Source organism: Mytilus trossulus, chromosome 5 (assembly GCF_036588685.1).
Source record: "Mytilus trossulus isolate FHL-02 chromosome 5, PNRI_Mtr1.1.1.hap1, whole genome shotgun sequence".
In the NCBI taxonomy this organism is placed as follows: Eukaryota; Metazoa; Mollusca; class Bivalvia; order Mytilida; family Mytilidae; genus Mytilus; species Mytilus trossulus.
Genome location: NC_086377.1, coordinates 79,832,351 through 79,889,308, shown reverse-complemented (window position 1 = coordinate 79,889,308; position 56,958 = coordinate 79,832,351). Strand labels below are relative to the sequence as shown.

Sequence of the window (56,958 nt, the reverse complement as noted above, 5' to 3'; positions counted from 1 at the left end):
AAAATCAATTATTTTCAGTATCACAACTCCGTGTTAGTATATTTAAGTCTTTACAATAATATGGCGTAATTCTAAGACCACTTCATAACGCCTTAAGCAAGATACAAATTGACGTAAAAATAAACTAAAAAAAAAGATAATGTATGTTACACACGTTCTTCACCAAACGTTTTAAAGATGAATAGATGTATGGTCATGCTAGATCAATCATTCGTTATCAATTATCATTGAATATACATAATATTAATTCCGGAGATAAAACACTTGCATAACGGTAACTCTTTTGCTTCACAGTTGCCTTTACAAGGGTAGCGATTGGTAAATTTTTCCTTTTGTCTGATCGTTCTTTTCTCATATACGTCATAAATCTGATGATCGAAACTGTAAATAATGTTATTCTTATTATGCTTATAAAGGGATTTGGAATCAAATCTCTTAGTTTTTATCGGTGGTTTGGTAAAACAAATAAGCAAGAGGCTTTTTTTTTTTATTTCTAAGTGTTAAGTAACAACGTGTACCTTAGAGTCATAGAACGGTTACTCTAAATAACTAAGATCAAATCAAAGATTATATATTATAACAAAAAGTACGCAGATGAAGCAAAATGTTTTCAAAATATCACGCAATTTACATGGAATAACCATTTCACAAATGATATCGGATATGTTCCTTACGTCGTAACTACAATCACCTTCCCTTTCATGAATTTGACCTACCGAATTAGACTATTTACCGGATTTGCAATCACGACGGGTGCCGCATGTGGAGCAGGATCTGCTTACCCTTCCGGAGCACCTGAGATCACCCCTAGTTTTTGGTGGGGTTCGTGTTGTTTATTCTTTAGTTTTCTATGTTGTGTCATGTGTACTATTGTTTTTCTGTTTGTCTTTTTCATTTTTAGCCGTGGCGTTGTCAGTTTGTTTTGGATTTATGAGTTTGACTGTCCCTTTGGTATCTTTCGTCCCTCTTTTACAAATTATAAAAATATTTCGAGTTTCATGGGACACAAATGTTTTCGAAGCGAAAAATTAATAAAGAAACAAAATGTGACGCTGATTTTTCCAACTGTAGAAACAATCTATTGTAATGCTTCTTTACAGGAATCAATACAATTGTACATACAATTGAACAGCACTTCTAAGATATATACGTAAACTTCTCCAACTCCAAACAAGGTCTACAAATTAAAAACTTAATTAAATGATGTTTTTAATGACACCATTTAAAATGGAAAGGAATAATTCAATATGGACTTTTATCAAACCAACCTGTCTAATGATATCAAAATATATAACTTAGGACTGTGGTAAACATGTGGTGAAGGTGAGTTTACACACAATAGCCTGTAATTCAGTGGTTGTCGTTTGTTTATGTGTTATATTTGTTTTCGTTAATTTTGATTACTTAAATAAGGCCGTTAGTTTTCTTGTTTGAATTGTTTTACATGGTCTTATCGGGGCTTTTTATAGCTGACTACGCGGTATGGACTTTACTCATTGTTAGAGGCCGTACAGTGACCTATAGTTGTTAATGTTTGTGTCATTTTGGTCTTTTGTGGATAGTTGTCTCATTGGCAATCATACCACATCTTCTTTTTTTTATATATACACATAAAAACATAGAATAGTTATATAATGCTCATATCTGTCTACTTTTTGATCGTGACAATGAAGTTATGAAATTGAATTGAAAAAAACTACACATTTATTCTACATTCACCATGTTCACAGAATTACAAAGCAACAAATATAAAATCATTATTGGTGGAATCTATGTATATATGTCGGAACGTTGAGAATCAAGACACGTCTTTAACATCAGGATATACATGTTCGTGTATGCTATGAACCAATAGACACATTAATCATGTGACTATACACAATATATCTTCTACGCCTTCTTTTTTTTTTCATTGAAAGCATAAACGAGTACCATTGGCAGCAATATAAAAGTTTCTACTAATTTACCTCATAAGATCAGTTTCATTTCATTGCAAGATATATGCTGCCATTTCTGGTCTGGGCTTTTTCCATTTTGATGTTTTCCATTTTTTTCTGATCAAAGTAGATTCGCTCTTTTTAACTAAATTAAATAGGTTGTTCTTATGTTGTTCTGTTTTACCACTGTCTAAAGATACAGGAGGGTATTGAGTCAGTAAACTCGCCTTGTTTTATGTCATGATTTTTATAGCCAACTAAATTGCTTGTTTTTTTCTCATTATCAAATGACGTTTGGTTGCCTATAATTGGTGGATAGTTATCCTATTGTCAATCAAACCTTAATTTTAAATTTGTGTTTGGTTGTCTTTCATTATTTACCTTTATATTTAGTTTTGTTCCAAGGGTATAAACTACATATTTTGTATTGTATCAAGGGTATAAGCTACATATTTTGGTTGACCGTTATGGTTTAACCGTTTCACAGGTGATATCGGATATGTTCCTTGCGTCGTGACTACAGTCCCCTTCCCTTTCATGAATTTGACCTACCGAATTGGACTATTTACCGGATTTGCAATCACATAAGCAACACGACGGGTGTCGCATGTGGAGCAGGATCTGCTTACCCTTCCGGAGCACCTGAGATCACCCCTAGTTTTTGGAGGGGTTCGTGTTGTTTATTCTTTAGTTTTCTATGTTTTGTCATGTGTACTATTGTTTTTCTGTTTGTCTTTTTCATTTTTAGCCATGGCGTTGTCAGTTTGTTTTAGATTTATGAGTTTGACTGTCCCTTTGGTATCTTTTGTCCCTCTTGTATTGTTCCAAGGGTATAAGCTACATATTTTGTTTTGTTCCAGGGTATTAAATCCATATTTTGTTTTGTTCTAGGGTATTAAATCCATATTTTGTATTGTTCCAGGGGTATAACTACATATTTTGTATTGTTTCAAGGGTATAAACTCCATATTTTGTATTGTTCCAAGGGTATAAACTACATATTTTGTATTTTTCCAAGGGTATAAACTACATATTTTGTATTTTTCCAAGGGTATAAACTACATATTTTGTATTGTTCCAAGGGTATAAACTACATATTTTGTATTTTTCCAAGGGTATAAACTACATATTTTGTATTGTTCCAAGGATATAAACTACATATTTTGTGAATGTGGTTAGTTTAGCTCGATATTTGTTTCATTGTTTTTACTTGTTTGAAATTATGACATCATTGTAACAAAAAACTAAAACGTCAAATACACCGTATAATGATTCCATTTCCCTCAGGTAAATTGACTTAATACGGGTTTCTATTAATAGTTGAAAGACTCTTCGCGTGTATTATTAGTTATATAGTGTGTTAGTGACCTAATATGATATATACAGGGTCAGTAAATTCCGTTTTGGGTGAGGTCACTAGCACACTATGTAACGAATTTATCTTACCGATTATTTTTATTTGTTGAATTTAGACTAAGTTGTCTTATTTACTATCATAACACAAAACTCCTTATTTCTGTATTAAAGTCTTCAGGTGTTCAATTTTAAGAACCTTCTTCAATTGATATGCACTAAAACAAATAATGTAAACGATAAATATCTATAATGAACAACCTTGATATAACAATATTAAACAGAACTTTCAATATGTTAAATAATCAAACAGTGCCTAAGTCGAAAATTCGGTACTAACCGTGTATTGAAAAAAGCCCCGCCTCCCTACTAACCTAATATTGAATATACTCAGTCTTCACGAGGTCGCTTTTAATCAATCATATTCCTAGAAATGTATAAGAGGTAAGATAATGGTTCTTATAAATTTTTGGCTTCAACATGTTTGCCTTAAATTGTTTTTTATGAATTTTTATCAAGAAAAACGTTGTCGACGTTTAAAAATAAATGTGCTATTTCCATATAGTTTCTAGCAATTGGACCAGGTACACAGTTATTTCGCAGTGACATCGACCAAGTGGTTGTAAATAAACTTATCATAGATACCAATAGATATAGGAAGATGTGGTGTGAGTGCCAATGAGACAACTCTCCACCCAAATAACAATTTAAAAAGTAAACCATTATAGGTTAAAGTACGGCCTTCAACACGGAGCCTTGGCTCACACCGAACAACAAGCTATAAAGGGCCCCAAAATTACTAGTGTACAACCATTCAAACGGGAAAACCAACGGTCTAATCTATATAAACAAAACGAGAAACGAGACTGTTTTAAGTATACGTCAGACGCGCTTTTCGTCTACAAAAGACTCATCAGTGACGCTCGAATCCAAAAGAGTGAAAAAGGCCAAATGAAGTACGAAGCTGAAGAGCATTGATGACCAAAATTCCTAAAAGTTTTGCCAAATACAGCTAAGGTAATATATGCCTGATGTAGGAAAGCCTTAGTATTTCAAAAAATTAAAAAAATTGTAAAAAACAGTAAATTTATGAATGTAACAATATCATGAATATCAATGACAATTCATGTCAGCACAAAAAGTGCTGACTAATGCATTTTTGCAGAATTTCTATCACATAAAAGTTTAAATCCTTAAGTTTTATGTTATTTAACATATTGAAACCATTTAATCATTCAGGGAAGTTGCCAAAGTACCGATTCTATTTTTCATGATTTCACCTCTAAGGTCAACGTACACAGTTATTTCGTAGTGCATTTCTTTAAGACAATCAATGGAAATAAAACTATCCCACCTCCGCTTTCTCAATAATATTTTTACAGTGTTATGTACTACTTTTGGGACAAATTATATCAAAATTATAGAAAACTTCATCAACTCTTACTCAAACTATGGACACTTTTATGTTAAGAGGGTCTTGAAATCTTTTGACAGCTTCCTAATTGTAATTTTTAACCTTTTTCAACTGGACCAAATCACTTCTCTACTCTTAAATGTATAACACATTTTTTTAACAGTGTCATTTCATCCCTTGACTTACTATATGAGGCATAAAACACATTTGGAAGGTGTATAAACAAAATTGGCATGTACCACACTGTCCACACTAGGAACTACATTCGTGGACAACGAAAATGAAATGACGGTAACTGTGTACTCGGACCAATTGATTGTTATCGCTGCTGATTTATTATTACATGTATTACGTGCTCTCATTGTTGTAGGTCGTACGATTGCCTATAATTGCTTATACTAACTTCATTTCAACTTTGGTGGATCTATGTCTCATTGGCAAGCATACCACATATTCTTTTTGTATATAGTTCTTGTAAGGAGATATGATTAATCTAACAGTAACTATCAATCATAAAACATAGTACAACATTTTCGTAGAGCATTTGAAAAGAAGGCATCGAAGGTTAAATTTATTTGGTGTAATTAGCAGAACAAAATCCAATACACACACAGTGTACCATGTAGCTAGTTATATAAATGTTGTGTACAAGTTATCATTTGTACAAAAAAATATTCAAATGTTGATTTGTATTTTGCATTTGTACAAATTGTAATTTATCATTTGTTCACTTTTAATCAATAACTAAGGATCTATAGAAAATTTGAAAAACTCCAACATTGGAAACGTTCGTGTTGTTTGATCCTTAGTTTTCTATGTTGTGTCGTGTGTACTATTGTTTTTCTGTTTGACTTCTTTTTTAGTCTTGGCGTTGTCAGTTCGTTTTAGATTTATGAGTTTGACTGTCCCTTTGTTATCTTTCGTCCCTCTTTAAACATAGCATTTAGTACGAAAACGAACCATATATGGCTAGTTGTGCCCACATCAAACATAGTTGAATTTTATACTTCTTCATAGTATTCAATACAAATGTACATACAATCGAAAAGAAATACAAAAAATATGCGTAAACTTCTCAAACTCCAAAAATAGGTCTCCAAATTAAGAGTAATCTTAACTGATGTTTTAATTGCACCATTTAAAATTGAAAGTAATAATTCTACATAACCTTTTATAAAGCAAACCTGTCTAATAATAGAAAAGATATATAGCGGAAAACTACAATCATATTTGTGGTAAACATGTGGTGAAGGCGTGCTTACACACAACAACATATACACAGACAAAAGATAGAATACTTATATAATACTCATATTTGATTTTTTTTATCGTGACATGGAAGTAACGAAATTGTATTAACAAAACACTACACATATATTTTACATTTACAGAATTTCAAGCAAAACTTGTAAAACCATTTTTGTGAAATGTTTGCCTCAACGTTGATGATCAAGACGCAAATTAAACAGCATCATATCTTGTGACTATGTTTTCTTAACAATATCTATAAACTGCAAGTTTTTGAAAATGTGGTTAGCTTATTAAAATATTTTTTGAATGTTTTGACTTGTTCTATATTATGGCATCATTGTAACAAAAACTAAAACGTCAAATACACCGCAATCATTGCATAATCAATCTCAAGTCTGTTGGTTAATAGAACTGATAGTGAACAATATCCACATGTACATAACGATTAACACCACTCGTCATTATCTAAAAATGGTGTTGGTGATTTAGCATATCAATTCTTATTAGACACGTAAAACATACAGTTTTGATTGATTTTGTCACATGCGTAAATTATAAAAATATTATATAGTTAAGACCAATAACACTATTGGAATGATGCATGTAGGGGTTTTGTCTACAAATGATAAAGACAGCATAAACAATAGCAGCAAATTCTACTAAGTGACCGTTGAAACTGATGATTATGCATGTACATATCTTTGAATAAAAATAAATATTCACACCCGGAGAAAACGGAGCACTGTTTCATCAAATCATTTGGAGTTATGCTAAACCATAAACTACAAATACACCGTAAACACGACACAATGTTATAGAACCTCATTTACAACGTTTTACAGTAACTGTAACAGTTCATTATTTACAGATATGAACACTAAAATACATATTCAAGGTGGTAAAAAATATAAAAGATTATTCTCAATTAGAACAAAATCAATCACATAACACTGTTATATTTTGTTACTCAAGACAACAATTTTTTTTTGGTAAACATATAATACTTGTGTGATTATTTACACAACATATTGTAAAAACAAATGAATCATATACTAGAAAGAATACACCGTTGTGAAGTTATCGGAATTACATGAACTATTTTACATTAATAGAGTGACTTGATATAAAATGTGAACGAATTAATTGTATTTTTCTAATAACTATTTAAAGCAACTAATTTCTGCTTGAGACGTACATACATGCTACATATCATTTTGTTTTGTGAACATAATGAATTGTCAGAATTAATCAAAAAGAAGCTTAAATAGACAACAATGTCATGGCAAACATTAAGACTAAAACAAAAAACAGAAAGCAGAAGACGCTATACTATTGAAACAAAAATACTAATTAGCACAAAATCTACTAAAAGCAAACGATGATCGCAAGTGCTACCGAAGGGGAAGCCATTTTTCAATTTTATTGCAATAGTCAAGTTGTTGTACAGAAGATAACTGATATGCAAGTGATCAGTCATTGTTTTTGGGAAAAACTAACCAAAGATAGCGGACCTTAAAACTGCCTATCCAAAAATGCACCTCAGATAATAATTCTTTGGGTTCACTCACTATACAAGTTAAACATAACGAATTTTTTCAAAATGAAAGAATAAATGAACACAATAAAGCAATAGTACTAAAGTTTAATTGTACAAACAAAACAATAGCATACAGAAAGTCGAACACCATTCGCGAGAGTATTAACAAATGTCAGGTTGAATCAATCGTACCTTAAATGTGTCATATGGTTATTGTCTTTGTTTCACAAAACATATTTTCAAAATTGCATTTAACAAATATTTTTTTCCATATCATCAGAAATGTGGATTAGGTGGGTCGGGTGGTGGTGGTGGCGGTGGTACAACTGCTGCATTTACAATTCTAACTAGTGGTTCAATTATCATATCAAAAATGCTACCTGGATCATCTGAAATTAGAAAAAGCATACAACTATCGAAAAGCCATCACAATGTAATATTAGAGAAAAAAGGAAAGAGAAAGGTTACCACAATTGATTTTTTAGAATTAAAATATTGGTTTTAAATAGCTCTGACTATTTTCATAGTTAATTTAATATCCGCGAAAATTTTATAAAAAGTTTAATAGTTATTTTGTCTGAAGTAAAAATTAATGTTATCTTACAAAATTCAAATCAAACAACAAAGCAGAATTCTGTAGAATGAAGTAAATATGATTGCTAAAAGGAACCTTTAAACATATCGAATTGACATATTAATATATTAAAAACTGGTTTAATGTTTAAAATGAAATCGTTTCCTAGTTAATTATTAAAACAGTATAAAAATATTACGTACAGCTGTGCCAGACATATCCTGCTTCTATTAAAAACAATGTGTAATAGATTATTAAAAATGAATGTATGGATAATCTTTAAGTTTGAAGTGAATTTAACTCGAGCCTGCGACTTTAGTCGCTGACAGCTCGACATATGGATAGTTTTTCGGCGGCAGAAGTGTCGTTAACTAACATCTGAAATGCTTTATATTTTAGGAGGTGTAAGACCTGTATTCTTTGTATAAATATCCCTTGTGGTTCGAAGTTTCTGTTTTTTATCTCATTTTTATGCTTCATTGACAGCTTTGTGAAACATAATTTTATGTTTATTTCTCTCTTTTTATGAGTAAAGGGATAGCTTTATTATTACAAAAGTTTTTATCTTTTGGTCTGTTTTTCTTATAATGTATATAAAAGGTCTAATTTATTTTGTGTATGGTATGATTGTAATGTGTTAGTTTCTAACAAGATTCTTTCATCTGACCTTGACCTCATTTTCATGGTTCAGTGGCAAAGTTAATTTCTTGAGTTTTGATCATTGTGTCTTAAACTTCATGCAATAAGTCAACTAAATTTAAAGAATGGAAATATTTTATGATGTGAATATCTGTCCTGAATGTTTTATTTGAACATGACCTCATATGTGTCATATATAAGGAAGGATCTGTTCATCCTTCCAGGTCATCTTAGATCACTCCTGGTTTTGTTTTATGGGATTCATGTAGTTTTAATTAATTTATCAATGAGTAAATACATATGATTTTTAATAACAGAGTTTCACGTTCTGTCAAATTTCAGGGATAGAAAAATTAACATGGCTAATGACTCTATTTGGTGTTGTCTTAGTGTAAGATAAAAGTCAATCACTAATGATCTAGAATTTGCGAAGTCTAATCAAATGAACCAACTTAACATCATATATTATAGGAGTAAATAGAACAGGATCTACTAACCATTTAGTGGCACTTGATATCATCTCCTGATTTTGATCAGATTCGTGTGGTTCAGACTTTATTATTTTATGTTATGTACGTGTACAGTTGTTGTCGTTTCTATTTGTCATGGCTTTGTCTTTTTATTTTCGACTCTGGTGAAAATTCAAAACGGAAATTCCCTCACTCAACTGTCCCATGTCAGATTTTTCCAGTTGCAGTCGATTGTTACTCTCTAACATATTTGTGTTCCCTTTTTTATTGTTTGAACTCTTTTCATTTGTCATTGACGGGGCCTTAACAGTACGGATTTTGCTAATTGGTGAAGACTCTATGATTGTTACATCCTGGTTCTTTGGTCCTTGGTGGCAATCATACCACACCTCTCTTGATCTACTTGATATTCTTATCAAAAAGTGCACAACTTATGGTTTATAATGATATCATTCAAAATAAAAATATGGACTTTGAATTACAGGTTGAAGCATTATAGGTATATCAACATCTTCGTTTTATGACAGATTGACCACAAATGCACATGTTTCACCCGATCTTTTAAATTTGTTGATTTAATTCTATCGATTAACAGTAAACATACCATTTGGTCTACTTCTTTCTGAAAACAAATAATAACCTTTATTTCATTTCGAGTATTAAGTATTAACATAATTGATTAAGTAACATGATTAAACTGATAACAGTAACCAGGCATTTTTAAGTAGCAACATTCCAGCAGCACCTGCATATGGGGTATATATCTCCCAATTGAAACGATATTCCCGTGCTTGCATTTCCAATCATGATTTTCTTGATAGAGGTTTGCTGCTTACAAGAAAGCTATTAAACCAAGAGCTCCAAATGGTGAAGTTGAAGTCATCCCTTCGTAAATTTTTCGGACGCCATCACGAGTTGGTTGAACGTTATGGAATAACCGTTTTACCAATGATAACGGATATGTTCCTTGCGTCGTAACTACAATCCCCTTCCCTTTCATGAATGTGACGTACCGAAATAGACTATTTACCGGATTTGTAATCACATAAGCAACACAACGGATACCACATGTGGAGCAGGATCTGCTTACCCTTCCGGAGCACCTGAGATCACCCCTAGTTTTTGTTTGGGTTCGTGTTGTTTATTCTTTAGTTTTCTATGTTGTGTCATGTGTACTATTGTTTTTTTGTTTGTCTTTTTCATTTTTAGCCATGGCTTTGTCAGTTTGTTTTAGATTTATGAGTTTTACTATCCCTTTGGTATCTTTCGTCCCTCTTTTTGTACACCAGGCGCTGATCTGTTAAATTGTTTTTGCAAAAGTAAATTGTAAGTTGGTTGACACACAAACTTGTAGGATAACTGCATTTATAAATTATTTATAACAAAAAATTACATACAAAGAGCACTTCACGTAAGTTCTTAACAGTTATCAAAGGTGTGGGTGGTACCCTCGGGGACGAAACGACCAAGTGGGGGAGATAGTTATCAAAGGTACCAGGATTATAATTTAGTACGTCAGACGTGCGTCTCGTTTAAATAAGACTCATATAAAAAAATGTATAAAGCCAAACAAGTACAATGTTGAAGAGCATTGAGGATCCAAAATTCCAAAAGGTTGTGTGAAATACGGCTAAGGTCATCTATGCCTGGGATGAGAAAATCCTTAGTTTTTTTTTAAACATTCAAGTTTTGTAAACAGGAAATATATAAAAGTGACCACATTATTGATATTCATGTCGACGCCCAAGTGTTGACTACTGGGCTGGTGATACTCTCGGGTATGTGCATTTCATTGTATCTTTTTTTTTAAATACGTGCTAATGTTTAACAGTTTTGTCTCACATCACGGTGCAGAGCAGTTAGTTTTAGTCGACATACAAGTCAACTTGATATAGTTATTATCACATACAAATTCTGATTGGTTGACCTATGATGCTGAAGAGATACAACAACATCTATTGGTTTAAATGAGAAATAATAATTAAAGACTTTTCTCGTCTCATGATATGACATCAAATGCCAGTAAAATACATATGTGTATTTCAGTTCCAATGAACTATCTATTTAGAAAGCTCAAACTGGCGATCTTTTATGTCTGCTTGATTTGCTCACATATCGTTGTCTGTGCTAATGTCGTACAAGTGAGATATTTGCTAGCTATAAAACCATATTTAATTAACAATTGCTTCATATTTTAAATTCGGAATATGACAGTTCTATTTTATTCATTAGATGTGTTTGGATTGTTGATTTTGACATTTTGAAAAACACGTATACATTCAGATTTGAATTTCCCTCAGAGTTCATTACTTCATGTACCTTTTAATTGCCAATTATCACGTCTTTCCTTTCCTTTTTGACAAAGCGTTTTGATTTTTATAGTGAATGTTTATCAACAACTATATCATTCATTTTCTAGATGTTCATACTTACTTAATTTTTCTCGTTGATATACAACCATGAAGCGATCTTTAAATGTAAGAATTGACCAAACTAAACAAAAACTGACTATCGCTGCTAAAACTTCTTCGATCATTGTCATTGTTCTTGTCCTTCTACAAAATAAATAATGAACACGATACAAGTACAGTACAATTTGTATAATACAACACAAATTTAAAATGACTTAGACGGCGTAAGAATTAATGCAAAGAGTGCATACATGAATGCATTGTTATGCTATGCAAAAAGTAAAATCACAAAAATACTGAACTCAGAGGAAAATCAATTTGGAAAGTCCATAATCACATGGCAAAATCAAAAAACAAAACGTGTCAAAAACGAATGGACAAGAACTGTCATATTCCTGACTTGGTACAGGCATTTTCAAATGTAGAAAATGGTGGATTAAACCTGGTTCTATAGCGCTAACCCTCTCACTTTAATAACAGTCTCATCAAATTCCGCTACATTTACATGATGCGTTAAATAAACAGTCGCAATTAATAAAATAGTCAAAATATGGGTACATCAGTCATCATCGCACTTAATGTCTACAAAATCAATTCATGATGGCTTATGTATCCTGTTTCCAATATTACATCTTACGTTAAATACTTTTTCTATGAATACTTAACTTCAATAATTCTGTATAAAGCACAAAATCAGTCCAGAAATTAAACACAGCAATAAACTAAACGGTACCAATTTTTCTTGCACCAGATGCGTATTTCGACAATACATGTCTCTTCAGTGATGCTCGTGGCCAAACATATTTGAAATCCAAAGCATATATAAAAGATGAGGAGCTATAATCCAAAAGGTCCAAAAAGTATAGCCAAATCCGTGAAAGGAATCAGAGCTTTGCATGAGGGAGATACATTTCTTAATTTATAATAATTTCTAATATTTTGTAACAGCAAATTTTAATAACACAAAAAAATCCGTATTTTCATGCCAGTTCTAATTTTTATCAATAATGTGCAGATGAGAGAACATTACAGACATTCTGTGAAATAATAACAGCTTGCACTTTTACCATGGTTGTGCTGGTATTTACAAATATATTAACCACAACAGTATTATACTCCTAAATATGCAATTGAGTAAAGAAAACCACAGTCACAAATTAAAGAATATTATAAGATTATAAATGAATATATTTAAATAGACTTATCAAGAAGGGATATAGTTTCGATACTGTTGTCAGGTCATTAAAGATTGCTCATTTTGGCGTTAATATTGATTCACTTATAGGGTCTTTGCATCGGAACTAAACACATTTATACAAAAACCAGTTGTTGGCATCACACGGGTTATGTTCCTCTCATATATGTTATGATGGTATGATACTAAACCCCTAACGGGAAGAATTGTGCCTGATATTCATATGATGAAATCATAATCTTTTAATCAGTTTTTCTGAAGTCTGGAGCTGACATGTCAGTTAACCGCTAGTAGTCTGTTGTTATTTATGTATTATTGTCATTTTGTTTATTTTCTTTGGTTACATCTTCTGACATCAGACTCGGACTTCTCTTGAATGGAATTTTAAATGTGCGTATTGTTATGCATTTACTTTTCTACATTGGCTAGAGGTATAGGGGGAGGGTTGAGATCTCATAAACATGCGCCTGTTCCAAGTCAGGAGCCTCTGGCCTTTGTTAGTCTTGTATATTTTTAATTTTAGTTTCTTGTGCACAATTTTTAGAAATTAGTATGGCGTTCATTATCACTGAACTAGTATATATTTGTTAAGGGGCCAGCTGAAGCACGCCTCCGGGTGCGGGAATTTCTCGCTACATTGAAGACCTGTTGGTGACCTTCTGTTGTTGTTTTTCTATGGTCGGGTTGTTGTCTCTTTGACACATTCCCCATTTCCATTCTCAATTTATATTAGTAACATACACCGCAATCAAAACTTAGGATGATATCAGGTGTTCCGGAAGGATAAGCAGATCCTGCTCTTTATATGACGAAAGCGTACGTCGTGTAATTAATTTACGTACTAAACCGATGTGTCTTAATTGTGAAAGATAGATAAATTCTTTATTCAAAAACCAAATAAAGAGAAACATACAATATAGATATAGGTACAATAGTTAAGGTAATATGCACACTTTAAAATTTGTATTCAATGACCACACAATAAACCTTATTTGAAAGCACTTTTTGTACAAATTACAAATTTCATTTTGTCTAATTGCTGTTCGGGTCTTACCAAGATTGCCTTATAACTTTTCCTCCACTCCAAAAATAAGAAAACATTGACGGGTCTGCAAACAGAAAGTGAATGAACAAAATCTAAAAGAAATCTATCTATAAACTTGTGTGTAATGTTATATGGTAGATATGAATATTTCTGTGTGGTGTGAATGTAAAACCACTACGCTAGTATATGTGTAAATTGAAATGATAGATTATATCTGCAGATGATTAAATACACTCATCTTAGGTATAATCTGTTATCTGTTATAAAATTATAAATATGATTTAAATGATAAACTACGTTTTAAACAGACTTTAACAGTTTGTTGATGTATTTATATTGCTTTGTACTGAAATCCCATGTGTGTTCCATAATTATTCAGAAACAAATTATTTGGTCCCTCTCTGTGTGTATGTTGATTGGAATTGAAGCATTTACTTTAGAGACATAATAGGCATTTGTTTTAAATATCATATTTCAAAATTATTGCAGAAATAGACAGAGATTGTATAGTAATACGAAAAATATTTGATAAATAAGAGCAACTACAAATAGTTGGTTCTCTAAATTTGAAAAAAAATATGTATAGAACATTCTAATTAAAGACAATACCGAAGAACGATTACGAGAAAGATAGGTCAGACATATACTTATTATGCATGTAGATACCAGGATTGAAATTAAGTATTTACGCCAGACGAGCGTTTCGTCTACAAAAAAATTTAGAAGGCCAAATAAAGTACGAGATGGAAAGCAAAAAAGACCATTCATAAATCGATAGAGAAAAAACAAATCCGGGTTACAAACTAAAACTGAGGGAAACGTATCTAATAGAAGATAACTACGACACAACAGAGACAAAACACCGAAGTGTAACACTCACAGAAACGACCTATAATGTTACAATGTCCATTTTTCTGACTTGATACAGGGCATTTTATCAAAAATGGTTGGTTGAACCTGGTTTTGTGGTATGCCAAACCTCCCGCTTTAATGGCAGTGTTAATTATATGATTAAAATGACAACATTACACGACAGGGTTACAATACATAAACAGATAAATGGGATATAGGACAGAGTAATAAACGAATAATAGCCATCATATGGTAACCGGTTAAAAAATATTTTTATACGCCAGATGCGCGCTACGTCCACAAAAAAAACTATGCTCAGTTGTTAGAAGTTAGAAAAGCCATAACAACTACAAAGCTGAAGATCGCCGAGGACCAAGAGTGCCCAAAAGATGTGAGGCCAGGGTTAACCGCCTGTGACAAAAACATCATTATCATTTTTATCAAGAACAGTACATAGTTTTACAAACTGTAAATCCTATAAAACAACTTTATAATAGATATACATGATTAAATTGAAGTGGTGACTAGCTATAGTATAAAAAAGAAAACATTACAAAATCAAAGCCCTGTTAGCCATAGCCAATGCAACGCCCAAAGTGACGTCACATTTCTAAAACGTGTTCCGAAAATTAAGAAAGAATTTGGATGAAATTCAAGATTAGATTTGTATGATTTATCTAACTTATATTAATAACATTGAAAATTTTAATACTAATTAATATTTTATTGTAGTAGTAATTAGATAATTGATGGTATTGTCTAGCTTTGTGAGTGTTTCTTCTGATCAAACTGCAAACCAAATGTATTGTAAATTTCGTTGATCCAATGATTAAACTGGATGAGTAGTTATCCCCAACACAATACTGAAAAACAACAGAAGAAAAATACGATTTACAACTACAAACGTTAAGACATTAGACGAAATCCGATGACAACAACAAACACAACATCAAAAACCCAACAAATTAATTTTGGATGGAAAAGTACCGTGCCACGTCTTAAAGCAATACAAATTGACACTCAGGAAAACAGTTACATTCGGGAATAAGTGACGTTCGGTAATAAAAAGATTAGACGACGTCATCACAAACCACAATCTAACACGTTGTAAAAATAACCATAGTTAGTTGGGACAAAGATACAACGTATGGATCAACCAACTCGTGATGGTGTCGTAAAGTTTACGAATTGTCATTTTTAATCTGTCCTCCTCGTAACTTTGTTGGAGCAGTTTCTGCGTTAGAAGCACACTCCTGTATATGAAGTCCGTATAGTGTGAACATGAACGAGAATAACGTATTAATTGAGATATGAAAAATACCATACGAAGGGATAGAGGGTATGTTACTTGTGATAAATCGGAAATTGGTAATTGGTAAGTTGAAATCGTCCCGTTTATCATAGATTTTCGTGTGAAGTCGTTCATCTGTGTCAATATTGAGGCAAAGATCAAGGTACGAAGCAATCCTTCTAGTATCAGTAGTTTCCTAAATTTCAAGTTCACTTGGACAACCGATATCTCTCAATCCCAAGACCAAACCATAATGCCCCAAGAAAGATAAAACTTGGCGTATAATTAGACTATAATAATTTGAAAATTATTTTTTTTACAACATAAATAACAAACGTTTTTCACTAAAATTTATCAAACACCGAAAATAATGAAGAAAAAAATAATATGTGTCTCTAGTTGTTCCCGCTGCAGAAACAGAAAAGAAATACTAAAATATATGCATAAACTTCTCCAACTCCAAATAAGGTCTACAAATTAAGAGTTAACTTAACTGTTTTTTAATGACACCATTTAAAATTGAAAGGAATAATTCGATATGAACTTTTCTCAATCTAACCTGTCTTATAATATGTTAATATATAACTTAAGACTACAAATAAATTTGTGGTAAACATGTGGTGACTGTGGGTTTACACACAACAACCTATCACTAGAAGCCCGATTTCAGTCTGAAACGGCCATTTTGGTCTGATCACATCTTGATTGACTGGATTTACCGCTAGAGAAATTCGTCCAGATATTTCAGATCGTTTATTCGCCGTTCAGATCGATAGCCTCATCAGGTAAATCAGTTCGTTAAGGCGTATCAAGACGGAAAAGACTGAATCGTCTAGCGGGTTGTTTAGACCCGTTAAGACCGTGTCAGACCAAAACAGACCATTGATACAAAATTACGTTCAACATGTTCAGACCCTGTTTAGATCCGTTTAGTATACCGGTTTGATAACACGAGTTGCGCCCCTTCTACTCGATAATGCATTTTAGATTAATTTGTATATATGGTTTTTTTTATATTAGGATTTGTTTGAAGTATTATTTTGATCAATTACAAAGAAAAATTAAATCTTCTGTTGATTCTTTATTTCTTTTCTTGTTTTGTCGAGGAACTAATAAATTATTCGTCTATATATGTTGTTTATTTTTTTAATAAATGTTAGTTTATATAAATGTATATTGGTAATTAAATGCAAGGACGTATGTTAATTGTATACACACCAGAATGTATGCCATAAACCTTAAAATGTTGTGAACACCGGTGAAAATGTTTTTCGTATTTGAAGATTAGTAACGGAAAATCCTAAACGTAACCTAAAAAAGTTAAGGATCCACAGAAATGCACCGGAGGCAAATTAACACATGCATATTTTGGTTTTATGTATGACATTTGCTTTAATTCGTTTTCTGTTGATATATGTCCTAGTTAACCGTTGAAGCTGTTGCTTTTTGTTTGCATGTGTATTAATTTAGTGAGATTTACTCTATTTAAGTTGGAAAAAAATATTCCCGACATCCGGAAATTCGAAAAAAGACTTCTCGGATCCCGAAACCTGATCATCATACTGCATTCATTCAGTCTCTGTCGGGACAGTGTTAAAGTATCACCGTATAATATGCATTTTCTAATCCATATGATAGGTATACTGTACTTAGTATACATATGGCGTTAACTTAAACAAAATCTATTTTAGTTAAAATGGTTGAGTTCGATGGCACGTGCTAGTAATCAACCGGGTCAACAGGTAACAAAATCAATGATCCGTAACGTAAGAAAGTACATGCCTATTATATATTACAATTACTCTCATCATCATTCTTAATAGAAAGGTGCCGTAGGGCTAAACGTTAAAAAAGAATTAATGAATTTGTGTATACACGTATTAGTGATGTCTGATCGTCAGCTTTTAATATACATGCTTATGTTTTCAAGATTTTAAATTGAGCAAAAAAACATGAACTGTTCGGAAGTTTGTTAAGTATTCAAAAGAAACTTTTCGCTTCTCTACTTATATAGTTTACAGAGTATTCCTTTAAATTATGTCAGTTAAATAAAGTAGTGTGTATTTGTATTCTATTTATTTTGCTAATTGTATCATTATAATATTCATTTTGTATTTCACTACTATATATACTTTAAGTTGTAGTGTGATTGATTGTTGGTTGTTAAAAGTCCAGTGGCAAATATTTCATGCATTTTCAGGACCAGCTGTAAGTTGAAGACATATATGGAACTCACCGGTGTAGTTTCCACGTGTTATAATAAATAGAAGAATAATTAATTTCTAAAATATCGAAACATAAAGGAGGCAAGGCGCATGGAATACCCGCACTTATCAGTTCTTTTCTCTGTTTTGTCTTAAAAAAATAATGTTATTTTTTTTTTATATGTTTATATAATTCACGATAACTGCGGTGTATACGTGCTGTCAGACGAAAGATAAATATGTGCCCTTTAAATGTCTTTTTTACCATGGATCGCTTGCTTTCGTCGTATTGAATGGAAGCTGCGCTCAAAGTACTAATTCTTTGGCGTATAACGACCAACCATGATGTGAACAATCTTTTAAAGATTAATTTTGAAATGTCTGACATTGTAAAGTTCGTCTACAGTAAAACTTGTAAAATGCATTTTTTTGTTCAAAACTGTATGTATCATTTGCGCCAATAAAATAATCATTTAATTGCGCCAATTTTTTTTCATTTATATAAAATAACTAAATGATTGACTTCCCTCCTTCTTTATCCGGGCTCGGGATCGGCAGTTTACCGACTGGCGGAGTTAAAGTCATTTTAATAACAAAAAGTATGCTGAATTAAAACGTTCACTTGTATAAATATACACAGTTACACCTTAAAATGTCTCTGTACATCATTGAACTAAAGGCTGGTATTTGTAGTTAAGAATAGACACATATATAATGTCCTATCTTGAAGCCATGCATGTATAGTATAAAGTTGTTTGAAATATTTTGGACAAATTTTATAGATACCAGCAAAAACTTCCTCTGAAATTGTACACAGAAATTTTAAATTTTAAATTAGCTTTGCATCCTAATAAAATGATCCCGCTTTCTGGATCGTTACACAATACAAAGTCATCATCTTTGTTTGTAACAACACCAATAGCATCCACTATTCAGTGAAATTCGGCTGGAATTTAAGTTGAGCCGGTGAAGTTTTCTTCTCTCTATATACATTTACTGACGCACATATTTTAAATCTTTCTTTTCTTAGTTTTCTTCTTCAATTTTGAAGAGCTCTGGATTTATTATTACCATTTGCTTTTCTTTTGCTATAGGTAAAAAAATATTTACAGGTAAATATGGCGCAATTTCATTTAATTAATTGGTAAAAAATAAAGGTTCCGTCGTCAGCATTCACGCCGACTAATTCAGCATTTAGGTTCAGTCTGTGGTTAAAGTTTTGTTTTACATCAAAATCGTTGTCAAACATAATGGAATTTCGGGAAATTGGGACATTGGCTTCTTTATGTCCAAAACACAGTATCCAGGGGAAAATTTTGCATATATTTATTTTCATTTTTCCGTATTTTACTACTAGATGGACTTCGTTTTTCATGTTTTGTCTGAGGTTAAAGATTTTTGTGCAGCCATCAATAACCGGTTTGTTTAACCGTACAGTTGCAAGTTAAATGCATATATCCATGCAGGTCAAGATCATGATAATGATAAATGAATGTTGAAACTATTTTGTTCTACATGGCGCTGGACTTTCACTCGTTTGTTCAAAATGCAACAGTCAGACTGAGAGCATGTATATATCTTATAAGTGAGTGTGGCTTTTTTCCACCTATTTTCAAACTTGAAAGGAGACCTCTTTCAGCGACACGAGTCTAGAACATGTACATGTGGCAGTTGCAAGTAATAGCTATATAAATATAAAAGAGAAGATGTGGTATGATTGCGAATGAGACAACTGTCCAAAAGAAACCAAAATTACACAGACATTAACAACTATATGTCACCGTACGGCCGTCAACAATGAGCAAAGCCCATACCGCATAGTCCGCTATAAAATGCATTTCAAAGATACTATAATTAGAATGAAAGGTTATAGAGTATATTAAACGTACTTACAAAATATGTCATCTTGTAGAATGTGATTTCACAAATATATTATTTTCAAATTCGCAGTCCAAGTCAACGTAAAATCAGTTACACACATTTTTCATGCTATAAATCCATTTCAACAATATCATTTCAAACACACACTAGCTTGCCTTTTCATTAATTTAAATAATACAAATTCAGCTAAATTTTGTTTATTCCCATCAACAGAGAAATCTCACACTTATCCTAGACGTTAATAATACTCATGCACTTCAATTTTATTAAACAATTTATTGATACGGATGACAACACTTTAAAAATACGGTTACATCAGGGTGTAAAAAAAGTGAATTTGTTTTAATTTGAATTCAAAGATAGATTAAACGGTAGCTTTAATAGTGAAATGTACTATTTTTTGAAGACTCGCCTAAATGTATGTTGCATAGATGTATTTGACCCCAACAATTTTATTAAGATCATGCTGTAAATTATATTTATAAAACCATTCATTTGTAAATACCGCATATATCTGCTCACTGTTTGAATATAGAAACTTGTCGATTTTATAATATTGAGACATATCCGAGATTTTGTATTATGTGTGATAAACAAGTAATTGAAGATGAATATCATTTTATTTTAGTATGTGAAAAGTAATGAACTTCGAAAGAAATTTATCAAACCATATTGTTGGAGGAAACCGTTGAGTCATAAACTTATAAGACGATCAATGCATTTGAACGGGGACATATAGTTGGAACTCGCCCCTTTTTTTTGTGTGATCGGTTGGGACCCCAATACAGGCTCATAGTATTTTGAAGCATTTTTGAAGTAATCAAATATAATAAACCAGAGACATATATAACTTGTAATTTATGTCTCTAAATGGACGAATGATAATTTTTACGAAAAGAAAGAAAAAGCAAGTCTATCCGAAAGGTGATTGTCTATTTGATATTTAAAAGGAAAATGTATAACTATAGTGTGTTCATTGTAAACTTAAACCATAATGCATAGAATTGTCTCTGCATGTTTATAACAGTCACAAGTCACTTCTAGAATTAAAGGTCAGCGATCGATTAAAAATTCGTGCAATTATATTTTGTCAAAATTTTCCAGAACACGTTAAATTTAATATCAGAGCCATATAATACATGTTTTATATCTTTGACTATTATGCTAGTAGACTAGTATAGTTTTCTCAGGTTATATTCTCCGTTGATATGTATCTTTCCTTTAAAGTCTTGTTTTTTTCTCTCTAACACTTTAGAATAGTATATACGGGACAACTTCCGAAAATTATCTTTCAAAATGCAAATTTAAAACTTGTATGTCAAATAATTTGACCACATGACAAAAAATTCTACAATAAACATTGGTCACGCTCGACAGATTTCGATATGAGACAGTCACACGTGCCGTTACAATAGCCAGTGTACACGCATCATCGCACACATGTATGTCAAATAGGTCTGATTGGAGGAATGTTTCCGAAAACACGCCTACCTCAAACTAATACCCAATCAAACGCCTTTACCAGAAACATAAATAATACTTGGAGATTTGGTTGCGTATTATATTCTTTTATTATTTTATTATTTACTTAATCTTAAATTTTTTACTTTTTTTATTCATTTATTTATCCAAATTTTTGCTTTTTAAATTTTTGTTTTTATTAAACTTTCTCATCGTTCTAAATTATTTAAATTACCACATGGTAAACATATTAAATTATTTAATGCCCAAAAAGGCGCAAGCCAGGGCCGACCGTGCAAGGGCTGTATAGCCAGTCAAGGTCGTTAAAAACTTCCATTTGTTGGTTGCGTATTCAACATTTGAAAAAGTTTATAACACTCTTTAATTCGAGCTAAGAAGCAAAGAATATGTCCGAAATGCAAGTTTCCCAATAAATTTCAGCTATCTAGTGATGAAAATAAATAAAACAAAAAAATACAAATTAAAAGTTTTTCGAGTTATATAACTATAAGTCTTTTATCTGGCAAGAACAGCCCAATTTAGCGGACAAGCAGTCAATTTATTCTTTTTGCTGTTACTGAATATATTAAGAAAGAAAATAAATCCCGATATTAAATTGAAACTTTGTTACTGAATACTTTTCCAAGAAAATATTCACATCTCTTGGTAACATGCATGTCGGAACAGAAAATTCTCTTGGGACGTCAGGTAGCATATATATAACGTGCATGTTGGAACAGAAAATTTGGCATACAGTACTTCAGAACGATGTTCACATTATAATACATTATACCCAACAATTGTGATGACGAATTCCTTCCTTTGTTCGAGAACAATTTTATTTAAATAGAAATCTGTGATTTTACTTTGTCCATTACTTCGACGAACCAGAGCAGGTTAAATATCGACCTGTTTTTAATTCAAATTGGTTCTCTTCTTCTTCTTTTGGTATACAATAGTCCATCGACATCCCATGATAACATGCTCAGTGGCGGACCCAGGAATTTTCGTAAGTGATGGCCCACTGACTGACCTAAGAGAGGGACCGCTCCAGTCACGGTTCAGTGATTCCCTATATAAGCAACCAATTTTTTTCCCAAAAAGGGAGGGGGCAAATTGCATGTTTATTTATGTTTAATTGTCATTTTGCTTATTTTCTTTGGTTACATCTTCTGACATCAGACTCGGACATTTCTTGAATTGAATGAATTTTAAATGTACGTATTGTTATGCGTTTACTTTACTACATTGGCTAGAGGTATAGGGGGAGGGTTGAGATCTCATAAACATGTTTAACCCCGCCGCATTTTTTGCGCCTGTCCCAAGTCCGAAGCCTCTGGTCTTTGTTAGTCTTGTATTATTAAATTTTAGTTTCTTGTGTACAATTTGGAAATTAGTATGGTGTTCATTATCACTGAACTTGTATATATTTGTTTAGGGGCCAGCTAAAGGACACCTCCAGGAGCGGGAATTTCTCGTTACATTGCATTGAAGACCTGTTGGTGACCTTCCGCTTCCTCTTCGATACATTCCCCATTTCCATTCTCAATTTTATTTCTTTCTTATGTTCAATGTAAAAATGTATATAATTTTAAATTGCAACTATCTATAGTTCCGTAACTTTCTATCAAGGCGTATAAAAGAATGGTCGTTAAGTGCGTATATATATTTTTTTGTTAAATCAATTTTTCTTGTATGTTTCAAACTGGCCTTTACTTTTGACAACGAGTACTTACATTTCCCCAAATTTACCATTGGAAAAAATGTGTAAGCAAATTTTTATTTTATCAAATCTCTTTTTTGGAATTATTTAAATTTTTATGAATAATATTCTTTACACCAGAAATGTTATTTATAAACAGTAATGACTAGTGTATCACTATCGGACACGCAGGACAGAGATGTATATTATCAAATGATTACCTATGCACCTGAAAGTTTAAAATGGAAAGATTCAAGTTTTCGGTCGTGTACACTGACAGAAGTGAAATGATGCATGAACTTGCAAGTCCGACAGGAAATCGCTTGAATACCTGGAGGTGTCACCTGCCAATACATCTGGGAGTAATACCTTTAGCCATGCTGGTGATCAGACAGGTGAAGGTCTGAATTTATTTAAATAAGTTTATTACATCAAAGAATTATGGACAAATTAGATTTTTTAAAACAATTTTCACGGAACGTCAGGGTAATACTTGTACAAGACATTAGTTAATTTTATTTACTTTACATTAAAGTAAATAAACCCAAGTCAGGAGCCTGTTATTAAGTGGTTGTCGTTTGTTTTTGTGTTACATCAAGGATTTGTATAGTGAGACACTATACAAATCCTTGGTTACATATTTGTTTTTGTTCATTTATTTTCATAAATAAGGCCGTCAGTTTTCTCGTTTGAATCGTTTTACTTTTTCTTATAGTTATCGGGGCCTTTTATAGCTGACTAGGCGGTATGGGCTTTGCTCATTGTTGAAAGCTGTACGGTGACCTATAATTGTTAATGTTTGTGTCATTTTGGTCTTTTGTGGAGAGTTGTCTCATTGGCAATCATACCACATCTTCTTTTTTTATATTTAAATAGTCTTCCCTTAATTTTTTGTCTGTAGTGTTTTTGTTGATTGCTGTTTATCACATATTTGTTTGTTTGTAGCTCATGTATACTAGTATAAATCAAGTTGTCATCACTGTTGGGTTCTCGTCTGAATTTTTTTATATTAACTCTGTTAGAAGCCTAGCTCTTTCCAAGCAGAGCCATTTATAGGGTGCTCATCATGAAGTTTAAGTTTTTGGTCTTTGCTGAAGGGTGTGCAGTGACCTATTATATAGTGACTAAAAAGAAAATCACTTGGTCTACATGGTTTATAGTTTAAGTAATGCAAGTCGTCTCATCAAAATTCATACCCAGTGGTGGATCCAGGGGGAGGGTTCAGGGGGTTGGAACCCCCCTTTTTTGGACGATCATGGAATGGGGACATATAGTTGGAACCCCCCCTTTTGTCTTGGGTTGGGAACCCCCCCCTTTTTTAAATGGCTGGATTCACCCCTGATACCATATCTCCTTAGGCAAAACAAAAATTATGTTTGTTTCCAACATGTTCAATGTAGCTTACAGCTTCTGAGAAACAATTCAAACATTGATGACCTTCTGCTGTTGTCTGCTCTGTAGTCAGGTTGTTGTCTTATTGGCACATTCCCCATTTCCAGTCTCTAATTTCATTACGAAGTATCTGAGAAACAAACCTAACCATGTTAACATTGTATTAAACTGAAATAACCTAAATCACTTAGATTATCCATGAAATAAAATTAAGGTCAGGTCAACCTAACCTGATAGACAAGTAGACCTTGCAAGGTACTCATATACAATAAAATGTATCCAATTACATGTAATAAAATGTAACAGTATATTTTACACTCATTCCCTGAACCAGCTCTTTTAGCTTTTATAAATTTAAAGCTCTATTAAAAATAGCTTACATCATCACCCCAAGACTGTAATACATATTTCTTGCATATATACAACCAACTTTCATGACTTTCATGTAAGGCGAGACAAAATAAATTGATACTTTGAAGTACATGTATTGTTTAATATGTTCGACTACTACATGTACTAGTATAAAATGCCAGTTTCAGAATGAACAGTAATTTAGAAGATTGTCACCATACATGTAGATTCATTCAGACTATTTGAACTACAAATGTATACAGCAAGCTGTCATTTGACTCTAATTGCAACCAACAACCGTGCCAGGGCTGTAAAGCTTGTCTAGGTTGGTGAAACTTCCATAATCATGCATATATGACACTAACCAATTGTGACGGACCGTGACAGACCCTCACGAAAGGTCAAAAAGGTTTAACACTCCCAGCTGGTGGTACATGAAGCCAACAGTAGCAACGCCAGCACAGAAATTCTTATTATATCCAAATTCTTATTTTAAATGTATAATTATCCAAGGTGAATTCAGATATATATGATCATGATGATGCACTTGTAGTATTGACAATGATCATGATGATTGTAAGATAATCACTGAAACTATGAATTTTCATTATTCCAATTTCCTACTTTTTTTCCTATGAATTTCAAGTTTGCTATTTGTTCAATTCACAATTTCCTTTTTGTCCAATCAGAACATCCCATCAACATCATGGCATAATGCTGTTAGCTTTATCAACGTTATTTCCAATTGCAATAAGTAACTCAAAATTATGAATGAATCCACCGTTTCGCAATTTACAGCTACAGAGGTGAGGTACCGTATGAGAGTAATTTAGTGACACTATATATTTCCTATGTATATATGATATATATGCCCCTTCATAATCTTGCTGGGAATCATGCTCAAACCAATGTGATATCTTATCTACAAAAAAAATTTACATTAAGAATTAAGTATTTATAACTTGTATTACATGCGACTTCTATAACATGTATAAAATTAAATAAGTCAATAGCATTAATACTATTTTATATACTACTGTCAATTCAGAAATTAATGTGAGGTTTTTATTATTGCGAAAAATGCGACTGAGTTGTAAACGCAATAACTTAAACGCACATTTTATGATATTTTATATGAATTAAACAGGATTTTTCACAAAATCGTAAAAATTAAAATCGCATTTAAGTCTAAAATGAAAAATTCGCAATAATTTGCAAGCAATAATTTCTGAATTTACAGTAACTACATTTGTACATGTATTTGATTTGTGATATTTGTAGTAATAATAATTCAACAAATTCTTTTAATAATACTTTTTTATTTCAAAATAGAATTTGTAGAATATTACTACATACATGACAAAGCAATGGTATGCATAGATTATAACATGTTATATTTAAGTTCTACAAAATTTAGAGCAAAACAAATCATTGATAACAATTCAGGGGAGAGTCCAGCCAAAACTAGGACAAAGGGGGGTTCCAATTACATGTCCCAATTCAAATGCATTGATCCTCAAAAAGAGAAAGGGTTCCAACCCCTGGAACCCCCCTCTGGATCCGCGCCTGCAATTTAATGAAACATGCCTGGAAAATTATCTTAAATTTCTTATCACAAAAGTGTAAAAAATTGTCGTTAAGGACGCAATGCTGTCACATCATTTGGAATCAGGGCACAATATCAATATACTCTTTTTTTTGCCCCCTGCAATTTAGAGGTTATTGCATATGCAAACCCAAGCCTTGAAGGTATTCATAACAAATATGTGATAAATTATAATTATTGTACATCACCCACCAGTGGCTATATAAATAGGTGCATCATCATTGTAACATACATGTGAAGATTGGTTGGTTATGAGTTATAAAAAATCCAGTGACAGATATTTCATGCAAAGGAGTAGGGGCTTTAATGGCCTAAAATGGCCCCAGATTTACAAGATAATAAAAATTCTAACAGAGCAGGTTTTTCTCCATGAATTATTAGAATATGAGTAAATGATTAAAAAAAAATGTTTTAAATTAACTAAAAAAGGTTCAATGACGTCACAATGGTAGGTGCAAATGACGTCATAATTAGGAAAATAAGCAAAAATACCGAAAATTTGATGTTTTTTCTAAATTTTGACCACCGCACCATGATTGCACCAATTAGAAATTTTAACATTTTGACAAGTTTATACATATCAAACTTCGGATAAAAAATCTTTTTGGTGCAAGGTTGGTGCGATAGTTTATTTTATATTTTTCATAGCCAAGCAGAGCAATAAAAAGCTGAAACTTGCCGTCCAAATTGGACCTTTTCACCTGACAAAGTTTAGTTTATACATTCTTATGCCTATAGAAACTTAGTTTTTTTTTGTTTATGTATGTAAAGTTTATTCCTAATTATATTTCCGTAAGTTTTTCTAGTTAAATTTCTTTAAAAAATCCGACAGCAATGAACTTCATGTGTAAAAGGGAGTCAACAACAACTTTGAGGACAATTTTTTTAATTATGAAATTTTAGATAGACCTTAATTCAAAATAACAAAATCTGTACATTTCTGATGTTTTTGCTAATTATAAATTCAAAATTTGTTATTTGAATGGGGCAATCTTCTCTCTCTGTTATAAGGGTCAGATCCATGATTTATGTAACGAAAAAGGGGGGGGGGGTTATTTTACTTAAATTTCCATAATTGGCGAGAAACACGAGATTTATTTCGAAAATGAAACTGCCTATATTCCAATTGGATGTGTATTTGTGAGTAATGTGCATAGAGAACAAGTTCTTTAAGATTTGATGGTAAAAAAACGGAAACGGCATAAGGTAGAATATCCATATATCGGTATAAACATGTATATAATATAATTATATAAGTACGGCTGAGCCTGTGACAACTCTACAACAGATTTTTTCATTGGATCACCAGCAGTGATTGTGATACATGGCTGTGTACATTATGTATATACAACTCGTCTAAACATCAACCCAACAATGTAAGATCTGTAAATTTGCAAATGTATATATATATGGATAATTGACCTTTTCATGCATAGAAACAAGAGCCCGAAGTCTGTAAGCATACTACATGTCTGTTTACTTTTTAAGGTTATGTTTTGAATAGTTTTATAATCATGCGTAAAAGTGAAGTGTAAATTTTAAAATGTGACCCGGCTTTGTTGTTAAGCACCATTTATGTGGGCATTATGATTTCTGGTCAATGCGTCTAGATCTGTTCGTCCGTGCGTATGTCAGTCTGTTCATATGATTGTCCTTGTGTCTCGCTTCAGGTTTAAGTGTTTGGTCCAGGTATTTGAATCTGACATCAGACTCAGACTTTTTTTAAAGTAAATATTACTGTGTGTATTGTGTGTTTGATTTTTTACTACTTTGCCTGTAGGTAAAGGGAGAGGGGGTTTGAGATCGCAAAAATAACATGTTTAAATCTGCCGATTTTTTGGGCCTGTCCTAACCTAGGATTTCCTGGCCATTGTTAGTCTTGCCATTTGGGCATCCATGTACTAAAGACACATTCTTGTTTTCAATAGTTTTGACGAATATATAAGGAATATTGTCATGATGATCAAAGACCAAGTCATACGACGCTAAGATGAGTGAACTCACTGAAGGCGAAAAGTAAACTATTCACATTGACAAAAACTACAATAAAACAAATAATATATATATATATAATGAATATAAAAAAGATCTAAGAATACAGATTTATTTAATATAGTAGCATGTTCCAGTTTTGTAATTCTATAGAATGATACGGTTATAAGTCTGGACGACTGAAATAGATAATAAAAATAAGATGAATTTCGAAAATTCAACCCTAACTATCCTTTACATAAGTCTAGAGGGGGTGGGGTTAAGAGGGGATGTACTTCAATACTTAATTGATAGGGGTGCCGCTGTTTTGTCACCTTACCCAGTTTTACATTTTAAAAATATATACCTTTTCATGAATTACGTAGGAAAAAAAGTTATATCATATATATCTGATAGTTTTCTTAACTTTTTACTTATTCAAGCTTAAGAAGGTGTAAATAGAAGTGCCCCCTTCAACCCCAACCCCTTCCGGAAACATAACTACTGTCATGGAAATACACTGACTTTTGAAAACACCCTTTTATGCATGTGTCTGTATCTATTTATTTAGATAATCAATATTAAGATTTCTTAGCGCTAAATGTGTCTTGTCTTTATATTATTCTTCTTGTCGCTGATAAGGGAGACCCCACCCAGCATCAGATGCACAATCTGTATATATCAGCAATACCCAGTGTTTTGTTTTGTTTGTTGGTGTTTCAATATTGCTTTCCCTCTTAATATTTACCTTGGAGTTTGTTTCTTTTTACCATTTACTTCTTAAATTGCCTTTCTGTTTCAATATATTTAAAATTAAATCTTGTAAATAGAAAACAAATCGCGGTTGCCATGGGCACAGATATGTTGCTAGGGAGAAACAACCGTGAATTTGACAAAAATGTGCAATTAATTATGTAATATTTAAATAGTGTACAAGTGTAAAGTTCCCTACATGTTAAACAGGTTCAATTTCAAATATAGATATATTTAAGCTGTATAATAATCATATTTGATGAGTTTAACTCCGCCATTTTAGTGGTTGCTAGGCAACAGAATAAATGAGCTAGACCCAAAATTCGATTATTTTCAGAAGGTCTATGGTATAGACTTACAACATGACAAATTAAATGGAATTTGGGGGTGGGGCCAAAAATGGCCATTATAGCCCCTAGTCCTTTTAGGACGTGACAGTTATCAATACATTATTAAACATACAATAAATATGAATATGTAGGGTTACTCTAGTCCAAATAATAATGACGTTTGGCAAGGCTATTTAAATTTTTTTCTGGGACGCCTTCCTACAACATCCTAGGAAGGCGTCTCAGAAAAAAAATAAAATAGCCTTGCCAGACGTCATAATTATTTGGACTAGGGTTAAACCATCAGGGGGTTAGGTCTGGTAATAGGCCCCCTCCCCCCCCCCCCCCCCCAACCAAACCATTGTGAATACACACAATGGTTTAGGCAATAAACAGGTGTGTATCCAGCCCTTTTTAAAAGGGAGGATTTAAACCATAGTTTATATGTACCTTTTTCAAATCATGCATTGATCTTCCATAAAGGGGGGGGGGGTCCAATCACAGGAATAATTTTTTTTACAAGCCCAAATTCTTACTTTGCCTTTGAACAAGTTACTGTACAAGAATGTGGTGTATTAGAAAGTCAATTCATACCTGTATGCACAAATGTAACAAATGTAAACATCTTTCCTTCAAACTCTTGGCCGGATCAATGATTATTCTCATGTCTGATAGGCATGTTTTAAAATATTATTCATTTCTACTCACCCATTGTAATTTCCAGCTCAGCTTATATTGTGCTGTAGTGTCCATCTACCATCATGGCATGTCAACGAATTTGTGTAAAATAAATTTGCCATTTGAAGATGCCGACATGTGACAAGTAAAGACAAACTCCCCGGCAGTTCCAGTTCCGATCCGCATACGGGCCCGACTACTACTCTACACTAATTGATGGAGTAAAGGAAAATAGTTCCGGAACGGAAACGATCACTGTCCGGAGTTTGAAGTAAAGAGGGTACGGTAACGTTAAATCGTTTACGGGCTTATTTTCCGTTTTTAATCAAACTTGTCAGATTTGATTAATTATCGTCAGAAAATGTCCCTAATGGATAGTAATTCAAATTAAACCAGCTTTATTATGCTGTATTCATGTAATATATATAACCTGGTCTTCAAATGTACTTCAGGTACACTGGCCTTTTTCTGCTATAATATTCAAACTTTATCTTTTAACAAAGTCTTCTGGTGTGTAATATTTTTTTTATAAAAGGCTCTCGAATTATAGACTAAGTGAAAAATAAAGATGGAAAGTCAAACGCATGAGTCTGGCAAAAATGAACGGACAATGGCATGACAGTAAACGGAAAACGAGAAAAGACATAGATTCTAGTTATATATATATATTTTTCCCTGCCTCACTCAAATGCAATTTATATAGCCAACATTAAAAGTTAAATGAATGCATTCATTTACAATATTAAAAAATGTTACATCTTAAATTTAATTAAACATAATTATTAAGATCACGCGTTTTCAAGTGTTCACGCACAGGCACTTGTCTCAGAAAAAAAAATTCCTATATACCTTATTATAATAAGGTATATAGGAAATTTTTTGGCACTAAGTCTGTCTTGTCTCAGAAAAAAAAAATTCCTATATACCTTATTCTAATAAGGTATATAGGAAATTTATTTTCTGAGACAAGTGCCTGTGTGTTCACGGCCGACATCCGTAATTATTTAATACGGGTGTAAAAATGATCTATTGCGTCAACATGACAAATTTTTCACCACCCACGACAGTCTGTAATTGCAAAAACATGTATTGTAATCACTTGTAAATCTTTAATATAAAGGTTCAGGTGCTTACATTCAATAAATAAATGTTATTTCGGCAATCTGTTGAATTTTTTTTAGTCATTTCGCGGCGGTTTGTTCAGCAGTATGACTTTGAGCTATTTTTTAAAATATATACAAAACATGTTAAATAGGATGTAGTAAGAATTCAAATTGAATATTTTTTTTATTTAATTAACATGATTAAAGGGACGTGGTAGACTTTCAGTTAACATAAACCGTCTTCTTTCTAACTTTTATTTTATTTTTAAAAGGGGAGCAACCCCTGATAAACAATGGGAAAGTTTCACTCGTTTTGTGTCCAAATGATTAAAATCTGAACACGACTGGACACGGTCTGACAACATCTTGACGTAACTTTGTATCCATGGTCTGTTTTGGTCTGACACGGTCTTAACGGGTCTAAACAACCCGCTAGATGATTCAGTCTTTTCCGTCTTGATACGTCTTAACGAACTGATTTACCTGATGAGGCTATCGATCTGAACGGCGACTAAACGATCTGAAATATCTGGACGAATTTCTCTAGCGGTGAATCCAGTCAATCAAGATGTGATCAGACCAAAATGGCCGTTTCAGACTGAAATCGGGCTTCTAGTGTATACACAGACAAAACATAGAATATTTATATAATGCTCATATCTGTCTACTTTTTGATCGTGATAAGGAAGTTACGAAATTGAATTGAAAAAAATACACATTTACTCTACATTTACAGACTGACAAAGCAAAAAATGTAAACCATTTTTGGTGAAATACATGTCTAAACATGGCAAATCTAGACACATCGTCAACAGTAGAATATGAATCTTTATGTGTGCTATGTACCAATGGAATTAACATCTTATGACATGGAGATTATTTCTTGTTAACAATATATCTTTGACGCTTAATCTCTATTTTGCTACTGAAATCAAAAATGGTACCACTGGTGACACAATAAAACCGTGCACTAATTAACCCATTAGATCAGTTTCATTTCATTGCAAGACTTATAAATACACTGCCATATATGGTCTGTTTTTTATATTTGTTTTTGTTATTGATGTTTTTCAATTTGTTTCGATCAAAGTAGATACGGTGTGTCAACTAAATTGTATATGTTGTTCTTATGTTGTACTGTTATACCACTGTCTAATGATAGCGTAGTGTTTTGTGCCAGTAAATAAAGGCAACAGTAGTATGCCAATGTTCAAAACTCATAAATCGATAGAAAAAAACCCAAATCCGGGTCATAAACCAAAACCGAGGAAACGCAATAAATACAAGAGAATGACGACACAACATTAAAATGTAATACACACAGAAACGAACTAAAGATTATACAAAATCCGACGAGGATAACAAATATAACATCAAAACTAAATACATGAATTCGGGATAGAAGAGTAACGTGAAACGTCTTATAATAACGTGAATTCACACTCAAATATAAGAGGAAACAAACGACACAAAAGAAACACAACGTTAAAATGTAACACACACAGAAACGAACTTTATTATAACATATATAATATAATATGACCATTTTCCTGACTTGGTACAGGACATTTTTTAAAGAAAAAAATGTTTGGTTGAACCTGGTTTTGTGGCATGCCAAACCTCCCGCTTTTATGGCCATGTTAAATTTAACATTAAAATGACAACACAACATTACTGGAATACAATACAAATAGATAGGAGACCACAATTTACAAAGAATACACGAATAATATCTAGCAAAAGGCAAAAGGTTTAACATTTAATGCACCAGAAGTGCGTTTTGTCCACACAAGACTTTCTAGTGTCTCCCAGATACAAAAGTTTGAAAGCCAAAACTAGTCTTGTTTTATGTCAGGATCTTTTATAGTCAACTTATATATAATTTTTCACATTCACTTGTCAATTATACCTCGATTATTGCCTTATGTCCATATTTGTCCATAAATAAAGGCAACAGTAGTATACCGCTGTTCAAAACTCATAAATCCATGAAAAAACAAAATCGGGGTAACAAACTAAAACCGAGGGAAACGCATTAAATATAAAAGGAGAACAACGACACAACACCGAAACGCAACACACACAGAAACGGACCAAGCATTAGAAAAAACACCACGAGAATAACAAATATAACATGAAAACCAAATACATGATTTTGGGATAGACAAGTACCGTGCCACGTCTTATCTCAATATCTCATGTCTGTCTTCCTTGACTACACATTTGATATTGCTCAAAGGATATAAATTTCAATGCTTTTAAATGTTTTATTTTTCCGAAAAAAATGTACTGTTCGCTGTTTTGACCCTTTTTCTTAAATAATGTTATAACTGTACAATAAATTAAACGTCAAATACAACGCAATCATGTATAATCAATCTCTCAAGTCTTGATACAACAAATATTTAATAATTTTCACATGCACATGACGATTTAATACATTCGTCTATATCTACACACGTCGTTGTTTATTATCATATTAATGCAAATTAGACACGTAAATCATCCATTTTGATTGATTGCATCACTCGCGTGATTTGCGAAAAACATTATATAGGTCAAACCAGTAACACTTTTTGAATGATTTGTGTAAGGGTTTTCGTTCACAAAAATAGAAATAACATCCACAAAAGTGGAGAATCGCTTAACAATTAACTGAGTCGGTTGTGTCTATTCTGTGTTAATCTTAGCATTTATATATGTATTCGGGTCTAGTTTTCTGTAATTAGTTAATACTTCAGTATTATTATGTGAATCTCTTTTATTTTCATTTGATAAAATTTACAGTTTGGAATAGCATTAATTGTTCAAAATAAAAAAAGGATGTTCTTATCCCAAGCCTTAGCCTTATTTGACACAACCTTTTTTCAACTTTTGATCTTCAGAGCTGTACAAAAAGAGGAACGAAAGATACCAAAGGGACAGTCAAACTCATAAATCTAAAACAAACTGACAACGCCATGGCTAAAAATGAAAAAGACAAACAGAAAAAACAATAGTACACATGACACAACATAGAAAACTAAAGAATAAACAGCACGAACCCCACCAAAAACTAGGGGTGATCTCAAGTACTCCGGAAGGGTAAGCAGATCCTGCTCCACATGTGGCACCCGTCGTGTTGCTTATGTGATTACAAATCCGGTAAAAAGTCTAATTCGGTAGGTCACATTCATGAAAGCGAAGGGAATTGTAGTTACAACGTAAGGAACATATCAGATCTCATTTGTGAAACGGTTTTTCCATAACGGTTAACCAACTCGTGATGGCGTCCGTAAAATTTACGAAGGGATGATTTCAACTTCACCATTTGAAACTCTTGGTTTAAGAGCTTCCCTGTTAGCAGTAACCCTCTATCAAGAAAATCATGATGGAAATGCAAGCACGGGAATATCGTATCAATTGGGAGATTTATATCCCGTATGCAGGTGCTGCTGGAATGTTGCTACATAGAACTGGAAAGTTCACAATTGGAAAGCAGAAATCATCTCTTTTGTCGTAAATTTTTGTCTTCAACCGACCCTCATTGTCAACTTCTAGATGTAAGTCAAGATATGAAGCCGACTTAACTGTAACTGTAGCATCCTGTATCTCCAATTCGATGTGATAGATGCGTTCCACATAGTCACCAAATTTTGAATTGTTTAGTGAAAGAACGTCATCTATATAGCGGAAAGTAGAGTTAAAGGATATTGCTAACTTCTTATCTTTCTTCCTAAGAACTTCCTGCATGAATTCAGCCTCATTATTATAAAGAAACAAGTCGGCAAGTAGAGGGGCACAGTTTGTTCCCATGGGGATGTCGACAGTCTGTTGAAAAAACACGTCCTACGAACGTAACAAATATGTTGTCAATCAAGAAATCAAGCATCTTGATAATATCGGTTTCAGAGAATTTTTTGTTTGAATCATATAATTCTTTACAAAGTAGGATTTATCCCTCCCTAAGACAAGATACTTGTATCTACGTTGGCCATTCTTTTTTATGAAGCAAAGTAATACCAACTCTTTTAATTTGTCTTTTAGTTTGGAATGTGGAATACTTGTGCAAAGAGTAGAAAAGTCAAATGTTTTAATACTGTTACAAGATGAAAGAGAGTTAGATTGTATGTACTCTGAGAAATCTTTTGGGTTTTTAAGTATCTACATATGATTCACGTCACCTCTAGAATAGGCAGTTTCACAATAACTTTGAAGCCCGTCTTTGATTGCTGATAAAATAGATGTTAATAATTTAGAAAGAGGTTTCGTGGAGCACTTGGAAGACCCAACAATATACCGTTATGTATAAGGACACTTATGTAGTTTATGTATCCAATACGGTGATGGAAGATCCAGTTCTTCATCTTTGGTTTTGTACTTTTTTTCACTTTCGATCTTTCTATCTGGACGTCACTGGTTAGTCTTGTGTGGACGAGGCGCGTTTTTTGCCGTGACACGTCTTATCTCAATATCTCAAAAATAAGAGAAAACACAAACGACTCAACGTTAAAATGCAACACACACATAAACGAACAATAATATAACTATGGCCATCTTCCAGACTTGGTACAGGACACTTTTAAAGGGGAATAAAAACACTACAATACAAATAAAAGTCATACTTACTTGTCCATAATAATATTATAAAAAAAAACCAGCATACTTAAATTTTCAGTTCTATAAGAGGATGAACAACAATTGCCAAAAAAAAACATTAATGCGAAAACTAGAAAACATGCATGCTAGCAATTGTATATTATCATCCATACGACCTTCAACAATAAGCAAACTGCACGTTAATATTGATATGAAAATCTCCTACATGAAAAAATGCAAAACAATGCAAACGAAAACATGGGTTTGACCTTTGGTGAAACAAAAAAACAAGAATCTTTATGATAGACAGCATCAAAATTTATTGCTCCCGTTTAGCGATAGACCTGCATCAATTTATGGTACAACTTATGGTTTCGTTCCCGAGGGTGTCACCAGCCCAGTAGTCAACACTTCGGTGTTGACATGAATATCAATAATGTGGTCATTTTTATAAATTTCCTGTATACAGAACTTTGAACTTTTTGAAAAACTAAGGATTTTCTTATCCCAAGCATAGATTACCTTAGCCGTATTTGTTACAACTTTTTGGAATTTTGAATCCTCAATGCTTTTCAACTTTGTACTTAATTGGGTTTATACATATTTTTGATTTGAGCGTCTTTGATGAGTCTTATGTAGACGAAACGCGCGTCTGGCGTACTAAATTATAATCCTTGTACCTTTGATAACTATTAACGATAAGAAACTAATACAAATACTATTAGTTGCATATGCATTTTAATTTGACGAGTTCCATAACTGATGTTTGACTTATAGCATATATCAAATATATTTTCTAAATAACATGTGCAGACACTGATTAATCGACAATATCTTTAGAAATGTGGATTCGGTGGATCTGGTGGCGGTGGTGGTTGTGGTGCCACTGCTGCCACAACTGCATTCACAATGTTATCTACTTGTCGAAATAACACATCAATTAATGTTTCGTCTTCATCCCCGACACCTGGATCAACTTAAAGAATAAAATATACTCAATGATAGAAAATTAACATACCCAATGTTGAAAAATTGATGAGATCACCCCTAGTTTTTGGTGGGGTTCGTGTTGTTTATTCTTTAGTTTTCTATGTTGTGTCATGTGTACTATTGTTTTTCTGTTTGTCTTTTCATTTTTAGCCATTGCGTTGTCAGTTTGTTTTAGATTTATGAGTTTGACTGTCCCTTTGGTATCTTTCGTTCCTCTTTTTTTTTGAAAAATTGAAAATATGAAACTGAGACAGGATTCTTGACCATGTGTACCGAGATATATTCATATATTTAAAATAGTTTTCCTTGTTAGGCATTAAATTACAAACAGACCATTAATAGTATTGATAATTTAGTACCAATGGAAGAGGCTTCTAGACGGATAATTATATGTGGTTTTAAATACGATAAATCGACTCAGTGCTAGTATAAGCAGGAAAATTTACTTAGTTCCGTTCCAACGATTAAGTGAACTTCATTTATGATAAAGGTCAATGTTTTGAAAAATCTCATTCTTAAACAAGAAGATACTTACGACTTGTAATGCTTGCTTCATCTGTGAGGAAAAAAAACAAATATTTGTATTGGTTTCTGGTTTTAAATAATGTGAAATTATATGAAATTCATTTTAAACACATCAACTTATACAAACCTCACAAACAACAAGTTTCAAACATAATGATACACTAGCAGATACTTTGAACAAGGATTTGTAAAGTTATTAATGCTTGCTTTAAAATACCCTGCTTCGGCATATATAAGTTCTATCAATTATAAACTATTTTAATCGTCCCATATCGTACAATTAGTTCTTTTTTAGGTTTGTTGGTTAAATTGATAGATTAGAAATCAGTAATACTGTTTAAAGCAACATTTATCCTTATCACACACATCTTCGAAAATTCTGTCATTATGCAAATTGAAACGGAAGCTCCGCTCGATCAGTTGAAATAACATTTGTGATACCAGCCTTAAATTATATTTACCTCTCATGACATTATCACTGGTATTAAAGAGATAATCGTAACTGGAATTACGATTATCCCAATATGACGACGGCATATATAGGTATCAACGGGAATTTTCAAAGCGCTTAGACAATTCCAGTGCACCGTTACGATTTAAATATGATGGAATGGTATAAAAAAAAACCTTGCATCTGAGTAACTATTGACAAAAACATACTACATTTGAGAAAAATGACTGTAAAGATTCTACCTATATCTGCCGTCGCCATAGTGGGATAGTCGGTATTCCAGTTACGATTATCTCTTTATTACCAGTGCTTATGAGGACTTGCATGAGCCATGAAACACCAGAACAAAACCGACTTTGGGGCACATTTGACTCCTTTAATTTGAATTAGACCCATGTTTTAATTGAAGCAATTGAAGCTCTTTCAGTTTCTGAAAACAGGTTCATTTCTGAATCTTGTTAAATAAAAAACAAACTGCCGTTGCAATGGCCACAGATGTGTTGCTAGGGAAAAACAACAGTGAATTTGGCAAAAATGTGCATTTAAATAGTGTACCAATGTACAGTTCACTACATGCTAAACAGGTTTAATTTCAAATAAAGATAGATTTAAGCTGTTACAGTATATTTATCATATTTTAACTTCGCCATTATATTGGTTGCTAGGCAACCGAATAAACGAGATAGAAAAAAAACTGCACAATTATTTTCCGAAGGTCTTAAGTATACAGTTACAACATGACAAATCAATTGAAATTGGGGGGGGGGGGCCTAGTCCTTTGTCGATAAAATTGTTGATATTTGTTATTTTAAACTTACTATAGGTTGTTTGTCCTGAAAAAAAACCCCACAAGTTTATGTTAGAGAAATGATACAAACAAAAATGCCAATCACCTAATTTAAGGCTACAGACATGCGTACGATCTTTCATATATGATTAATTCTCTTATGCAAAATGCATCTTTCCCCTAAATGTTTCTATATTTTCAATCGCTAGTCAACAGATACGTGGAATAAATTACAAAAATTAAAACAGCTTCTCATTTCAAAAGAAAAAAACTAAAAATTGCACTTCCATTTTTTCTATTATTCATCAGATAAGCGCCACTAAATACTTATATTACATTCTATATTTATAAATGTTCTCGTCATTTAATAATTTCTCTGATTTCTGAATAAATAACCGTAGAAATCATTCAAATGGTTAATTGTCTTTGAAATTAAACCTAAGGATAAACCTTCTTTTCATTATGTTTCAAGCAACAGAACTCTGCAAAAACATTTTTTTTCATACTGATATCAAATAAGCCATCATTTTTTTACTTTGTATTTTGTCATTGATTATGTAATATTTTTTAAATGCCTTTGATATGTTCAAAAGCATTTTCGACACATGGAAAATATATCGTCTTGTATTTTTGTTTTCTTTGTTACCTTTAGCTGGGGTCACACATTCCCGATTTTTACTGCTGTCCTTGACCATTCCCGATTAAATTTGGCAAAAATCTGATCAAGATCCTGTTAATCGTGGATGGAAATTCAAACGTAAAGTAAAATTTGTAAAACAAATAATTTAATCACGACAACAATCAGAAATTGTTCAGGAAGCGTCGATATTCAACCATTTCTAAGCGAGTTTAACCCGAGAATCCCGATCTCAATCCGCTTCTTATCCAATTTGTATCTTACGCCTGGTAATATTCAACCTAGTCTGTCACGACTGCGTCCCGATTCCACCGAATGTAATCCAACCGAGATCAGACAGTAACCAGACAGTGAACCGACGATGACGGAAATTGTCGATATACTCGGTATGATCAGGTACTGTCGGAACGTAATCCTATCACGGTCCGCTCTATCGCATTGCAAACGGCTTTGTCTGGTCTCAGTCGTATTGTATTATGTAATTGTCGGGACTCTGATGAAGGTATCATTTACAATCATGTACATCTTTTATATATATAGTCATTTTATAAAATTTAATGTTTGCAAAAGTATAAATTATTCTAAATAATAGGAATGTTCTGGTAACTAACAGAAAACCATTGCTTTTTTTGGCACAATTTGTTTTATCTTTTGGTCCTCGATGCTGTTCAACTTTGTTGTACTTGTTTCGGCCTTCAAACTTTTGTATCTGGGCGTCACTAGAAGGTCTTATGTGGACAAAATGCACTTCTGGCGTATTAAAATTTTGAACTTGTTGCCTTTTGTTGGCGTTGTTCGTATGATTCTTTGTCAATTGTGTTCTCCAATTTATTTATAATGTAGTCCTGTGGTGTTGTGTTGTCATATTGATTTATATTTCACATGGCCATAAAAGTGCGAGGTTTGGCATGCCACAAAACCAGGTTAAGCTCACTATTTTGTCCTTTAAAAATATCCTGTATCAAGTCAGGGATATAGCCATGGTTATATGATAGTTCGTTTCTGTGTGTATTACATTTTAACGTTGCGTCGTTTGTTTTCTCTTATTTTTTAGTGTAAATTCACATTGCAATAAGACGTGTCACGGTACTTGTCTATTCCTAATTCATATATTTGGTTTTGATGTTATATTTGTTATTCTCGTTGGATTTTGTCTGATGCTCGGTGCGTTCCTGTGTGTGTTATATTTTTGTGTTGTGTCGTTGTTTTCCTCTTATATTTAATGAGTTTCCCTCAGTTTTAGTTTGTTACTCTGATCCATGGGTTAATAGTTTTGAACAGCGGTATACTACTGTTGCCTTTATTTCGTATGAATAACTGGACTCTTCCGGAACGGTTTGCAATCGACAAGATCTTGATGGAATCTGGACTCAGAAAAACTGCCATAAAAAATTTCTCCAGATCATTCACATTCCACAGGACACCGTCCAAAATACACAGAACATTGTTAGGACTTTGATCCGATACAGCAGAACTTGTCACGACATAGGCACGATTGTAATCCGACTAGACAAAAAGGCTGAGTTTCCCCGAATGGTACGAGAGGCACCTAACTGTCAGGGTGCTTCAGACCCTTCCCGACCCGTAGGAATATGAAAAAAACTCATACGACTGCGTTCAGACAATGATAGAACATTCTAGATAATTGAGGATAGTATTCCGACTTTTTCATTTTTCGTGTTGTTTCGCTGTCTGATCACAAACGGAAGCAATAATCGGCAATGTGTGAACCCCGTATTAGCTATATATCGTCATAGTGATTCTTAAATTGTCTGTAAATAACTTTACGGAATTTTGGATTTTGGTCATTCCTAAAATCATGGACAAATTTAATATCAGTATTGGTATTGGAAGATACATGAATTTTATCTTATTATATATAGGAAGATGTAGTATGAGTGCAAGTTAGACAACTCTCCATCCAAATAACAATTTATAAAAGAAAATCATTATAGGCCGTCAACACGGAGCCTTGGCTCCCACCGAAAAAGCAAGATACAAAATGCCCCGAAATTACTAGTGTAAAACGATTCAAACGGGAAAACCAACGGTCTAATCTATAAAAAAAAATCATGTGTGACGTAAAAGATGTCGAGAAATTTGAAAGTTATACAATGCATTTACAAATCTACTGGTTCGAAGAGTATAACACTAATTCAAAAACAGCCTGTACAATCTAAACCATATATCTTTAGTTTTCCTATTGATTTGAAGAAAAAAAACCTTTATATATGTAAAGTTTGATATGAGTACCAAAAAACCAATAACATTATCACGTAGCATGTTTAATGTTATGTTTAACTTCGTAGTAAATAAATTCTAAATTGAAATCGTCACTACCAATACTCAAATACATCATGCAGATACATAAATAATAAGAAGAAAACACAAAAAAGACCAATGAATAACAGTAAAAGAAAACCATACAAAAATATGAATTCCCGCCATGTTACCAAAGCCGTCCTATAATGTTTTTTAGGCATATATGAATCATCATTTGCTGAACGAGAGCCTAAAGTAAAGTTTGTCTTTGTTTGATTTCCTAGATCTTTACCACAAATCCGTTTTTATCAAACATAAATAAAGATAAAAAAAAATGTGATATGAACGTTAATGAGACAACTCTTATCAGAGTCACAATTTGTAAAAGCACACCATCATAGGTCATAGTATGGTTTTCAACACGGAGCCTTAGCTCAAACCGAACAGCAAGCTATAACGGGACCTACAATTAAATATGTTACACTATTCAAACGGGAAAACCATCGGTCCTCTTGATATAAAATAACAAGAAACGAGAAATACTTTTGCTGAACATTAGATAAATATGCATACTTACTTTTTTGTTCTTCTGGCTTTTGTGTATCAAACACCGAGCAGCTGCAAGTCCTACACCAATACCAACTGTAACTTTAAGCACCTCTTTGATCATTCTGATTGTCACTTTTGAAAAGTAAAGAATTAAGTATACACTAGATTAAAGTAAAATAGCTACGCGAAAAAAATTCAAAGCAGGAATCCTGTTGTCAAATGGCAAAATCACAAGCTCAAACACATCAAATCAATGTATAACAACTTTCATATTCAGGAGTTGGTACTTACATTTTTTAATATAGAAAATAGTGGATAAAACACGGTTTTATAGCTAGCTTAACCTGTCACGTGTGTGACAATTGCATATAATTTCATTATATTGACAACGATTTGTGAACACACAAACAGACGTTAAAGGTAAAAATTTAAAAACTAGAGGAAAACTGTCATCATTGTATCATAATCTGCATCACTATAAACAATTTCTACGTCATAGGTCTACATGTTTATGAACTTACCATTGAATAAAGCAATGTGAAGTCCAGCTATTTTATTGAAGTGTATGATAAAAACTTGTATATCTAAAAATCTGAGCATAGGAATGTGTGTATTAAACGTGATATTTATCTATTGATGATTAAATATAGATTCTTACATTCATGCCAGTGGATTATCGGATTTATCCAATCGAGATAGTTAAATTATCAATTTTAAAGTTCGAGCCGCCTAAATCCGATAATCCACGAGTAACTATGTAAGAATCTGTTTCTCTAATGATTAAAAATACATTTTCTTTTTTTGTTTACCGAAAATCCCCTTCGAGTGCCTTTCACATTGCACGAAGTTGTCAATTTCATTAACACCTGTTATCATATTTTGGTTCATCCAGTCAGCCAAAAAGGTCATGACCCTTAAAATCATCCAATGATCTTCTGAGACCACCAGCAACCACACGTTGATTAATTTTTTTTATACAATGGGTTCGAAAAGGGATAAATTTCCATAGAATTAGAGAAATGTATATATATCAATATACTTCGTGATAAAATATTTATCATGCGATTAAAAGTATTTTAATTTGACAAGTTTTCACTGAACACCTTCGCAAATTTATTTTGCGTGATTTTTTTGCAGTGTTGAAGACCCATAAATAGTTTTACTGATCTTTGGTCAGGTTGACTCATACCTTATTCCCATTCTCAATTTCGTAGGTTGAATACAGAAATAAATATAACGTATTACCTTTTTTTTGTGTGAAACATTTAGTTTTTTTTAAATATGTCATTTGTACGTTGTTTTCTTTAGAAAATGCCTAAATCAAGTTAGAAATATCAACACTTATTAATTAAGTGATATATATGAACAATGACATGTGGGCATCAAATGTTAATCACCTCACGAGATGGTTGAACGTTATGGAATAACCGTTTCACAGATGATATCGGATATGTTTCTTGAGTGTGACCTACCGAATTAGACTATTTACTGGGTTTGTAATAAGTAAACATGTGCAACACAAAGTGTGACACATGTGAAGCAGAATCTGCTAATCCTAACGGAGCACCTAAGATCACAACTAGTTTTTTGTTGGGTTTCGTGTTGCTTATTCTTTAGTTTTCTATGTTGTGTCATGTGTACTATTGTTTGTCTGGTTGTCCTGTGCATTTTTAGCCTTGTCAGTTTATTGTCGATTTATGAGTTTGGCTGTTCCTCTGGTATCTTACACCCCTCCTTGATTTTTATAGATTGTTCTTATGTTAAAATGTAATATCAATGTTTCAGTTTATTAAAGGGTTTGGTGTATGCAAGCTAGTTTCACCCCGCTTCCTGATGCAAAGGCATATCCAAAGCCAAAAGCCTGTAATTTAGCGATTTTTGTTGGTTTTTTTTTTTTTGTTTTTCGAAAATTGTTTTGTTGCTTTTAGTTTATTCAATTGCATTGTTTCATATTTCATAAAATTAAGAAGGGAAATGGGGGATGTGTCAAATCGACAACCACCCAACCATAATGCAGACAACAGCCGAAGGCCACAAATTTTTAATGTAGCGAGAATTCCCGGACCCGTAGGTGTCCTTAAGCTGGCCCCTTAAAATATGCATACTAGTACCGTGATAATGGACATCATGTATTTTTAATGTCGGACCTTCTGATCTTTATGACATCGATTTTTCTCATTATCAAAGGCTGTACGGACGGTTGCCCATACTATCTTACATGTACCTTATTTGAACCTTGATTGATTGTTGTATTATTGTCAAACATACCACATCTCCTTATTTGTCCTAGGTTGTCTGTCATTCATTGACTACATATCTTACATTGTTACAAAATTTCAATTTTCTTTTTTTAAAAATGATTTGCTGAGCACGATATTTTGTTCTCACTTTGTTTGAGTAATTACATCAAGTTAAAAAAATTAAACACTGCAATCATTTTATAATAATGATGTCTAGTCGCTTGATTCAATACAACCGATAGATTATAATTTTCGTTAGAATCGCACTTTTGACGTCAGAATGTAAATGGCACAAAGGTAGAGATATAAGATAAGTTTGTCGATCAAAGTGTAACCGGAGGGGTTTTTGCGTTGCGTATTTTCCGTGTCAACTTTAACATAGTATACCCCAGACCGTGTACAGAGTAGGTATCGGAATCCTGAGTCTCTGAACCTTCATATGTGGCTTTGTAGAACTTAACACTACCAAGTTTGCATAGTATATTATAATAAATTACAGTTTAGCAAATATCAAAACAATTATAATGTATGTGCCTGTTCACAGTCAGGAGCCTGTAATTCAGTGGTTGTCGTTTGTTTATGTGTTACATATTAGTTTTCGTTCATTGTTTTACATAAATAAGGCCGTTAGTTTTCTCGTTTGAATTGTTTTACATTGTCTTATCGGGGCCTTTTATAGCTGACTATGCGGTATGGGCTTAGCTCATTGTTGAAGGCCGTACGGTGACCTATAGTTGTTAATGTTTGTGTCATTTTGGTCTTTTGTGAATAGTTGTCTCTTGGCAATCATACCACATCTTCTTTATTATATATAAAAAATAAAAGTATTCAAATGTAAATAAGCTAAAACTCACATAAATGTGACCAAATAAGGTGAGGTCTGTGCAAGACCAGCAGGACTGAAGATATATATTTTGTTCTATATATAACAATGTCATATTACAGTTAGTGTCGGTGCAAGACCATCAAGCTTTCTATATGTAAAGCTTTACTACAGAGGGACAAGTGTCGACAAGTAGTGTTGCGTAGCTGTTCTTTCATAAAAGCACCTACCGTAAAAACTCTCTTTCACAGACTGTGGTTCTCTAATTGATTAAGCAATTTGAATGGGTAAAACGTTTGTATATATTGTGCCAGAGCACCTAAATTTAGTAACATAATAGTATCAGATAGGATTTCAGTTTACAAATCAAACCAATTAAATTTACCTTTACTTATTTTGTTATTAAAATGTAAAATGGCGTACTCCAAAAAGTCAAATCAAGCTTAGCCGATGTAAAATTCCGAAATACGACATTCGGAACCTCTCTAAATAGCAGCAAGTATTTCTAAATAATTTCATGAGAATACAGTAAATTAAGTTATTTGAAAAAGTATTCCAAAGGGACAAGCAATGTCCGGGTAAATTAATTTTCATAAAAGTGAAACGGGAAATTGACAGAACACAGAGTAAGTAACCTCGGTCTATTTTGAAAAATATTTGGTTTGAAATTCCCGGCAAATACGTCAAGATATTTATAAAAATATGCGTCTCCGCTACAAAAGTATGAAAAGAATATAGTCTATATTTCTCATAGGTATATCCCTTGCAGAATGTAAATTACAAGTTTACCTTGTCCTTCTTGCCGTTTGTCTGTATACCTATTGTAAAACCTAAATCGCATTTTGTAATTGAAATAGTGTTTTACGAAAGTGTGGACTGTCTGATTCATTATGTAACTTTTGTTGGAAACAACAAATCATTGCAAATTGGCACAATAAACAGCTTCCATATACAGCAAAACCTGTTAAAACCAATGCACAAGAAACAGCTTTCATATGCAGCAAAACCTGTTCAAACCACAAGAAACAGCTTTCATATACAGTCAAACCTGTTCAAACCATTAAAAACAGCTTTCATATTCAGCGAAACCTGTTTAAACCAAAACTCTCCTAGACTTCAGATTTTGTTCGGTATTGGCTGATTTTCGGTTTTCACAGGTTCACAACGCATAAAATTTGATATAACAGTACTTAACAACATGTTTCGTTTATACAGGTGTTCAGTTTTGCAGGATTAAGTTTAGCCAGGTTGTACTGTATTTTTCCTTTATTGAATTCTTTGATAGTGTTTCCTTATGACAACGTAACCATACTTCCACTATTATGAAAATTATATTGATTCGTTTCGATAAAACAGAATGTTACTGTACTAATACTTGAAATATTTAACACGTTAAAGTACCAATTACTATCTTCAAATTAAAATGGTGACTTGAACAAATGGATATATCGACCAAACCCACACCAGGGAATTAAAAAACATATTGAAATTTAACTTTATCTATTATTAAATTTTAATAAAATATATTTCTCTTTCATCATGGTTTTCTAGTTTATGTTTGATAGCAATTGTTCTGAATATTTAATATTAAAAACATCGCAATAGACATGATAGAGTCTGGTTATTCATTTTGTATGTTTCACTGACGCAATAGAGAAATAGATGTGTTTTGATCAGATGAGATTTTTAAAAAAATAACCCAAAGAAATGAAGGTAGTGACGTTGTTGTTTCTTTTACAAAATGTGATGTTAATCTATACTTGGTCTTTGGATGATTTTTGTAATGCTGTTGATATCGAATGTCAACATCCGGAAATCTCAAACCCAGGGGAGATAATCTATGGACAATGTTATCGCCACGCGGCACTTCGTAGATTACTGAAAGTTAGTTTTCTAACGTGTTTGAAAGAATGTATGAAAACGTCAACTTGTTCTAGCGTAAGCTACAGACGCAATTGGAAAATGTGCGATATAAATGGAAATGTAAATTCGGAAGTTGAACTTGTACAAGAACATGGATGCTTTTCGTCGAACATATCGTCATGGTCCAAGGTAAAGGCATAAACATTTGACACTTTTAATATGATTTGACATAATTTGTTGGTAAATATAAGTAGATTCAAGCAGTAAAACATTTTTGAAAGTTCAATAGTTTTTAAAATATTTTAATTAGAAAACATTATATCCCCTGTATGAGATATACATATTTCTTTGTTTTCATTATGCACATTTACACTATACGTAATTCATTAACATATGCGTCGGACATGACCATGTCGACACCACCAAAGTATATTGGTTATCATAGGGTGTCTGACATCCCAATATCGACAACACAAAAGAACAGTGAAACCCGTTTAAACCGAACTTCTTCGGGAGGTCATTTTTTTTTCGGTGTTTTTTTTCTTTTATCAGGTTCGCAGCGCATATAATGTGATATGACGGGACTTAAGAACATGTTTGGTCGATACAGGTTATCGGTTTATGCAGGATTCGTTTTAGCCAGGTTTCACTGTATGAGTGTCATCATAGTGAATCTGCAACTCTACTTATATTCGAAATTACCCGAGTCGTGACGAATTAAAACAAAATGTTACAAAGTTTCCTGTCTGAATTCTACCTTTTCAAACAGTTTTCTGAGAAGGCTTTTGTTATTCGTCGTCTTTCTATTTTGAAATATTTCTAAATGAAGTATGTGTTTCAGAAACTGGTTGGCAAATGTGCTAAACAAAGATGTGAAGAGGGACACAAATGTGTTTTAGAGGGAGACGGAACGACATGCGAATTAGCATGTAAGTAGCTAATAATAATTGACAGAAATCACGTGATTACTATCACGTGGTAACCATACAAAAGGGGGACGAAAGATACCAAAGGGACAGTCGAACTCATAAATCTAAAATAAACTGACAATGCCATGGCTAAACATAAAAAAAGACAAACAGACACACAATAGTACACATGACACAACATAGAAAACTAAAGAATAAACAACACGAGCCCCACCAAAAACTAGGGGTGATCTGAGGTGCTCCTGACGGGTAAGCAGATCCTTCTCCACATGTGGCACCCGTCGTGTTGCTTTTGTTATACAAATACAAATGTGTTTCAGAGGGAGAAGGACTATCATGTAAAATAGCATGCAAGTAGCTAATAATAGACAAACATCACGTGGTTACCATCACGTTGTTACTATACAAATGTGTTTCAATAGGAGACGGAATATCATTTGAAATAGCATGTAAGTAGTTAATAATAGACATAAATCACAAGATTACCATCACGTGGTTACCATATGATTGTGTTTTAAAGGGAGTCGAGGGAATATCATGCGGAATAGCATGTAAGTTTCTAATAATAGACAGATATCACGTGGTTACCATGACGAGGTAACCATACAAATGTGTTTCAGATGGAGAAGGAATATCATTTGAAATAGCATGTACGTAGCTAATAATAGACAAAAATCAGGAGGTTATCATCACGTGGTTACCACACAAATGTTTTCAGAGGAAAACGGAATGACATATGAAATAGCATGCAAGTAGTTAATTTTAGACAGACCTCAAGTGGTCACTATAAAATTGAGTTTTAGACTGAGAAAGAATATCATGTGAAATAGCTTATAATAGACAGTCATCATGTTGATTCCACCATCTGGTAAACATATACCAATGTGTTTCAGAAGGAGACAGAATGATATGTGAAAAAGCATCTAAGTTGCTAATAATAGACAGAATTACATGGTTAAAATCACATGGTTTCCATAAAAATGTGTTTCAGAGGAAGACGGAATGTCATGTGAAAGAGTAAATAATAAACAGACATCACATGGTTACCAAACAATGTATAAAAAAGAAGATATGGTATGATTGCCACAAAAGACCAAAATGACACAAACATTGACACAATGCTGTTGTTTTTTATTTGGTCGGGTTGTTGTCTCTTTGACACATTCCCCATTTCCATTCTCAATTTTATTAACAACTATATGTCACCGTACGGCCTTCAACAATGAGCAAAGCCCATACCGCTTAGTCAGCTATAAAAGGCCCCGATAAGACAATGTAAAGCATTTGAAAGGAGAAAACTGACGGCCTCATTTATGTAAAAAAAGAACGAAAAACAAATATGTAACACATAAACAAACGACAACCACTAAATTACAGGCTCCTGACTTGAGAATGGTCTTGTTTGGGACAAAAATAATTTGTACGAAATGTCACATTGGTAACTTATGTAACCAATGATAAAGAAAATAAATTACAAAAATACAAAAATACCGAGCTCAGAGTCAAATTTAATAGAGCAAAAATATTTTTAGTCAAGGTGTTCAGTACAACCTGTATAGTTTTGAAACAGATTATAAATACAAATAATATTGGTTCCGTAATTATTATAAGAATTCAAATCTAAACCTGAGTGAAGTACCTAAAATAAAGAAACCGTTGCTTTATTAAATAATGTAATATATTTTTTCGATTGTATCGGAAGACCATTTGCTGCAAATGCTAAAATGAACGAACCATTTGGACTTTCTAGAGATTTTGGACGCGGCATGAGGTATAATTGTGAAAACGGGTTAACATTGAGTGGAACACCTTTTGCTGTATGTCGCAACACAGGAACATGGAAATCGTTGTTTATTTGTGGTAAGGCATGAATAGGGTTAACGAACGAGCCATTTCATTGCTCGTCCTAATGGGTTTTCCTTTACCTTTAAGGGGAATAATTGTTACAAAAGCGCCGTGTTTCTTAAATACTGATATAACATGAATAATGTGTTTTCTTAATTTTTCATTACTTGTAGTCAATTGTACATTTAGGTCTGGGTTTTTTCAACGAAGAGAAATTAACATTAGTACTTTCACAAATGCCTGCATAAATTTACTACTGCTTGTGCGCGTTTCATCACCGAGGGCATCATCAGCCAAGAAGTAAGCACTTCGATTTTGATATGCATATCAATTTAATAATTATTTGTATAAATTTACTGTTGCTTAGTACGAAATGGTCGAAATTCTAGGGATGTTCTTATCCCAGGCATCGATTACCTTAGCCGTGGAACAACTTTTTGGATTTCTTTGTCCTCAATGCTCCTCATCTGTATTAATATACTTGTTTTGTTTTCAAGTTATTTTGATCTGAGCGTCACTGATGAATCTTTAACTTGTATAGACGAAACGCACGGAAGGCGTATCATAGTATAAACCTTTGTTAATTATTGATAAGGTTTTTATATCTTTCCGTACAAACATCAAATCATACACCATTTTTACGATATTAAAATGATACTGATATGATAATATCACAAGCTTGCAATACCTTGTTCAAACAACAAAGTATGTGAATTTTAATACGTACAATTTAGCACTTTCAAAAAATAGTTATACAATTGATTTTCAGCGGTACTAATAAACGCAGTGTAATTACATGTCTATGTTTTGAATATATTAATAAAGGAGAAGGCTATCTTATGTCTCAAGACAAAGAAACTGGCCAGAGCACTCCCTACCACTGTTCAGGTGAATACATATGCAATGCAGGGGCAGGAGTTGACGGATTTAAAGATTTTTTTATCATGTTTCATACAAAGGAGGAACGTGAACCTTTTTGGTGGGTCAATCTCGGACAAGTGTACACAATACAGAAAGTCGTTAGTACAAATCCGAATTTATCTTCTGGTAAGGACAATAATGACTAGTTGTTATAAGAGAGGTGTACATATTTTGATAATTGTCATTGCAACTGAAAAAAAAATCTTAAGTCTTTTTCACGTTTTATGATTTTTCTGAAACAACAACGATCAAAGAAAAACAAATAGAACAACAATATGAGGATGTACTCACTGAGTACGTTAAAGCGTATCACCCACATGAAACTTAAGGTGGTACCTAACACTATAGGGAGATAACTCTGTAAAATCAGCAGAACGTTTTAATTACGTTGTGTTGTAAAGGGAATAATAAGCTTCTCAATGATCAAAATTGGTGTTTGTCAAACGGTTGGTTCAAAATTTTTGAAATTTTTATATTTTTGTAAAATGGTCAAAGTAAATACTTTGTCAAAATTTTATAAAAATTAAACGAGCCAAATTTATTTTAGTGAAAGTGTTGGGTACCACCTTTAGATGATAGCCGAATCCATCTTGGGTCACTTAATGAGAGTAAGTTTTAAACCAACATTTTTAACTGATTTTTTTATTATTAAGGAAAACTACATACTAAACATGCTGAAGGTACAGAACAGAAACTCTTAATACTGCGCTTACAGAATTGTGAAGCGTCAGCAGTTCACGATTGTCACATATGCCATCAATAATTTCAACAATAGTTAAATGTTATAACGAAAAATAAGTTTTTTGATTTATTTGATTTGATTTTTTGATGGGTTGAAACTCAACGAAAAACAAGTTCCAACTATGTGCAGGCTTCCGAAGCGACACAAAACACCTTTCAAATAAGAATTCAAGCCATTGTTTCAGTACTAAATTGTCAATTCTATTTACTAGTTAACTTTATACAAAAAAAAACCTTAATGATAAATTGTTTAAGTAAGGCTTTTGAAAATAGCAGAATTATTTTTTTGTTGGAGTGTCAAAAATTTGTTGGAAGTATTAGATATATTGATCATATATAAGGCAATTTTAAATCTATTCAAAGTTTTGATTTTTCCACCGTATATATCACTCTGCCTTATTTACATTCACCTAATTAAATAAGAATTTAAAAAGTCAAAATGCGGAGACATATTTTCAAACACTTTTAGGTCATTTTTTAGTAACAACAAACTGTCACAACAGATCCATGTGGATATGTTTTAATACTATTAATGTCCTTCAATTATTATCATATGACATTTGTTGCTTGTTTTGCGATTCCGTATATTGTCAGATAATTGGAATTGCGATGAAGACTTACTGTGCCCAACTTATTGTTGACCTTTTTCTGTATTGGTTATGAGTTACATCTTATGACTAACATTAGCAAAAACCCATTGAAAAATCATCTGATACTAAAATTGGACAATATTTTTATATATTTGGATGATATATTGGGTCTCGATTATGACGACTTCAATGTATAAACTATAGAAATTTATCCTGTTGATTTTATTCTAAATAAAGCTAAAACTCAAATGTCAATGAACACTGTCATTTCCTCGATCTTGATATGTATATCATTAACGGGAGGCTGACATTTATAATAAAAGAGATGACTTTGTCATATTCCATCGTTAAGTCTTAATTTTTAGATGGTGAAGTTTTCTTTATATCATCTTATTGTGTCTTTATATCTCAAATTGTCAGATTTGCTCGGGTATGAAACAACGTAGATTTTTAGCGAGAGAAATGTATGTGTTACTGAAAAATAATACACCAGGGTTTTTAAAATCACAAACTAGTCAAAACATCAGTACAAGAACATCACTCGTAATAATAATTCAAAATTCATACATCTTACATGTCTTATACGTTCAGGTATTTCACATCCATTTTTATAGTAATATTCCTTAAAAAGCACAAAATCTAACAAAATCTGTTAACGAACTAATTTTAAGGGATATAGTTACAATATGGCTGACAGGTCATTAAACATTGCATATTTCGGCTTAAACATTGATTAACTCACAGGGGTCTTCTTGTTTAAGAAATCCCAAAGGTTGACTACGGTGACCCGTAGTTATTAATGTCTGTGTCATTTTGGTGTTTTGTGGATAGTTTTCTCATTGGTAATCATACCACATCGTCTTTTTTATAAGTTGGTCTGTTCAAAAGCCCACCTCAAACCTAGATTAAAGAGAATAATTGTTAATATTTTTTGTTGTTGACAGTAACGGTTATGCCCCTTCTAAATGTCAACATGTCGTTCCATAGTTAGGCCAATACATAAAACATTCACACAAAAGAGTTGATTCGGTCAACTAGAGCACATGTTTCAATATCTCTGTGCTGAGAAAGGATGTCTGTTGACCTGTTATTTTAGATCGTTTGGGGTATTGTCGACTCGTTTTATTTATTCTTTAATTTATTAGTAGACCAATAATCCAAATCGACTCCATTCCGTCTTGTTTACTTTTAGAAGTGTGTCTGCTGTTTTGTTGACAAACATTGATTTAGAGGATACGATACGGATGCACTTTATTAGAAAAAAGATAGCTAGCTTTTATTTAATGAAAGATATGCCAAACAACTAAAGTCAGTTGTTTTATTTCTCGAAACTGAGTTATTTCCTCTCTCAAGATTGCATCTGTTGGCTTCAATATTGATTCACTTATAAGGTATATCAGAACTAAACACACATTTATTCTAAAACCAGTTGTTTTTGTATAGTACTAAATCCCTAACGAAAGGGATTGTGTATTTTTATTATTTTTATTATTTTGTTTATTTTCTTTTCTGACTTCTGACTTAGACTTCTCTTTAACTGCGTTTCACTATGCGTATCAATGTGCATTTATGTTTACTGTGTTGGCTGGATGTACAGGAGGAGGGAATATATCAAAAACATGTTTAACACCGCCACATTACGCGCATGTCCCAAGTCAGGAGCCTCTGGCCTCTGTTAGTCTTGTATGATTTTTATGAGTATAATTCGAAGTTCAGCATGACGTCCTTTATTACTGAACTAGTATACATATTTGTATAGGTGCCGACTGCAAGACACCTCTGGGTATGGGAGTTTCTCGCTGTATTAAAGACCCATTGTAGGCTGTCGGCTGTTGTCTGTTCTATAGTCAGGTTGCTGTCATTTTGACACATTCACCAATTCCATTCTCAATTCACCAAGGATTGTGTAATGTTTTGCTGTCAACTGTATTTGCTGACATAATACACATATATAGTGAAACCTGACTAAACCGTATCCTGCAAAAACCGATAACCCGTATAAACCAACCATGTTCTTAAGCACCACCATACCAAAGTGTACGCCTTGCGAACCTGATTAAACCAGACATTGGCAACAACCAAACAAAAGCTTAAGTCATGGAGAGGTTCGGTTTAAACAGGTTTCACTGTATTTATGTTTGGCATGTGAGATGTATGTGAACATTATAATTTAATATTCAATAAAGTAACATTTAACCTTCTTTATTTAACAGCTGTAGCTGCTCGACTAAGACAAATGTTTGTTCACGTCGGCGAAACCATAGACACATCTAACATGGAACTATGTGGTCAGTTCATTGGTCCAGGTGATGATGGACAGGTCATAGTTACACTGTGTAACACATTACCGGAAGGACAAATAGTAAAATTAACGAGTGTAAACGATGAACCTACTGACTTGCACCTTACCGAAATGTAACAATGGCAATTTTCTTGATTTCGTACAGTTTATTTTATGAAAAAAACGGTGGGTTGAACCTGGTTTTGTGGCATTATAAACCTCCCGCTTTAATGAAAAAGTAAAATCACAAAAATACTGAACTCAGAGGAAAATCAATTTGGAAAGTCCATAATCACATGGCAAAATCAAAAAAACAAAACGCATCAAAAACGAATGGACAAGAACTGTCATATTCCTGACTATTTCAAATGTAGAAAATGGTGGATTAAACCTGGTTCTATAGCGCTAACCCTCTCACTTTAATAACAGTCTCATAAGTGTTAATTATAACATGAGAACTCAGGACTCAACATAAAAAAATAAAGACTTATAAAGGCAACAGTAATTTACCGCTGTAGGAAATTCATTAATCTATAGCGAAAAACAAAATCCGGGATACACACTAAAAGCAGCACGAACCTCACCAGGAAATGGGGTGATCTTGGGTGTTCCAGGAGGGTAAGCAGATACTGCTTCAACTATATTTTTTTAGATGTTGATCAACGTCAAAATGTATCAACAGTCCTCATCTTATTTTTTAGTTTTCAAAATAATGTCCGAAGCTAACAAGGATGAATTCTAAAATAAGTTTTTAAGTAGTATTGATATTTTATCAACCTTTAAAGAGAGTAAACATAACGTGTATTATTTTATCATTGGCTTTTTTGACATGTTCTATCGAAGTTTTGACTTTTAACTACATAATAGTTTCATTCGAAAAATCTCTTACATGATAAACATATCAATACTTTCGTTTTTAACTTTCCCTACTTTTAATTTTATCTCTGTTTGCGTACACATGTATGACATCACTTCTAACGTTTTGCTTAAAATTGCACTAATCGTTTTTTTTTTTACAAAGATTCGTCTTTTGTCTACAAAAAACTCTTTGACGCTAGAATAGGGCGAAGAGTGAAAATACAATACACAGTTGGAAAACAGGGAAGAAAGATACCAAAGGGACAGTCAAACTCTTCAATCGAAAATAAACTGACAACGCCATAGCTAAATATGAAAAAGACAAACAGACAAACAATAGTACACATAACACAACATAGAATGTTAAAGATTGAACAACACGAAACCCACCAAATCTGGTGATCTCAGGTACCCTGGAATGGTAAGCAGATCCTGCCCCACATGTGGCACCCGTCGTGTTGCTTATGGTATTACAAAAAGGTAAAATAGTCTTATTCGGTAGGTCACATTCATGAAAGGGAAGGGGATTGTAGTTACGACGTAAGGAACATTTCCGATATCATTTTTGAAACAGTTATTCCATAACGGTCAACCAACTCGTGATGGCGTCCCTAATTGAACAAGGGATGATTTCAACCTCACCATCTGGAACACTTGATTTAATCCTTGTGAGGAGCAAATTAAGAAAATCATGATAGGAAATGCACGGGATTATCGTATCAATTAGGAGATATATACCCCGTATGGAACGGTTAAGATACTTAAATTGTCGAAAGATTTGCAAAATACAAATAAAGAAATGTTTTTCTAGAGTAAAAAATCCTTAGTTTTTTTAACAGTTCAAAATATTGAAAACAGTTAATTTTTATTTTTATTTTTATAGATATAAGAAGATGTGGTATGATTGCCAATGAGACAAGTCACAATTTATTTGTATGCCCATACCTATGACAATCAGTTATATTCTATTAAATTGCGACCAGGAGAATTGATCAAAGTTCTGTAAACATTTGGAAGCAAATATATAATAACTGTCTTTATTGAGACCATCAAATATTATGTTTCCAGTAAAAACTTCATATAAAGAGACCACTCGAGAGATAATCGAGGGAAAAACAACGAAACAACAGAAACACTAAACAGTTGCCAGCTGGATTATAATTTAGTACGCCAGAAGTGCGTTTCGTCTACATAAGACTCATCAGTGACGCTCATTTCAAAATATTTATAACTCTAAGCAAGTACAAAGCTGAAGAGAATTGAGGATTCAAAATTTCAAAAAAGTTGTGCAAAATACAGTAAGATAATATATGCCTAGGGTAAGAAAATCCTAAAGTGCAACAAAAAACCAAAAGGCAATGCAACACACAAAGAAACAACTATAAAATAACTATTGATATTTTCCTTACTAGGTTAAAGACATTTTAAGAAACGAATATGGTCGAATATGATTTTGTGGCTAGCCAAACCTCCAGTTTTTATGACAATGGTAAATGTATCACTAAAATGACAACATTACATGTCAGGACTAAAATACAAATAAACGGAGAAACATTCAGGAAGGAGAAACACCCCAATACAAGTCAAACGTCGATTACGTTCTTGGTGAATTTCAATTTTTGTATTTTTAGGCTAACGTATGTTCTCGATTCACATAAGTTGACCGTTATGGAATAACCGTTTCACAA

The 56,958-nt window shown here is 32.8% G+C and overlaps 1 long non-coding RNA gene across 1 annotated transcript; it reads right to left on the bottom strand.

Annotated features, from left to right (window-relative positions):
* Positions 1-24,756: 24,756 nt before the first annotated feature.
* On the bottom strand, positions 24,757-30,437 carry LOC134719187 (uncharacterized). The gene is made up of 2 exons (XR_010107538.1): positions 30,328-30,437; positions 24,757-25,882 (listed from the first exon to the last, which is right to left on the bottom strand). It is a non-coding gene; the product is annotated as an uncharacterized LOC134719187 (long non-coding RNA).
* Between the last annotated feature and the right edge of the window lie 26,521 nt (positions 30,438-56,958).